Raw genomic sequence first — 68,143 nt, 5'->3', positions numbered from 1 at the left:
TCAGACAGGATTTATACCGAAAAAGAGACAAGAAAGATAGCATGCAATTTGTAATTGACTCCCATGGAGTTTGTTAAATTAAAAAAAAAGAAAGCAGCATTTGTATTTTTAGAATTGGAAAAAGCCTTTGATAATGTTTCCTGGACTTTTATATTAAAGATGCTAGGAATCTTAAAACAGTAGATCCCACTGCTATTTTGAAGAGGCCCTTTCAAAAGCTTGCCTATGATCGGGAAATCCAGGAAGCTGGCAGTCTTAACATTTTGACATGTTATTTGCTTTGAACTTCCTTTTATATTGTTATAAAATATAATTTGTTCCTAAAGAACAAATCCACAGTGTGGTACTCATAGGCCCCATGGCATTCACCAAATGTTTGGAAAGTGGATAGGCCAGGTAAGGCTCCTGCCCAGCAGGGATTCTGATTTTTCACTGGACATTTTATTTATTTGTTTGTTTATTACATTTATATCCCACCCTATCCCTATTGATTGTGTACATTAAAATAACCTTGGGGTGGTGGCAACTACCACTGGAGTGCTGGTTTTCTCTTTCTTAGGCTCATTCCGCACAGGCAGAATAATGCACTTTCAAACTGCTTTCAGTGCTCTTTGAAGCTGTGCGGAATGGCAAAATCCACTTGCAAACAGTTGTGAAAGTGGTTTGAAAACGCATTATTTTGCGTGTGCGGAAGGGGCCTCAGTCTATAAAATTGCTCCTCTTTCACCTTCACTGGGCCTTTGGTTGTAGAAGGCTTTGCCTCTCCTGGGAGCCATTTTGTAGTCCACTTCCCATCACAGCCATGTTGTGGTTGCTACCTTGAGTCCAAATTCCAAGTGTGCCCACAGGCTCAGAGAAAGTTGGGGGCCTCTGTCCTAAAAACTTTTCATAGTCCTTGTACCTGAAGAACAGCACTTACAAATCCTAAGTGGCTTATGTTGCCCATGGAATTGTTGTAGATGTTAGTAAGGTCACTTGAGCAGTAGTCAAGAAAATTGTATGTTTCCTCATTATAATATAGTCCCAAATGAATATGAAAATTATCATTCGTTTTTATGGGCTGCCATTGTCAGAATCATGATTTTGTGCATTACTGAATGTGGTACTTTGATACAGGAGCATTTATAGTTCTTCAAACAGCTATCAAATGAATGGGAGGGAGCTGGGCTAGGTAGGCACTGGGACCCAAGCAGAGCGTTCTACAACAAAGAAGATCCGGCATGTTGAGTTTTGTGGCAGAGGAATATACAATCTACTGACATGTTTTTCTGAAACAGTGTCGATCATAGGTGTCAAACTCGCGGCCCTCCAGATGTTATGGACTACAGTTCTCATCATCCCCTGCCAGCATGGTGCTGGCAGGGGATGATGGGAACGGTAGTCCTTAACATCTGGAGGGCCGCGAGTTTGACACCTATGGTGTAGATGTATTTGGTGCTCATAAGTATCTGTAGAAATTATAGACTTGTGTTTCCACCCCAGGTAACAGCCAATGATAGTGTAGGTATAGCGTTTACTGAGGCAGTTTCTTATAAGATAGGGACCCATTCTTCTCACAGATGCAGGGCTCTGCAAATGAAGCGTGGACTGGGAATCCTAGTGCTGGTTGAACTTACAGGCTTGGTGGTCCAGAACTTAGTCTGGCCTGGCTGAGGGACAGCAGCAACTGCCAGATGCGTAGCAGCAACAAGGACATCCGGGACAGCTTGTCCTGGGTGCTACCATTGCCATCATGAGGGCAGGGTGAGGCAGAGCAGGGGCGGGAGAGGGCGCGCAGGTAGCTCATGCCCCGGGTGCAGTTCCCCCTCCCTTCGTCACTGGTCACTGCATCTGGGCATCTACTGAGTCTTCCAATAGCAAGGCTATCATGATTACAGGAGCGCAATGCACAGCCCTGTTTGATGGAGGCTCTGAGCCTCCCAAGGCTGGACTGCAGACTTCTGGGTCATGGCCTCAGGAGGCGGGACTGAGTAAGGTTAAAAGTAAGGTTAGCTTTAAAAGGGGCTTGGACAGATTTATGGAGGAGAAGTCGATTTATGGCTACCAATCTTGATCCTCTTTGATCTGAGATTGCAAATGCCTTAACAGACCAGGTGCTTGGGAGCAGCAGCAGCAGAAGGCCATTGCTTTCACATCCTGCATGTGAGCTCCCAAAGGCACCTGGTGGGCCACTGCGAGTAGCAGAGAGCTGGACTAGATGGACTCTGGTCTGATCCAGCAGGCTAGTTCTTATGTTCTTATGTTCTTATGTTAGGAGGACAATCCTGACAACCAGTGGGAAGGCTGAAGATAGAGAGATGGGTGTGTGTGAGATGATGGTGACATCACTACCATTGCCATGCCATTGCCACAAACTCTGTGGTCGTTGTAAAGTTTCTGGTGATTCCCGGAGCTATCATTTGTCACTTCCAGATTGAACTGAGAAATGACCCAGCAAAATCAGCAACATTGGTGGGGGTTTTTTTTTCTCCTACAACTATTCAGGACGGTGCTGGACAGTGCAGCCTCCCACTCTAGCAGAAGGTCTCGTAAGCTGCTCTGAGAGAAATCCACCTTATACAGTGTTCCTGCCTCTTCCTTGAGTTCATCTGCTTCCTCCTTTGACGAGTCTGGCTCAGTGGGGATAATGACACAAAGTTGGAAAACAGCATGTTTCCTACTTAACACTCAATGTTGGCTGCACGTTTTGGGAGAATCATGGATGGTGTACCCTCATATCGCACGAGATTTGAACACGCATACTGAACAGAAGAAGAAGAAGAAAAAGAAGAAGGAGGAGGAGGAGGAGGAGTTGGAGTTTGGATTTATATCCCAACTTTCTCCCCTGAAAGGAGACTCATGGTAGCTTACAAGCTCCTTTCCCTTCCTCGCCCCACTTCAGATACTTTGGGAGGTAGGTGGGGACTGAGAGAGTTCTGGGAGAACTGTGACTAGTAGCCCAAGGTCACCCAGCAGGAGTGTGGAAACACACCTGGTTCACCAGGTAAGCCTCTGCCACTCAGGTGGAGGACTGGGGAATCAAACCCAGTTCTCCAGATTAGAATCCACCTGCTCTTAACCACTACACCACACTGCCTCTTACATGAAGGCAATACACTCAACAGGGTGCACCACCCTCTTGTCCTACCCTTATCGCTAGATATGGAGTCCAGCCTTTCTCTCTCTTTCTCCTTCCCCCACCCCCGCCACGAGATTGCCATTTGAGAATGAATCAGTTTGGCAGCTCAGTGATAACGTAAACCAGCTACCTCCTTTCTCCGTCTTGCCCCGTCCCACTTTCCCGTCCTCTTTGTCAAAATCCGTCTTGTTAAGTGCGGCATTCAGCCACCGACAAAAGAGATTTGGCATTCTCTTCCATTAAACCTGTTAAGCCAGGAGAGAAGTTGAGCAAAGTGAAAAAAAAAATTATATTTAAAGGTCTGGGCGGGGGGGGGGGGGGGGGTTGCAAGCTGCAATTTCCCTTCATTACAGACAGTTACAACAAAGGCTGTGCTGACCTGACCTTCGCCAAGGAAGGCTGATTCAGAAGGTCTGGCTCTCTTCACCCACCTAAGAAGCTGGGATGCTGCCTCTCCAGCTAGAAAGGGAGACGAACACCCATTCAAGGCCCAGTGGCTCAGCTGGAAATAGCCGCTTGGAAGCTAAGGAGGGTGGATACTTGGATGGGAGACCGCCAAGGAAGGCTCTGCAGAGGAAGGCAATGGCAAACCACCTCACTTGCCCGGAACACCCTTTGCTGCTGGGGTTGCCGTAAGTCAATTGTGACTTGTCATCAGTTACATACGTATGTATCTCAGAAGGGTGCTTTGATCTAGATAGCTCAGGATAATCTTGGAAGCAGGATCAGCCAGTACTTGGATGGGAAACCACCAAGAAATAGCCGGGTTGGGCAGTGGCACACCACATCTGTTCATCTCTTGGAGCAGCAGTGGCGTAGGAGGTTAAGAGCTCGTGTATCTAATCTGGAGGAACCGGGTTTGATTCCCAGCTCTGCCGCCTGAGCCGTGGAGGCTTATCTGGGGAATTCAGATTAGCCTGGGCACTCCCACACACGCCAGCTGGGTGACCTTGGGCTAGTCACAGCTTCTCGGAGCTCTCTCAGCCCCACCTACCTCACAGGGTGTTTGTTGTGAGGGGGGAAGGGCAAGGAGATTGTCAGCCCCTTTGAGTCTCCTGCAGGAGAGAAAGGGGGGATATAAATCCAAACTCCTCCTCCTCCTCCTCCTCCTCCTCTTCTTCTTCTTCTTCTTCCTCTTCTTCTTCTTCTCCTTCTTCTTCTTCTTCTTGCCTTGAAAACCTTACCTGCGGGGTCAGTGTAAGTTGGCTGCGATTTGAATGCATTTTCTACCACCACCACACAAGAGCCGTTGTTTTTTTGCAACTTTAGGCAGAAACCCTCCACCATGGGTTCAAAGCCCCTTTTGGAAAGAGAAAGTTTCAATTTGAGAAGCTGCATTAAGCTGGTGTAGTAGGTCTAGCTTCGAGTCCAGTATCACCTTAAAAGCCAACCACATTTTGCAAGGTATAAACCAGTGGTGGCGAACCTTTTTGAGACCGAGTGCCCAAACTGTAATCCAAAACCCACTTATTTATCGCAAAGTGCCAACACGGCAATTTAACCTGAATACTGAGGTTTTAGTTTAGAAAAAAATGGTTGGCTCAGAGGCGTGCGTTACTCAGGAGTAAGCTTGGTGGTAGTCGGTGGCTTTGCTTTGAAGCAAGTGTGTATCTCTAGGGTGAATCATGACCCTAGGAGGGTTTACTCAGAAGCAAGCCCCATTGCCAGCAACCGAGCTTACTCCCAGGTAAAGGATCACGCTTTAGTTCTTCCCATGAAAATCAGTAGGGTTTAACAGTGCTTAACAGGGTTACCTACACTGCTTCCCCAAAACTAGGTCTTAGGTTTAATGCTAATAATCGAGCCCAGTGGCCCAGGCCAGCCTAGATGTGGGGGGGGGGGCACTCGGTTTGCGCGTGCCCACAGAGAGGGCTCTGAGTGCCACCTCTGGCAGCCGTGCCATAGGTTCGCCACCACTGGTATAAACTTTCACTAAAGCTCACTTTGTCAGATACCTGCAAGAAGAGCACCTTAGCTAAGAGAACAGACTTCACAGAATATCCATTTATTCATCAGTTACAGATACAGACTACAAACCAACCCACCACTGAAAGTTACCAAAAACCCTACAGAAGTAGAAAGTGAATGAGCGGGGTCAGATTTATCCCCTCCTCCCACCCGCAAAATTTAATTTCTAGGCACCCCAAATAATTCTAACAGTGAGGTTTGCAGCCAATACAGCAAAGGAATACATTCATATTTAATTTGGGTTGTACAAAACACTGCAGGCAACAAATGAAGACAGAACGGGGACGCCTTTTAACGTGTGCAACAAAATCCAAACTGCTCAGTTTCTAAGTGGGGGCTAGCGGAATGCGTGAGCTCTGGGTTCAAAACACCTTGTTCTGTTTAATGTCTGCAAGAATAAGGGAGATTTTTTAAAAAAAATATGATAAAAGACATGAGGGCTAGTGCACAGTATATGGGGGCAACCCCAACACATTTTAACCATGTTCTCCAGTAGTCAGTTCTGCCCATTTCAAGGCAGTTACGTCTAAGTAAATATCACAAGCCCCATGGTGCAGAGGGGTAAGCTGCAGTACTGAGCCCAAGCTCTGCTCGCAACCTGAGTTCGATCCCGATGGAAGTTGGTTTCAGATACTGGTTCAAGGTTGGCTCAGGTTTCTGTCCTTCCAAGGTTAGCAAAATGGGTATCCGACTTGCCAGGGTTAGAATATAGACAAACCACTCCATAAACATAGGCTTATTATGCACTTTTGGTCTGCCCTGCAGTAAATGTACATTCCCTTTGGGGGAGAGTTCGGGTTGCAGACACATTTCCCTCATCCCAAATTCATCACGCCCCAGATCTCAGAAGCCCTGCACTTCTGAAGAGTGGGGACAGTGTGAGGCTATCCCTTCCTGCGCAGAGAAAGCGAAACAGCACCAGCACCCATCTGGGTGGCTTGGCAGTTGCCGCCTTCCCTCAGCCACGAAAAACCTGCTCCTCACAGGCACTTCTGGGGGATCAAGGGTGAATCTGGGTGTTTTTTTCTTTTAATACCAGTGCTTTAAAAAAAATTTTTTTAAATTAAATACCAGGATTTAAAAAAAATTAAAGGGTGCAAAAAAGGCAACAATCTCCAAAGCTACCTTAAACAACCTGGAAGAGGGGAGAAATGACACCTTGGATCGAAGCCAGCAGCAGAGATTTTCTCTTCTGTAGCTAGAGAAATGTAGGGAGTCCCCATTTGGAGCAGGCAGCCTTGGGGTAAGGAGAGCATGCATCATGGGCCATAGCCTGCCTTGTAAACATCCTGATGTGACTGGTGGTGGGATCCAAAAAATTCAGTAACAGGTTCCCTCGCCAGCCCCACCCCCTCAGCAAAGGGGGCAGAGGCGTACCTAGGCAAACCTGAGCCCTGGGCAAAACCTGAGTTGGATGCCCCCCCCCCATGGGCAGCCACCCCACCACGACCCCCCAAAATTTTTTTGCACCAGGTCATTTCTAAATCGTCATCACATTATAGAAAATGCCCCAACTCACAAATCTGAACACAGCAATGGTAAAACACACAGGTTCTTTGATAGAGACTGGTGAGATAAAAGGCACGAAAGGCTGAGAATCCATGAATTGCAGTACCTGGAAGGGATTAACCCAGTTCAGGGAGTGACATTATTAGTCGCAATTGCTACATGGAACCTTCATGTTCAAAGGCAGTCTGCCTCTCGGGGAGGCGAGGGCGTGGAGATGGAAAAGCGGACCCAATTAGTAACCCCCTCTTGGCACACACAAATACCTAGTAACCCACTCTCGGGAACTGGTGAGAACCTGCTGGATCCCACCTCTGGATGTGACTTTACTCCATGGGTCAGTAATGACAAGATGCTTGCATAGGAGACTACCTTTACCTAAATATCACACGATTTCAGCCCTGAATCATTTGATTAACTGTCCTTCTGAATTCCTTTTGAGGGCCAGCAAACACTTGCTGAGCATCCAGGTTATCAGGTTTATGCATGACAGTTTCCGCACGGTCAAAATATCCTGGGTTGAGCAAGGAAAATATCCCTGAGCAGCTGAGAATTCCGCATGGTTCTCGGTGCTAAAGCAGGCCTGCCCCGGTGTTGCCCTGTGATATTTACCTTAGCCCAGGATTTTCAAAACATCACCAGTTTGGAGGGTCTTTTTAAAAATCGCAGTGTGACCCTGTTTGTACCTGCTACCGTGCAAATGATTTTACACATAAATGGGTGGGAAAAGGCGAAACCAGCCACTTAGGTGTTGGAGTGTAAATGAGGGTGAAGATTTGAACTTTGCTGGTGGAATTTGAAAGGGAAGCTGGGCCAATGGGAAATATTCTAGGTCCAAGGATAAGTCTGGAAGAAAAGTCTGCTCTAAGGGCCAAAGCAGATATGACAGGGCCAAAACAGGTGTGACAAAAATCACAGATAGTCTGCAATGAACACCCGTACGATCAGAGGTGGGATCCAGCAGGTTCTCACCAGTTCCCGAGAGTGGGTTACTAATTATTTGTGTGTGCTGAAAGGGGGTTACTAATTGGGTCTGCTTTTCCATTAGAAATTCCATTAGGTCCAAAAATCATAAAGTCCTGTTGTTTCCTATGTGGCTGGTTAGCGAAGGTAGAAAACGGGATCATTCTCCCTGTTGGGCTATTTTAAAAACATGTTTTAGAAATATGGTAAAGTTCCTTGTTTAAGGAAAGCATCCTTCTTTTGACTTCTAGAAACAAAATGAAGTATTTGAAAGTATTAAGTATTTGACAGGCAGTCAATTAGAGGAGAAGTAGTTGTTTCTGTTGGCAGTAGACGATAGGACTTGCTATAATGAGTTTAAGTTATGGACAGCTGGAAACCAGCTGGAAATTAGGAACTTTTTTTTTACAGTAAGAGTTTTTTACAGTAACAGAGAAGTTATTAATGCCCCGCCCCCGGAATGCCTGGCCACGCCCCTGTCATGCCCTGCCCAGTCCCATTGGTGCTACGCCACTGTTTGAATCCCACCACCATGGGAACCTGTTACTAAAATTTTTGGATCCCACCACTGCATACGATCACAAATAATACTGAGGTCACGCAGGAAGTGAGAGGGGATTTGACCCTTCAATCTTGGGGCTTCTGACATTTTTATTAAAAATAAAAATATTTCCCCTTTTAAAAAAACGTATCTTTCCCCCCTTTAAAACACAACTTTGTGGGGAACCCTGTTTTGATTAGCAAAACAAGGGCCCCTTCCGCACAGGCAGAATAATGCACTCTCAATCCACTTTCACAACTGTTAGCAAGTGGATTTTGCTGTTCCGCACAGCTGCAAAGTGCATTGAAAGTGGATTGAAAGTGCATTATTCTGCATGTGCAGAAGGGGCCTAAGCGAGGCTTAAAGTTAAACCTCTCTGCTCTCCACTTGGTCCTAATCCAAATGAGGCGCGCAGGTGCATGCAGTTTGCCTTTTCCAGATAAGCGGAGACTCGTGGTCTTTGTTTCCTGATCTGGTCCTTAAGTCACCATCTGCCCACATTTTTCGACTCTCGCTCCAAAACCCTTCCCAAACTTTCCCACAAGATTGTGATGATACAGAAACAGCAGAGATTGTTGTGGTGTCTTAAAGCCAAACGCATTTATAGTTCTTGAAGCAACTGGTGTGGTTAGTTTTGAGGCAAACCATTCGTACATAACAAGCAACCTGATTGGGACCCTTTGACACCACACTGTCACAGAAAATGAAGAGCCCGCATGGTGTCAGACTAGGATCTGGAAAGCCCTGTATTCGAGTCCCCACTCTGCAATGGATGTGTATTGGATGACCACAGGCCTGTCACACTTTCTCAGCCCGTCCTACCTCACAGAGTTGTCGTGAGCATAAATAGAAGAGAGCAGAACAGTGTAATACACCTTGGGAAAGAGAATGGCAAGCTATAACTGAAGCAAATAAATAAATAATCTATTGTGGGGGTATTTGCAATGGTGTAGAGAACAGTAGTCCAATTCTACGGTCTATCATTTGAAATTACCTTCACTTATGATTTCACAAAACATAATTCATTGCTATTTTGGTGTTTCCTAACGATGTCCAAATTTTATGTGTGCGGGTGCAGTGGTGTGTCATGGGAGAACAGCTATTTAGCCACAAGGAATAAGTAAATTCAATGACTCAACACTCTGGAGGTCTTCAAGTATCCAGTGATAGTGGAAGGTCCTTGTTGCATCTCTGTATGAGTTGCTGTTCCAATCTTCTCTCTTTTTAGTCAGACACTTATAGGCATGTAATTCCGACTTTGCACCTGATATGATCATACCAGTTACCGTAATCTTGACCTAATGGGAACAGGTCCACGTTTTTCTGACCAGCACTGCCTCTCAGGGACTTGAAAAAAGGGAGTATAATTCTGTCTACTTTCTTACCAGTATTCACTCACCAATGATCCCACCACAGTCCATGCAGCAGAATTCCTGAGGCTTCGAAGAACGATCCTGCCGCATCTCTTAATGGCTAATTATGTGCAACGTGTCTGCTGCAAGATGAGGGCAAATGTCCATCACAAGATTTCTTGTACAGATATGTTTTCTGGAGCCCCGCTGTCATGTTCCACTCTCTTCGTGGCAAGTAAAACTACTCACAGCATGGGTTAAATCTTGCTTTGCTGCCAGAGTGGGGGCAGACTTGCTGGTGGGCACAGCTTTGCCCTTCCCTCCGCCCACAGCCAGCCTGCCTACCTTTACCCTGCCAATCATGCTTCTTCCCTCCCCCTCCCCCCCCTTCCACATTGCTGGCTCCTTCCTGCTTCTTTAAATGCTTATATCGGAATATCGATATCTCAGTATGAAAATAACAGAGAGGGCTTTCCCAAGGAATAGTACAAGCAGGGTCTCTTCTTGTCTCCACCCCCACCTCCCCTGCTCCACTTCACCCTCCCTGATGATCTGGATGGCTTTTAAAAAAAATTATCTCAAACCAGTCTTTCTTTTAAAACAAGCCTGTCCCTTCCTTGGTGTGGCAGCAGTGGCAGGAACAAAATGAGAGAGAGAGAAGAGGGGAAGGGGAGAGATCTGTGCCTTTAAGGCTGAGTTGATAGGTGGAGTTAACATAGGCTGACCAGACGTCCCGCTTTTGGCAGGACAGTCCCGCCTTGAAACAACTTGTCCTGCGTCCCGCGGGTTTTTTCAAATGTCCCGGGTTTTGGAAGGCTGCCGCACTGTCTTCTGGGGCGCAAGGCAGTGTGGCAGCCTCCCGCGCGGCCGCAGGAGCGCACGGCCTTCTGGGGCGCTGCCGTTTCCCGCCCTGTGACAGGGCGGGAAACAGGAGCACCCCAGAAGGCAGTGCGCTCCTGTGGCTGTGCGCGCATGCGCACGCGGCCACGCGGCTGCCCACCTGCCTATTCCAGTTTGCGAAGGTGACCATCTGGTCACCTTAAGTTAAGAGAACCAGGAACTGAAAATCGGCAGAGTTCAGCAGACACACTGCACTCCAGGCTGTGGGCTGCCTCCTCGCATGTACACAGAGAAAAGCAAGGAGACCCCATTACAAGCCCACTGAAAGAGCCCCAAGGTAAGCCATCCATGCATAATGGAAGAGCCCTGAGGTAAGCCTTCCATGCATAATGGGCCAATGAGTCATTGCTCTGGACTGGTTTCATATAGCAACCCAGGAGCTGGAAAATCCTTCCTCTTTCACCTGCTAAAAATACATATTTTGGGGTGTAGGAGTGAAATAATACTTCAAATTAACTCCATAAAAAAGTAGGCATGTTTAAGTTGGAGAGTTTCTAATGCAGTCAAAAAGTATCCTCAGCTGGACAAAGGGAAACCATGATGATCGCACTAATGTCTGCCAACAATGTGGGCGTTTCCATCAATTAATTTCTACAAGCCAAGCCAGCCCCATTTCCCCCTGATTTTGGCTCTACAAGACAATCAATAAACCAGCATCATTTCCACCCTGCTGTTGTGCTACCCCATTAGATACTAGGCTTCGCCACAGAGTTTTGGCAATTCCTGAAGCTACCCACAACACTTTTTAAAAGTAGAATTGACCTGGAGCTTCAGCTATTATTATTGCTTGTGTATTTATGGGGGCGCTGTCTTGTATTATATTTGTTTTTTTAAAAACCCAGAACCAATAGTGTGGTAGAACTAGAGCAATAAGAAATAGCAACACTGCCACAGCTCGAGACTTAGCCAAAATAGAAGGAACGCCTCAAACCAGAGAATCTCTAAAACAACAAGATTTTGAAAGCTTCATGAATATTGTGTACCCATATTTGATAAAGTACATGAATGCAGGATGGAAAAGTTCACATAGGACCACAAACAGGAGATATACCTGGGAACCCATCATGAACACTGTTGGAGCATAGCGACGTCATGCTTCTGTTTCTCGATTTTTACATTTATTGTTATTCACTTGATGTGATTCTCCATAGAGTACTCGATTGGCACAGTGCATTTAATTAAACCGCACTGCACTGTCATGAAGTGCGTTGCTTCGCCTGTGGCTGCAGTGTGGTAGTGTTGACATTCCTTATTGCATGGGTGTCAAACTCGCAGCCCTCCAGATGTTATGGACTACAGTTCCCATCATCCTCTGCCAGCATCATGCTGGCAGGGGATGATGGGAAATGTAGTCCATAATATCTGGAGGGCCACGAGTTTGACACCTGTGCCTTATTGCATTATATTTGGTCAGGATTTTAATGAACCTTTACATTCTGGTTATTCATTTTAATTGTATATTTTAAACGCTGTGAGCTGTCCTGAGCCAAACTTCAGTCGGGAAAGAGTGGGCTAAAACTCAAAATAATAATAAGAGTGTTACAGCCCACCCACCCCCGCCGCCAAATCCCCACCCCCAACCCTTCTGAGTTTCCCCTAGAGGTGGACTTTATGGCATCACAAGTCTGGCAGATTCTGCACAGGCCTCACGAGTGGTGGCACACAGGCATACTTGATGCCCCAGCAGCCCTCGGGGCCGCCTTCACACAGGGCCTGCCGTTGTAGTTCCCCTCTTACCTCTTCTCAACTGCTGTCGTTCTGCAGAGCTGTGGGGACATGCCCGGAGGTGGGATCCATCAGGTTCTCACAGGTTCCCGAGAGTAGGTTACTAATTATTTGTGTGTGCCGAGAGGGGGTTACTAATTGGTGATTTTGCCACATGATTTTTGCCTTAGTTACGCCCCTCCTCTCAGCAGTAACGTGCAGAACTTGAAGCAGTCTAGCAGGAGGTGCACCGGCGTGCGTGGCAGCCTGCGCCTGCGTGCATTCGTTTCCCGCCCAAGGACCGGCACAGCGGCTGCGTCCTTGCCACAGCCCCACCCAGGAATGCCCTGCCCCAGGAATGCCCGGCCATGCCCCCATCGTGCCCTGCTCAGCCCCATTGGTGCTACGCCACACTTTGAATCTCACCACCATGGGAACCTGTTACTAAAATTTTTGGATCCCACCACTGGACATGCCCCCGTGGCCATGGCGACAGCTCTGGGGTTGGAGGCCAGGAGATGTGTCCCCTGACATCTGCAGAGCGATAGCAGCTACAAGGAGGAAAGAGGGGAACTACGGTGGTGCGGGGAAAACGCCACCTTCCACCTAGTGCCGTTGGCTTGGCACCGGGAGGATGCTGGCGTTTTTCAAAAGACTCGCTAAACTAGCGAGTCAGAAAAACACTGTTGGGGGGGGGGGGAATACGCCACTGTGGCTGCGCTCTGGCAGCGGCAGAGGTGCAAAGTTCTCCCCCACAACGGTGTTTTTACCAGCCCCCCACCACTGTACACAGCCCACGAGTAATCTGCCCCGGCGGAGCTCCCTTCCCTTTCCAGACTTCACCCTACAGCACTGCCGCTACATCTCCAGCAATTTACCAACTCAAAGATGATAACCTTAGAGTCACACAGTTTCCCCATCCAGTGCTCATATCCACCTTACTTTTTGAAAATTATTTCATTTATTAACTGCTTTCCCGCCAGAACGGGGCTGAAAGCAGTGAGCACCACAAATAACATTTAATGTTTGTGCCACAAATACTGCACAATGTAGCCAAGCCAGTGGGTACATACAAAAGTCCAAAAGCCTATAAAGCTTCTCAACAATACAAGGCTACCAAGCACTTCAGAGTCATTCTAATTTCATCACAGTGAATGCACAGTTAGGGCTACTAACCTCAACACTGGGCCTGCAGTTCTTCTGGAATTGTATCGGATCTCGGGTTCAACTCACCTGGAGGAAATGACCACTTCGGAGGACCGACTCTATGGTATACCATAGAATCTAGTAGAAATAAAAGTCCTAGGGTGACATCATCCCTGCAGAGCTACTTCCACTTCTTACATTCCACCCTCCCTGGGCACCACCCCCAAACCTGCAGGAATTTCCTAAGTCGGACTTGGCAACCTTATATGCAGTTCTAATGGATCTAATGCAGTTCGTTGTCACAGACTGGCATTTTCAAACCAGTGTTAAGTCTCCTGCTGGCCTGAAGAGGCACTGGAAGTCAGTGCTGAGTTCCTCTAGAGCAGTGGTGGCAAACCTATGGCCCCTGCCAGCATAGCCACCGCCATGCTGGCAGGGGCTGATGGGAATTGTAGTCCATGAATATCTGGAGTGCCATCGGTTCACCACCACTGCTATAGAGAATGCAATAGATCAGTAATGGTGAACCTTTTTGAGACCGTGCCCAAATTGCAACCCAAACCCCAGTTATTTATCGCAAAGTGCCAACTCTGCAATTTAGCCTGAATGCTGAGGCTTTAGTTTAGAAGAAACCGGTTGGCTCCCTCTTCCTCTGCCCCACCCGCTTGAGCAGGGGCCAACCTGCGCTAGCCTCCAGCAAGTCCTGCGTGCACCACTCTGTGCCTCTCTAGCATCTCTGCCTCCTCTGCACCCCCCGCACTCGGGCAGAAGCCACCCGGAACACAGGCACCAGGCCCACCAGCCAAGTCGTCCCTGCTCACCACGGTACGCGCACGTCGTGCTCAGTGGCCCAGGCCAGCCTAGATATGTGTGTGGGGGGGGTTTGATTTTCTGCCCCCCACATGACAAACTCTGTATGTGCGTGCCCACAGAGAGGGCTCCGAGTGCCACCTCTGGCACCCGTGCCATAGGTTCGCCATCACTGCAATAGATAATAGGTTCGCCGCCACTACTATAGATAATACAAAAAGGTCTCTCCTCGGGTCATTTCCTGTGTTTCCATTTGGCGGTACAGAAAAGCTTGTCATGCGTGTGTTCCAATAGGGACCGAACAGTTTTTTCTCTGGCCCTTCAATGAAGCCTCAAATCAAGGTTCCAGGTTCCCTTCTGTCTAAAGTGCATTTAGATAAGAGGTAAACACATTCACACATTTCGCTAATAATTTTATGGCTACAGAACTGGTGTGGTAGTAGTGGTTAGAATACTGGACCGGAAGAAGAAAAGAAGAACAAAAGTTTGGATTTATACCCCCACCTTTCTCTCCTGTCAGGAGACTCAAGGTGGCTTACAAGCTCCTTTCCCTTCCTCTCCCCACAACAGACACCTTGTGAGGGAGGTGGGGCTGAGAGAGTCCTGAGAGAACTCTGACTAGCCCCAGGTCACCCAGCAGGAATGTAGGAGTGAAGAAACACATCTGGTTCACCAGATAAGCCTCTGCCACTCAGGTGGAGGAGTGGGGAATCAAACCCGATTCCCCAGATTAGAAACCACCTGCTCTTAACCACTACACCACACTGGTTCTTAACCACTACACCAGGACATTTCAAATCTCTCTCAACCCTTGGGTTGACTGGGTGACCGTGTACTCTTAATGAGCGAGGGTTGCTGGCTTCTCCCTGGCCATTGGAGGAGACTGGGGGACAGGGTTGCCGGCTCCAGGTTGGGAAACTCCTTGAGATTTGGGGGTAGAAGCTGGGGAGAACAGGTACCTTGGTGGGGTACAACAAGGCCACAGATTCCATCTTCCAACGCATCCATTTCCCCCAGGAGAACTGATCTCTGTAGACCAGAAGTGAACTGTAATTCCAGGAGTTCCTCAGGTTGTATCTGGTGGCTGGCATCCCCATGTCTCTCTCAGTCTCATGTACCTTGTGGGGTTGTCGTGAGGATAAAGAGAAGGAGGGGAGAACTATATACACTACCCCAAGTTTAGAAGACGGGTGGGCTAAAAGCACGATCGGGATCACCAATACAGTGACTGTTAACACCTTTCCTGGTACTTACCAAATATTTTTAGAAAATGGGCAGGGTAAAATGGGGCCTTTCCCAGCAAGGCTTCTGAATGGCCACTGAAAATGTGATTGGTTGTGCAGATTTTTTTTTTAAAAAAATTGTTTTTGTTGCTGACTCCACCTCTAGTGGCAGCCATTTTTGCTGGCTCCACCTCTTATGGCAGCCATTTTGTGGCTGTGCCCACCATGCTGTGTCAGAATTCCAATGTTGCCTGCAAAGCTTAAAATGTTTGGGACTCCTGAAATGGATGCTTCTGTAGCTTAAATAAAGGGGACAGACAGATTAGAGTGTCTCCCTTTGAGTGTGCAGCATTACTTCCACCTCTCAACTGAAAAAAAATGCCTGACTAGTGAGAGAGCTATGGGCACGCCTTTCCTATCCCAGATCTCTTTTCTCCTATGGGATGAACACATCCACAAATGCCTCAGGCTTGTTTCTCCCGGTACTGGTAAAACAGCCATTATCATTGTGAGTGTGTGGTCAAAAAACAAAACATTCATAGATTCTGAATATTCACACAGTAACCAGAGGTGGGATCCAGCAGGTTCTCACAGGTTCCCGAGAGTAAGTTGCTAGCTATTTGTGTGTGCCGAGAGGGGGTTACTAATTGGGGATTTTGCCACGTGATTTTTGCCTTAGTTGCGCCCCTCCTCTCAGCAGTAGCGCGCAGAACTTGAAGCAGTCTGGCAGGAGGTGCACCGGCGTGCGTGGCAGCCTGCACCTGTGTGCATTCGTTTCCCGCCCAAGGACCGACGCAGCGGCTGCGTCTTTGCCACAGCCCCACCCAGGAATGCCCCGCCCCCAGATTGCCCGGCCACGCCCCCGCCGTGCCCCGTCCAGCCCCACTGGCGCTACGCCACAGTTTGAATCCCACCACCATGGGAACCTGTTACTAAAATTTTTGGATCCCACCACTGACAGTAACGATTCCCTCACGAAAATGGCACTACTTTGTCAAAAGCTCCTTTAGCATGAAAGCAAGAGGCAAGCCCTTCTCGGTGTTCAAATGCTGGGCTCAGACATAGCTAATGCAGAGACAGAGTCCCCATAAACTGGGGCTTAAAATACAGGACCACTTCTAGTCCACATGGTCAAAATACGTCTCCAGGGACTTTCTACTAGCTCTCACAGCCGGCTCTAGGCAGATTTGCACAAAAGGTAAACATATTCACAGCTTCCGCAGTTGATTGTACAAGTTGAATAGCGCGTATTTCCAGTGTGTAACGGATCCTTCTTATATACTGCAGTGCATAGCCTGAGGCCTACATTGAAGCACTGATGAACAGCACTGGGTAGGTGTTCAAACATTCAGTTAGTCGTCAGAAGGAAGTTCTCGTATCTTCTGCCCCACCAGAGATGGGATCTTCTTTGTGCGTTTCCAGCTTTCCCGTTGAGGATACCACGAAGTCTCTTTCTGAGTTCAGTTCAAGGTGCTGGTTATTATGACCTGTAAAGCCCTTCACGACCTGGGACCCACAGCTTTGAAGAACCGTCCAGATGTCCCTGTGTGCCACTAGGGTTGCCAATTCTGGGATGGAAATGCCAGGAGATTTTGGAGGGCGGAACCTAAGGAGGGTGGGGTTTGGGGGCTAGAAATACCACAGAGGAGAATACAATGCGGCTGAGGGGGGATATGTTTGAAGTCTAGAAAATTATGCATGGGGTAGAAAATGTTGACAGAGAGAAATTTTTCTCTCTTTCTCACAATACTAGAACCAGGGGGCATCCATTGAAAATGCTGGGGGGAAGAATTAGGACTAATAAAAGGAAACACTTCTTCACGCAACCTGTGATTGGTGTTTGGAATATGCTGCCACAGGAGGTGGTGATGGCCACTAACCTGGATAGCTTTAAAAGGGGCTTGGACAGATTTATGGAGGAGAAGTCGATTTATGGCTGCCAATCTTGATCCTCTTTGATCTGAGACCAGGTGATCAGGAGCAACAGCCGCAGAAGGCCCTTGCTTTCACATCCTGCATGTGAGCTCCCAAAGGCACCTGGTGGGCCACTGCGAGCAGCAGAGAGCTGGACTAGATGGACTCTGGTCTGATCCAGCTGGCTTGTTCTTATGTTCTAATGCCATAGAGTCCACCTTCCAATGCAGCCCCTTTCTCCATGTGAACTGATTTCTGTCACCCAGAGCTGAGTTGTAATCCCAGGTCACCCACCTCCAGGAGGCTGGCAACCCATGCACCAGCTATTGTCTTCATGTGAGTGGCGGAGGCTTATCTGGTGAACCAGGTGTGTTTCCACACTCCTACATTCCTGCTGTGTGACCTTGGGCTCTCTGGAACTCTCTCAGCCCCACCTACCACACAAGGTGTCTGTTGTGGGGAGAGGAAGGGAAAAGAGCTTGTAAGCTATCTTGAGTCTCCTGCTCCTCCTCCTCCTCCTCCTCCTCCTCCTCCTCCTCCTCCTCCTCCTCTTCTTCTTCTTCTTCTTCTTCTTCTTCTTCTTCTTCTTCTTCTTCTTCTTCTTCTTCTTCTTCTTCTTCTTCTTCTTCTTCTTCTTCTTCTTCTTCTTCTTCTTCTTCAGGAAGCCATCTCTTGACTGTCTGGCATCACCCAGAGTCTGTCTCTGTCTCTGTAGAATGGGCTCCCTGAAGAGGTAAGCAGGGAGCCATCCTTCAAGATCTTCTGGAGGCACCGCCAGGCCCGCTTATTCGCCAGGCTTTCAAGCAGGCTTAAACAGTAGGCCTCTTTTGGGGAAGGGAGGGATTTGAGTTGTGATATTTCTGGCTTTAATTGGAATTTCTTTTTAACTATTATTGTCAGCTGCCTCGAATCATGATAGACGGGATTAAAATATTTTGGGGGGAAAGGACAGTCCTGAAAGTTCATAAGGGGTGGTGACAAGTTTCCTCTCTAGAAGGCACTCCAAAAGACAACGTTTGGTGAAACCACAATCGTGGGCGAGTTGCTGAGTGCAAACCGTGAGATGTTCCGAAAGAGCTCTCAGCTGACCTGCACCGGTCGAAAAGGATCAGCGGTACCATCCAAGAAAAATAAATTACTAGGTTTAGGAAAGAAATCAAGGCCGGTCTCTTCTCTCTTAAAAAATAATAAAGGGCCCTCCGTTCTAATCCCCATCTATTTGCTCAGCAAGACCCTGGATCTTCCAAATGGTTAGGAAATCACTGGGGCGTTTCTTCCGATGTCTCTGTTGGTTCCGACCGGTTATACTCCAGAGGGGAGACCGCTGTTTTCCGGTGGCTTCGGACGGTGTGAGCGTTGAGCATTTCCAGGAGCAAATCGTAGACGGGCACCACGTTCTTGCACTTCATGCTGAGCAGGTGTTCCATCCCTTTGTTACTGTGAAAAAAAAAACACACAAAGAGGTCACCAAGATGCCGGGGCGGATCAGGGGGCTGAAAAGGCGGTTATCGCTGATGCTCTGGGAACAGCGTAGAAGTCGCAGCTCAGATAAGAGTCCCGTTGTTCGTTGCAAAGCGAAGCAGAAGTTAAACAGCAGCGTCTTAAAGACTAACGAAAGTTATCCCAGCGTAAGTCTTTGTAAGTCCGAATTCACTTCATCACACGCACATTCACAAGGGACGCGTTTATATATAATGTCTCAAGCAACGGGAAAGTGAGAGTGGGGAAAATGATAAAAACACAATAACAGATATCAGTCTGTGGGGAGGGATTAAACTCAGCATGTGGCGGGGGAAAGATTAGCCACTAGATAGCTCACGTTGCCAACTTCCAGCTGGGGATACTGGAGATCTTCCAGTATTGCAAGTGCAAATGACAGAGACCAGTTCATTTGGAGAAAATGGTTCCTTCGGAGGGTGGACTCTATGGTATTATACTTGCTGAGGCCCCTCCTCAAACTCTGTCCTCCCCAGGCCTCACCCCCAAAATCTCCAGGCCTGTCCCAATCCAGAACTGGCAACCCTGAAGAGCAAATTTTCCCTGAGAGAGCCATGAAGTTTTCTGGTTGCCCTTAGGCCAAGCACTCTCCTCTCATCCTAAATGAACCCCAAAGGTGGTTGTGAGTGTAACCCCCATGCTCAGAATGGGTTGACCCAGAAAGGGCTGGAGACTCAAAGCAGCAAGAGGCTGCAGAGCTCATGTAGTTTGGAGGAGACAAGGCTACCAGACTCGGACCTTGATTTGTATAAGCTCTTAACACCTTGTTAAGGTAACTGCAATGTTGTTGGGAACTACTGGGAAGGTAGTTGTTTATTTTTGCCATGTTGTAAATGTTGGAGTTTATTGTTTCAGGGTTTTTTTATGTTTGTAATGAGTGAGAGTTCTCCTGGAAACCTTCATCATATTGAATCCTGTTCACCAAGCCCTTGGAGTCTTCAGGAGCCAACCCACTTGCAAAGAAGAATTGGACTTGGCAGTATCAGTAAACTGTAAATATAAGGAATTGAAAATGCAACCTGAACAGGACCTTGAAGTGTGATGTTAAATGTTGATGTTTGATGTTATATGTTAAGAAAGTAAACCGTTTTGATTTAAAAAATTGTTGTTGCAAACTCATTCCAAGTTCTGCCCCACAGAGCCCACAAGCTGAGGTTACATGAGGACAGAATGGAAAACTGGGATGCAACATACCCCTCTATGATATCCTTGAAGGAGCTGTTACTAGGACTGTCAACCTTCAGCCAGGGCCAAAAGATCTCCCAGAATGCCAACTGATCTTCAGAGGGCAGAGATCAGTTTCTCTGGAGAAAATGGTGGCTTGGAAGGGTGGCGTCTGTGGCATTGTATGCCAAAGTAGGGTGACCAATCTGTAGGTGAGGCCGGGGAGTCCTCTTGGAATTACAGCTGGTCTCCAGTCCACAGAGAGGAACTCCCCTGGAGGAAATGGCAGCTTCAGAGGGTGAACTCTATGGTGTACCAGAGTGTCTGGAGAAATAGCCTAGAGCAGTGGTGGCGAACCTTTGGCACTCCAGATGTTATAGACTACAATTCCCATCAGCCTCTGCCAGCATGGCCAATTGGCCATACTGGCAGGGGGCTGGTGGGAATTGTAGTCCATAACATCTGGAGTGCCAAAGGTTCGCCACCACGGGCCTAGAGTGACACACATCCCCAAATGAGCACCCCCCTTCTCTCCCCAAATTCTCCTCATGACACTGCCCCAAAATCTCCAGGAATTTCCTCAGCCTGGAACTGACAGACAGGCCTAAGCATGACAAGTAGGGGTCCCAGCTCTGGGTAGGAACATACCTGCAGATTTGGGGGGGGGGGTGGAGCCTGGAAAGGGCAGAGTTTGGGGAAAGGAAGGACCTCACCTGGGTACAATGCCATGAGAGCCCACCCTCAAAATCAGCCAATTCATCCAGGAAAAACTGCTCTCTGTTGTCTGGAGTTCAATTGGAACAGCAGGCTATCTCCAGTCACCATCTGGAGGTTGGGAACCCGAATGACAGGGAGGAGAGGGAGGTAATAGTAGTAGCAGTAGAGGAAGAAGAGAAGAAGAAGAATTTGGATTTCTACCCCACCTTTCTCTCCTGTGAGGAGACTCAAGGTGGCTTACAAACTTCTTTCCCTTCCTCTCCCCGCAACATAAGCATAAGCATAAGCATTTTATTGTCATTGTGCACGCACAACGAAATTTACAGCAGCATTCCTCGATGCACACAATTTCAGACTCATACATCATCCTCACTTTCCCCTTCCTCCACCCATCCCTACACAGCCCCACACAGACACCTTGTGAGGTAGATGGGGCTGAGAGAGTGCTGAGAGAACTGTGACTAGCCCCAGATCACCCAGCAGGAATGTAGGAGTGTAAACACATCTGGTTCACCAGATAAGCCTCTGTCACTCAGGTGGAGGAGTGAGGAATCAAATCCAGTTCTCCAGATTAGAATCCACCTGCTCTTAACTACTACACTATGCTAGCTCTCAGAAGAAAGTCTTAGGGGTCCCAAAAATCTGTGTTTAAGGGACCCCACCTTGGACTTTGTTGTTTGTTCTGCAAAAAGCAAACCAAACTTTGTGAATATCACACACACTTGAATCATTTGACCAGGTGCTTGGGAGCAGCAGCAGCAGCAGCAGCAGAAGGCCATTGCTTTCACCTCCTGCCTGTGAGCTCCCAAAGGCACCTGGTGGGCCACTGCGAGTAGCAGAGTGCTGGACTAGATGGACTCTGGTCTGATCCAGCAGGCTAGTTCTTATGTTTTTATGTTCTTACTTGCAGGGTGCTGATGCTATCTGAAAGTGCTGATTATACTATCTAAAAGCTTTTCAGTGCAAAGGAGTTATGGGCAGAGAGGTGGGTGTATGGACTCCCTCTGCCCAATCAAAGACTCCTTGATGAATGCAATTTTTGGCCTTGCCGCCGTATCATGGCCACATGAGCAAGTCCTTGGGTTTTCTAAGCCAAAGTTCTTAATGAGGTTTGATTGCTTCAAGGAGAAAGAGCAGATATTGCCGCAGAAATACACTTGCCGCAGAGACAGAGACAGAAATACACAAGCCGCAGAAATACACTTGCTTTGGAAGTCAAAGCCTCAGTAGGAATGAATTACAAAAGAGCTGCTCTCTGTGCAAAGTGAATTGTGGCCAATCCAGACAGAGGGGAACCGTGGATTGATCTGACAAAAAGCAGAAACCTTTTTTTCCTTTTGGCAAATAAGAAAAAAAAAAGGGGGGGGTGGTTTTTTATCACCATCTGTGTCTTTGTTTTTAAATATCGTGTAATTAGGCTTTTAATACTGTTGTTATATTTTATATTTTATGTTGTACATTGCCCTGAGCCCTTTGGGGGAGGGCCACTCATAAATCGAATGAATGAATGAATGAATGAATGAATGAATGAATGAATGAATGAATGAATGAATACATACATACATACATACATACATACATACATACATACATACATACATACATACATACATACATACATACATACATACATATGCAATAAAAATATGCAATAAAATATGCAATAAAAATATATTTTCCCAAAGAAAAATTTTAAAGTTATAAATTTGGACAATCTGTCTCTGATTATATGCGCAAAATTGGAGAGAGAATAAGATACCCACAAAAGAGGACTGGATTCTGAAAGGTACGGAATATTCAGAAATGACAAACCTGATGAAACTATTAAGCGGCAATAGTTTGGATGTTTTTTTTGAAAACTGGAAACCTTTTACAGAATATCTTTTGAAAACCTATTCAAATAGAGAAAGTAGTACCAGGGTTTGAAATCCATTGTGAACACTAGAATGCACTTAAGAAATAACTATTGAACTAACGTTTTAATTATATGCATGAACTTTTAATCAAAGATGAGATAGCTGGAAGTCAATATATGATGTGTAGTGGGCACTGGCGTAATGCCCATTGGGCAAGGTGGGCAGCTGCCCAGGGCATCACCTTGTGGGGGGCATCAAAATGCTGGGTTCGTTTTTGGGTATTTTAGTGGTTTTCCATTTTTGGCCTGCAGGGGGCGCAGTTTTTAGGCTAGCAGCACCAAAATTTCAGCGTATCATCAAGAGACTGTCCTTATGCTACCCCCCAAGTTTGGTGAGGTTTGGTTCAGAGAGTCCAAGGTTATGGACTCCCAAAGGGGGTGCCCCTATCCCCCATTGTTTCCAATGGGAGCTAATAGGAGATGGGGCTACAGTTTTGAGGGTCCATAACTTTGCCCCCCCAAACCAAACTGCACCAAACCTGGGGGGTATCATTAGGGAAGTCTCCTGATGAGACCCTGAAAGTTTTGAGACTGTGCCTTCAGAAATGTGCCCCCCACAGCCTGCAACCCCCATTGACAGCAATGCAGAAAACTCAATGCAGAACAAAGATTCTTGGGCAAATTTCTAGGATGTTCCTGCAGGGGGTGCATTTTTGGATGTATTGGCACCAAAATTTCAGGGTATCATCTGGAGATGATGGCACCCCCCAAGTTTGGTGCAGTTTGGTTCAGGGGGGCCAAAGTTATGGACCCTCAAAACTGTAGCCCCATCTCCTATTAGCTCCCATGGGAAACAATGGGGGATGGGGCACCCCTTTTGGGAGTCCATAACTTTGGACTCCTTGAACCAAACCTTACCAAACTTGGGGAGTATCATAAGGACAGTCTCCCGATGATATGCTGAAATTTTGGTGCTGATATATCTAAAAATGCACCCCCTGCAAGCACCAATGTCCTGGTCGTGGTGGAGTGGCCGCCCATGGGGGGGGGGGACATCCAACTCAGGTTTTGCCCAGGGCTACAGTTTGGCCAGGGCTGCCTCGTTACGCCCCTGGTAGTGGGTTGTGGTGTTTTTTATGTTTGTATGTTTTGTTTCTTTTATGTGTGAGAAAATGTAAAAATATCAAACATCATTTTTATGATTATAGTTATTAATAATTAATATTATTAATCAATATCAATTAATTTATTAGTTGATATAGTTAATATTACTAGTGGGAAAAATTAAAAATTAATTGATATTATTTATTGATAAGCAACAATGGGTGGGAAAGAGATATACAGAAAACAAACAAACAAACAAACAAACAAATGTTCATCACTTCAGGTCTACCGCTTTATTTATTTATCTGCTTATTTATTTTCTTTAAAACATTTCTTCCTTAGGGAGCTCAAAGCAGCTTCCACTATAGATCAAAAAACATAAAATAAAATACATTAAAATATAAAAACCAAGTTCTAAAATCACAATTTAGAACTGCTAACAAACGTAACAAAAATCAGGCCAAAATAAAACCATCTTTAACTGGCTCCTAAAGGCTGAAAGAATGATCACACGGCTTGCCATTTGGTTATGGGGGACAGGAGATCTCATACTCCCATTGCCCATAGATACTCTGGTGGCTGGGGACGGGGGCAAAAATTGCTGTTGAATGAGGGTGTAATGTCCCTTCCAGAAAGAACTCAGATGTGATGCAGTGCCACTCTAGGAATTGCCAGAAACTCTATGGTTTTACTACAGAGCTTCCAGTGATTCTTAGAGCTGCATGATGTCACTTTTGGGTTTGTCCAGAAGTGATGTTATGCTGTTATTTGACAGTGTTCCCTGATTTCCCCTCCCAGACTCTCCCCCACTGGCAATCCTAGCACACACCCATCCTTAACCAGCAGACAGAGTTCCTTAATCTTCCAGCAATACGAAGCAATCTTTGTAATGGACAGAAGGCACAAAATTTAAGAACGTCAGCAAGGAGCTCGCATAAATCTCTAAGAAGCGAACAGGACCAACAAATAGGGCAACAAGAAGCCAAAACAAGAACACCTAGTATGCTTCTGCATTCATAATAAAAAATTATTAGAAGCTTTCAAGGTTGAATGTAGACCACTATCCGGAACGCCCTTACCTTGCGTGCCGGACATGCGATAGCAGCATCAGCAAATTGGCCAGGCGAGTGGTTTGTTGAGGCAGCGGGATTCCACTTTTTGCAATGACCCACACTAAAGCATCAGTCACTGCATTCAGTAGATGGTGCAGCTTCTTGTTATTTTGCGGTTCCTCAGTTGTGGATGACAGTGGGAACATTGCTAAATGAGGAAAACAGAACAGTGCATTAGTATTGTTATGGAAGTTGCGTATGGGGCTACGTATATTTTCTGTCTAGTAAGCATAATTAGCAAAAAGCCTAACCAGCTAGGTGAACCATATTTACATGCTTCAAACCCCCAGGTCAGTGCTTACTGTTGCCCTTTCACTCATGAGCAAGTATCTGCTGGTTCTTGCAAAATAGCAAACGCAGCGGTTCCAATAGCACTCAGTCACTAATTTCCTAAGTGCAACCGCAAAATGTATTTTCAGCTATAAATATTTTTCAACTGTAGTCTTGCAACTAGCATATCTTTACAATTTTTATATCAGTATTGTGTCTCCTTTCGGACAGTGTATGGAAACCTGTGAATGGAACTCATGGCAAGAGAAGGAAGTCAGGAAACTTGGTAACTGCGTGCCACCAATGCACAGTCACATGGCTTATAAGGAACATTAAGAACATAAGAACATAAGAACATAAGAACTAGCCTGCTGGATCAGACCAGAGTCCATCTAGTCCAGCATTCTGCTACTCGCAATGGCCCACCAGGTGCCTTTGGGAGCTCACTTGCAGGATGTGAAAGCAATGGCCTTCTGCTGCTGCTGCTCCTGAGCACCTGGTCTGCTAAGGCATTTGCAATCTCAGATCAAGGAGGATCAAGATTGGTAGCCAGAGATCGACTTCTGCTCCATAAATCTGTCTAAGCCCTTTTTAAAACTATCCAGGTTAGTGGCCATCACCACCTCCTGTGGCAGCATATTCCAAACACCAATCACACGTTGCGTGAAGAAGTGTTTCCTTTTATTAGTCCTAATTGTCCCCCCCAGCATTTTCAATGAATGCCCCCTGGTTCTAGTATTGTGAGAAAGAGAGAAAAATTTCTCTCTGTCCACATTTTCTACCCCATGCATACTTTTATAGACTTCAATCATATCCCCCCTCAGACGTCTCCTCTCCAAACTAAAGAGTCCCAAACGCTGCAGCCTCTGCTCATAAGGAAGGTGCTCCAGTCCCTCAATCATCCTCGTTGCGCTTCTCTGCACTTTTTCTATCTCTTCGATATCCTTCTTGAGATGTGGTGACCAGAACTGAACACAGAACTGAACATTGATCAGAACCCATGACATTCATTTTCTTTGGGTGTTTTATGTGAATTATATGGTTTAAATTAGTTATTCAGGCAATTCTGCAGGGCTTAGTTCTCCCCATCCCAGGGGGCATGTGCCCACTACCCATTTTGGCAGCTCCAGTGATAACCTGGGCTCAAATAAGAGGGTTGTCCCATCCTTTGTATTTTTTTTACAACTGGAAGAAATACACTCTGAAGTAGCATTTTAAATCTGTCTAGAACAGGGGTAGGGAACCTGCGGCTCTCCAGATGTTCAGGAACTACAATTCCCATCAGCCCCTACCAGCATGGCCAATTGGCCATGCTGACAGAGGCTGATGGGAATTGTAGTTCCTGAACATCTGGAGAGCCGCAGGTTCCCTACCCCTGGTCTAGACCCAGTTCTTTCTGAACGCTCTCAGTCCCACCTGCCTCTCAAGGTGTCTGTTGTGGGGAGAGGAAGGGAAAGGAGCTTGTAAGCCATCTTGAGTCTCCTTATATGAGAGAAAGGTGGGGTATAAATTCAAACTCCTCCTGCTGCTGGAGATTTGGGGATGGAACCTGAGGAGGATAGGGACGTCAGTGAGGTATGCCACAAACTCCACACTCCAAAGTATCCATTTTCTCTAGGGAAACTGATATCTCTGGCGTGGAGATGAAGCGTAGGGGTTCTCATGTGACATGGAGGATGCTACAGAAATAGGGGCCTTCTTCATAACATTAAGCTTCCCCCCCCCCACCCAGCCCATGGGTATGTTCTCTTTCCAAACCAGCTCTGAATTGCCACACACCCCCTCCAGTTTTCTGCATGGAAGGGAAATCTAGCTTTAAAAACACATGCAGAGCATACAAACAAAGAAAATAACCACATGAAACGTAGAGGAACGTCTGAACTCTCTAGCGGTGCCATCTGTGAGGAAAACATAATCTTTTCACTCAGATCAGCTCATTAGGAAATGTTTGCAATAATTTGTGATCCAGCCCGACTGTCACTTAAAAAAAACCCAACAGCTGCGAAATATCAGCTGCCTTCCCTACAATTACTTATTTGGAGGCAGAGGAAGGAGAAATACTGCCCCGGTTTGCCCTTAGACCTCCCACACAAGTTCCTCAAGTGCACCGGTTTTAATTCTTGCAAATTTCGCTTGTGGCAGACAACATGTTTGCTGTGGATTCGACACGAAGAAAGGCACTGAATGTTTTACGGAGGCCCCAGATATGTCACAGCCGTTTTAATGGTTGTGTTTTTGTTTCTAACATTGCCTCTGGACAGCTCAAGGCATGGCTTCCCCCCTCCCTACTTCACCTCTATCCTCACAACAACCCTGTGAAGTAGGACAGGCTGATCAGAGATGACTGGCACAAGAGCATCTGGTGAGCTTTGCAGCAAGCCGGATTTCAGCCCAGAACTTGCTCCCATATCACACTGTCTCTTGATCAGGTTCATGCTAACATGCCAATCAATTAAATATCCTTTCAAAACACACATCGGTTTTGCCTTTTAAATAGCCAGAGCTAGGAGGAAAAGCCCACCTGGAAGTCCAAAATGTACAGGAAGGGTTGAAGAGTAGAGGTTGCCAGCTCCAGGTTGTGAAATTCCTGGAGATTTGGGGGTGGAGCCAGGTGAGGGAGGAGTTTGGGGAAGGGAGGAGTTTAGCAGGCTATAATGCCCTAGACTTTAATCTCCAAAGCAGCCATTGTCTCCAGGAGAAATGATCTGTCATCTGATCAGTGGTAATCCCAGGAGATCTCCAGGCCCCACCTGGAGTTGGCAACTTAAAGAAGACACCTGCTTTGCTGGAGAGGTGGAACTTCCTGGTTGTATTTATTTATTTTATTTATATCCCACCCTCCCTGGTAGGGCTCAGGGTGGCAAACAACAGCATAAAAAATATAAAAATCTTCAATAATCAATCATAAAACCATAAAATAAATAACAGATGGTGATAACCCCCGCCCCTTTCCGCACCCATGGGAGGCCAACAATGATATTTTAATTCAACACGGCTGGCAAGATGTAAAAGCCAGGCGGAATAGCTCCATCTGATGGGCCCTGTGAAAACAATTTAGGTTTCGCAGGGCCCTGATCTCACTGAGGAACCTATTCCACCATAAAGGTCCAGACCCTCATAGTAGATAACCGGATATCTTTTGGGCCAGGGACCTCCAGCAGGTTTTCCTCCGATGAGCAGAGAAACCTCATGGGGCAATATAGGGAGATGCAGTCCCGCAGGTATGCAGGTCCAAGACCACTCACAGCCTTAAAGATCAACACCAAAACTTTGAATATGTTCCAATACTCGGTTGGCAGCCAGAGAAGTTGGTACAGGACTGGAGTCAATCGATCCCTATGTGATACCCCAGTAAGGAGCTGGCTGCTGCATGTTGTACGAGCTTAAGTTTCCAGGTCACAGACAAAGGAAGGCCACCAGCATAGAGCAAGCCTTCCGGATCAAGGAGAAACTGTCTCACACACGCTCTGACCACTGAGCCTCCAGACTCTTAAGAACATAAGAACTAGCCTGCTGGATCAGACCAGAGTCCATCTAGTCCAGCACTCTGCTACTCTCAGTAGCCCACCAGGTGCCTTTGGGAGCTCACGTCCAGGAGGTGAAAGCAATGGCCTTCTGCGGCTGCTGCTCCCGAGCACCTGGTCTGCTAAGGCATTTGCAATCTGAGATCAAGGAGGATCAAGATTGGTAGCCATAGATCGACTTCTCCTCCATAAAGCTCCTTGGAGGAAGGAAGAGATGCAAACACCAAATATTATATATTTTGATTCTGTTTCTTCTGACCACCTGCAGGCTGACAATTGAATCCAAGAACGGGTTTATCGTTGGTGTGCAGGGAGGAGAATTTCTATTATTCTATAAAACTGAGCTCTTACAACTCAGCAACGAACCATATCCAGAAAAGTTGCTGGCAGAAGCAGGATTTTTCACCTCTGAAACAGCTGCTAGAATTCCATTTTAAAAACTACCATTAAAGATCACAACAAATCAACCACAACACAGTAACGCAGAGCACAACAGTTCTGTTTCCGCAATCCCAGCATTCTCTGCTCCAAACAGATCTCCCTCCATCTTGTTTTCCTCTGTTGCAGTTCCAAAGGTGTGTTCATAATACGGTTTTCAAACCTCAGTTGTGGGTGAGGGATCATCCCTTTGGGCTTGGACAGATTTATGGAGGAGAAGTCGATCTATGGCTACCAATCTTGATCCTCCTTGATCTCAGATTGCAAATGCCTTAGCAGACCAGGTGCTCAGGAGGAGCAGCAGCAACAGAAGGCCATTGCTTTCACCTCCTGCAGGTGAGCTCCCAAAGGCACCTGGTGGGCCACTGCGAGTAGCAGAGTGCTGGACTAGATGGACTCTGGTCTGATCCAGCAGGCTAGTTCTTATGTTCTTATGTTCTTATCCCCCACCCTCCCCCACTCTCTCAGCCTACTTGGAGGCAGGCAATGGCAAACCACCTCCAAGCATCCCTGAAAACCCTCTGAGGTCACCATGAAGTCAGCAGTGATTGGACAGCCCTTTACACCTGTATGGAAATCACAACATCGGTTTTATATTATTTGAAAATCTGTGTGACCAAACTGTTCTGTACAGAGCAGATTCCATGCGCTGCCAGGAAGGCTGTTTGTATCAAAGGTCTCATGGAAAACAAGATAAAAATGTTGTCCCAGAAAGTCTCTTAACATATGTCATGGCCTTCAAAAGGTCAGGTTACCTCGATCCATTGTAAAGCGTAGGTGATCAAACCAGGTTAATATTTTCTCATTCCTGGGTAATTTATATTACTCGTACCCAGATTTTTATACTCTTTTTATAGAAGATAATGTTATCCCCGTACTTGTCACCCCAATCTCGGGTAATTCTCCAAACAGATCCAACAAATGTGATATGTCCCTATTCCTGTCAGACCAGTCCAATAAATCTGCTCTTAAAGCAGCTACATTCAGTGCTTCAGTCTGCTTAATAAGGAAGCCCTCGGTTAAATCTTTTTACTAACTAAGCACATATCACAAAAGTTAACTCAATGAAGCTATGAATTTTTTGCTATGTCTATATATTTTCGCTTGCGTGTCGTTGACTCTACTGATTACATTTTTGTCAGCCGATCTAGGATAGTAATAGTAAAATTGATTGATTGATCGATTGATCGATTGACTGACTTGGGAGTAAGAAGAAGAGGAAGAGTTTGGATTTATATCCCCCCTTTCTCTCCTGCAGGAGACTCAAAGGGGATGTCAATCTCCTTTCCCTTCCCCCCTCACAACAAACACCCTGTGAGGTAGGTGGGGCTGAGAGAGCTCCGAGAAGCTGTGACTAGCCCAAGGTCACCCAGCTGGCGTGTGTGGGAGTGTACAGGCTAATCTGAATTCCCCAGATAAGCCCCCCTCACAACAAACACCCTGTGAGGGAGGTGTGGCTGAGAGAGCTCAGAAGAGCTGTGACTAGCCCAAAGTCACCCAGCTGGCGTGTGTGGGAGTGCACAGGCTAATCTGAACTCCCCAGATAAGCCTCCACAGCTCAGGCGGCAGAGCGGGGAATCAAACCCGGTTCCTCCAGATTAGATACACGAGCTCTGAACCTCCTACGCCACTGCTGCTCCATGGGAGCAAGTGATGTCTGGGTAAACACGCCCTCAAAAGCATCTCCCCAGAAATTCTGTTTCAACTGAATCCCCCAAAAATCCACACTTGAGATCATTTTTTAAAAAAAATCTAATTTGGAGCCAGGGTTGTTAAAGTATGGGGCTATGATCTGGGGGACCCAGATTCAAATCCCCGCTTGTGTCACGGATGCCTGATGGGGGGGGTGCTTTTGGGCCAGTCACTTTTGGGCCAGTCACCCTCAACCTAACTTACCTCATGGAATTGCTGTGTGGATAAAACAGAAGAAAAAGAAGAGTTTGGATTTATATCCCCCCTTTCTCTCCTGCAGGAGACTCAAAGGGGCTGACAATCTCCTTGCCCTTCCCCCCTCACAACAAACACCCTGTGAGGTAGGTGGGGCTGAGAGAGCTCCGAGAAGCTGTGACTAGCCCAAGGTCACCCAGCTGGCGTGTGTGGGAGTGCACAGGCTATTCTGAATTCCCCAGAGAAGCCTCCACAGCTCAGGCGGCAGAGCTGGGAATCAAACCCGGTTCCTCCAGATTAGATAAATGAGCTCTTAACCTCCGACGCCACTGCTGCGTAAGCCGACATGAGCCGCTTTTGAGTCCCCATTGAGGAGAAAGGTAGGATATAAACAACGGAAATAAATAAGTTTAGATTGCCCCCGTTTTACATACAGTTTGGTCTTAACCTTTTACTTCAACAAAATGGCATCCTTCATCACATCCTTCTCTTTACCTTGAATGCTTCGCTTAAAGAATGCTTTGCACCCTTCGCACGACCAAACGCCATAATGATATCCCGAGGCATAGTCGCTGCACACGGCACAGAAGTGCGCATCCCGTTTGGAACCGGGGCTGTCCGTCATGGGGCTTGTGCAATCGTTGCTGTTGGGTTTCCTCTTCAGGGTCTCTCTGGGGGCAAAGGGGCAGATCGGTCACAAAACAGTAAAATGGAACTCGCCGGCAACTACTTCTGCAGTCTTCACATCTAATTTCCTTACAGTTCATTGGGCCCCCACAGCACTTTAAAATATCTTTTTTAAAGGAGCAATGAGGTCCTTCGGGGGGGCCCTGAGAATGCTGTCCCGTTTCATTTGGCCCTGAATTAATCTCTAGACGTCGAAAAGAAAAGAAAAACCAGGGCAATTCTCCCCTAAACTGTCATTGGTTAGCAGAGGTGGATTCTGCAGAGGGCAAATATAACAGGGCGCAATACAAACTGTTTCTGGGGCGGGGGGCTTTTCACAGGTCTTATCCCCAACACAAGTTTGCCCCGTTTGATTTCCCTCAACCTGGGATTTTCAAAAATTGCGAAACCAGCCGTCCTTTCGCAAAACCCTGGGTTGGAGCTGCTCCCACGCGAACGGCCAAGCCGGAAACGTTTTATTTCCCTCCCTTCCATCCAGTCACTGTAAATTCCACGCCGTCCATCGTCAGGGGAAATCCACCCACCTGCCATTCTGTGCCGATCGCCCAGCAGGTTGGGGGCAGATTATCTGAGCGCCCGAGGGTTTACAAAGTCCCCCAAACACGTTTTCTCCCCCTGGCAGTGAGTATGACCAAAGTACAGCAACACATTCATTATTTCCCGGCCGCCGCAGGGAAGTCCCTCTTTCTTTTTTTCCTTTTCTTTTGTGTGTTGTACATGCGGAGTTACACAGGTGCAGCCGATCGTATTGTGGGACAATCAGTTCTGTATTCCTGCACAGCTACACATGTATAGAAGGGAATTTTAAAGAGAGAGAGAAGTTTCTCCGTACGAAAGCATGAAAGCAGTGTTTCCATTGGCTGCAATCGCTGCCTGAATGGGAAAAAGGAAACCGGGTTCTTTTATAATGGCTGCAACCCAGGAGCATGGGGACATGGGATATCGCCGGGCACATCATGTGGGGGGCGCTGGCAGTGGTGGGATCCAAAAATTTTAGTAACAGGTTCCCATGGTGGTGGGATTCAAACTGTGGCGTAGCGCCAATGGGGCTGGGCGGGGCACGACGGGGGCATGGCTGGGCATTCCGGGGCAGGGCATTCCTGGGCAGGGCTGTGGCAAGGACGCAGCCGCTGTGCCGGTCCTTGGGCTGGAAACGAATGCACGCAGGCGCAGGCTGCCATGCAAGCCGGTGCACCTCCTGCTAGACTGTTTCAAGTTCTGCGCGCTACTGCTGAGAGGAGGGGCGTAACTGAGGCAAAAATCACGTGGCAAAATCACCAATTAGTAACCCCCTCTCAGCACACACAAATAATTAGTAACCTACTCTCGGGAACCTGTGAGAACCTGCTGGATCCCACCTCTGGGTGCTGGGTGGGTGCAGCACCCTGGCAGGTGCCCGGTGGCTCCCCCGTGCCGGGGTGCCGCCCACCGGCTGAGTTGTTCACCGCAGCCACAGGCTGGCTCCCCCCCAGGGAGGCTGGGGAGGGCAAGAGTCAGCATACCACTGCGGCGCCCACCCGAGCTCCGCCCTCCCCTGGCCTCCTTGCTGGTTCCTGTAAGTGGGGCACAGGGGTGCGGGGAGCCGGGCGCGGGGAGGGGCGCGGGGAGCCAATCATGCCCTCGGGCACCATTTAGGCCCAGTACCACTGCTACAACCCCTTATACATTTACTGTGCAGAATCCACCAGAGATAGCCTTAGATAGCCTTAGAGCATTCCATAAATATATGCTCTGGTAATACCAGGGAGCTTTATATATGCTCTGGTAATACCACGGAGCTTTTTCTTTTAACTAAGCCTTCCCCTTCTTACTTGAATGGTCCAGGACAGCTCTGTGAGAGGAGGAGGAGGAGGAGTTTGGATTTATATCCCCCCTTTCTCTCTTGTAGGAGACTCAAAGGGGCTTACAATCTCCTTGCCCTTCCCCCCTCACAACAAACACCCTTGTGAGGTAGATGGGGCTGAGAGAGCTCCGAGAAGCTGTGACTCGCCCAAGGTCACCCAGCTGGCGTGTGTGGGAGTGCACAGGCTAAACTGAATCCCCCAGATAAGCCTCCACAACTCAAGCGGCAGAGGTGGGAATCAAACCCGGTTCCTCCAGATCAGAGTGCACCTGCTCTTAGCCACTGCTCTTAGCCACTACGCCACTGCTGCTCCAGAGGAACGTGTGAACACATTTCCCCCCCGTCCACTGAAGTGAATCGCACACATAATGCTCCGCACGAGTGATGAACGCGGAGCATCAGACTGTGAGGATTTCTTCAAACAAGAAGAGAGGCTTAAAATATCAACTTTTGCTGTCTGCGCATGTGAGACTCAAGAAATTTTCCTTCTAAGGGAAAGTTTTTGTATATCGCCTTTAAAAACAAAATCCTCTATAATTTTTTTTTTTTTAAAAAAAATGGCCTTATGCCCATTTAATCAAGGAAAGGCGGCCTGGGGTAACGCAGTTCATCCTCTTCCCATCTCTGAACTTTCATTTAAGTTATAATTCAGGGGTTTTCAATACTACAATCATGGTTTCCATGGCGATAAATTAATGTCATGAACACGGCATTAAGGCGCAACCACAGAATGAAACAGAAGGGAGACATGCGAGTGCAAGAGGAAAGCGTTCTTCTGCAACCAACAGACGAGACATTGCAAGATGAGAAATTACTCTTCCTCCTTGAGCTCGGAAGGAAGGGAGCCAGTCTGAGTGAACCTCCGCAGAGATCAGCCCTTGCCAGCCAGCAAAGAGATGTTTTTAAAAACTGCTTTTCTTCAATATATGGATCTACTCCCATTGCCAGCCCTTTGGATTTATACCCCACCTTTCTCTCCTGTAAGGAGACTCAAGGAGGCTTCCAAGCTCCTTTCCCTTCCTCTCCCCACTACAGATAACTTGTGAGGTATTTATTTATTTATATTTATTTATTTATTATTTGAATTTATAGACCGCCCAATCCCCGATGGGCTCTGGGCGGTGTACAACACTATATTTGCAATATATAACAAGGGTCACAATGGTGACTAAATACACTAAAATCCATTAAAAACCATTAAAACCATTTAAGCAGCGGACAAAAGCGGTAACAATAATGATGATGATGATGGCGTCCCATAACCCAATTCCTTTAAACCGCCCCAAAAAGGAGGGAGCGGCCAGACTCTTCCTTAAAATAAATATACAGATAAATTATAAAATAGTGAGCAAAAGCCCAAGGAGCAAAGCAAAGGAGGGGGGGAGGGGGTGCACCTCAGCGACTGGACACTCCAAAGGCCCGGCGGAACAACTCAGTCTTGCAGGCCCTGCGGAATTCACCAAGGTCCCGCAGGGCCCGGACAGCTGGAGGGAGAGTGTTCCACCAGGCCGGGGCCAGGGCTGTAAAGGTCCTGGCCCGTGTGGAGGCCAGCCGCATCATTGAGGTAGGTGGGGCTGAGAGAGTTCCTAAGAACTGTGACTAGCCCAAGGTCACCCAGCAGGAATGTAGGAGTGCAGGGACACATCTGGTTCACCAGATAAGCCTCTGCCACTCAGGTGGAGGAGTGGCGAATCAAACCCTCAGCCATGGCACAAGTACCGCCCCTCCCTGGATTGTAGTGCTTGTGAGTTAGTAAGACTGACAGGCAGACAGACAGACAAGACAGACAGAAGTAGAAATCTTTTAAACCTGTGCATAGGCAGGACGTGATCCACAGGTCTCGCTTCACACCACGGACTCTTTGGTTGCTCTGAGTATAAAACTGACGGCTGGCAGTGTAAAGTCAAAGGAGAGATGTGTCCCGGGGCGGCCCACAGCACGCTGGGGCTTGTCGTCTGCCGCAAAGCAGCGCTTTCCGAATCATTGAAGCTGCCAGGAAGGTTATAGTTCATCATGGCAGGGCTGTAGAAGGCCATTGCGGAATACTCGTGCCTGTTTTCCATGTACGAGGACGGGATGTAGATGGGGCTGTGCTCCACGGTCAGAGCAGACTGGCCGCAGCTGAACGGGATGGCGGAGCTGAGATCCGAGAGGGTGCTCTTCACGTCCGTTTTGCTGTGCCCAACTTCTTGGATCGGCGGTAACTGGGAGAAATCCTTGTGGGAGGACGTGCAGAGGGACATGTCGGAGCAAGAGAGAGGCCCAGACGCCTCCCGTTCAGACAGTCATCCTGAAATATTTAGTCTGGAAGACAGAAACGTTAGTTTGTCTCGTTGGCCATTTTCACAGCTATTGCAAGAATGCGTTCACATCTTCGTCCTCTGGACTGACTTTAGCTGCTTTGGCATAAATGGTGATTTGTAAACAAGCACTTTTCCTATGAGGTAATGCAAAGCTGCTGTCCCTCAGAGAGCTAAGATTGAGAAAGCTGTTGTGTACCACTACTCCAACTGTATTGGCATTGTCTACTCCCAGTGGTAAAAATCCTTCAGGGTGTAATGCCATCTGCTGTTTTGGGAAAGCGTACATGCCGTGGTGTGCAGGAACACCTCTACAGGCTAGCTATGGGGGGAAATCTCTTGTGCCAACTGGTGGGGGGAAATCTCCTGTGCCAACAAACCCTTCCTGTTGCCACTCAACTGGGTAGTGGGGGTGAAATAAAAGAGAACAGTGGAACTGGCAACTTCCAGTCTGATGATGTCACTTCCAGTGTGGCTGGAAATGACATCAGTATGTTATTGGGAATGTCATTACAACCCTCTCGGCCACCTCTTGAGTATACTGCCAAGTGCTGGGACTGCTAGTTGTGGGTGCAGAGCTATGCAAGCAGATGTCTGTTGTGGCCTGTGTGGGGAATGACCCACACAAGAGACTTCCTTGATCTCCAGACAGTGGCGGAGCTGCAAGGGGATGTTGTGTGCTCGAGCCGTGCATCGGACGCTTGCCTGGGGGGTGGAAAATTGCCCGCAGGTCCCTCCACCTTCCCCCGTGGTGCCTCCCCGCAGCGCCCCCCCTTCCTACACTTTCCTTAGTTCCTTTCCTTTTCCTAGAACTTTTTCAGGATGAAAAAAAGGCCTGTTCACAGTACAGGCTAAAAATAAGTTGCATATTAAAGTTAGTAAGTTGCATATTAAAGTGAGAACATCAGCAATTTCATGCTTGAGCTCTTTAAGAACTCTTGGGTGAATGCAATCTGGGCCAGGGGATTTGGTAGCATTTAGTTTATCAATGGCTGCCAGAACTTCTTCCTTGTCTACCACTATCTTCGTTAGTTCCTCGGATTCGCCTCCTAAGAAGCTTGGTTCAGGTGCAGGAATTTTCCTCACCTCCTCTTGGGTGAAGACAGATGCAAAGAATTCATTCAGCTTTTCTGCAATCTCCCTGTCATCTTTTAGCACACCCTTTGTTCCTTTGTCATCTAACGGGCCTACCGCTTCCCTTGCTGGCTTCCTGCTTTTGATGTACTTGAAGAACTGTTTGTTGCTGGTTTTGATGTTCACAGCCATGCGTTCCTCATAATCCTTTTTTGCCTCCCTTACAGCTAACTTGCTTCTCTTTTGCCACCATTTGTGTTCTCTCTGGTATTCTTTATCAGTTAAGTTGGACTTCCATTTTCTAAAAGACATCTTTTTTTCCCTAATAATTTCCTCAACGTCCCTTGTTAACCATGGTGGCTTTCTTTTGGACTGGGCGCTGCCTTTCCTAACCTGTGGAACACATTCCAGTTGAGCTTTTAAGACTGTGTTTTTAAATAACCTCCAAGCATCTTGGACATTTTTGACTCTCTTGATTTTCCCTTTCAGCTTCCTGCGCACTATCCCCCTCATCTTTGAGAAATTTCCCTTTCTGAAGGCAAATGTAACTACATTAGTAGTTGTCACTTGTTCGCATGCAGAGATACTGAATCTGACAGCATTGTGGTCGCTGTTCCCTATTGGCTCAACAACACTGACTTCCCGCACCAGGTCCTGGGTCCCACATAGAATTAGATCTAGGATCACATCTCCCCTGGTTGGTTCTACAACCATCTGCTCTAAGCCACAGTCATTTAGCATATCCAGGAATGTTCTCTCCTTACTATGACCTGAACATGCATTTTTCCAGTTTATATGGGGATAGTTAAAATCGCCCATTACCACGACATTTTTGCTTTTGTTGGCCTCTCTAATTTCTTTTTCCATCTCAGTGGGGGGGGGGTGGGGGGGGGGGGGGGTGGGGGGGGGGGGGGGTGGGGGGGGGGGGGGGTGGGGGGGGGGGGGGGTGGGGGGGGGGGGGGGTGGGGGGGGGGGGGGGTGGGGGGGGGGGGGGGTGGGGGGGGGGGGGGGTGGGGGGGGGGGGGGGTGGGGGGGGGGGGGGGTGGGGGGGGGGGGGGGTGGGGGGGGGGGGGGGTGGGGGGGGGGGGGGGTGGGGGGGGGGGGGGGTGGGGGGGGGGGGGGGTGGGGGGGGGGGGGGGTGGGGGGGGGGGGGGGTGGGGGGGGGGGGGGGTGGGGGGGGGGGGGGGTGGGGGGGGGGGGGGGTGGGGGGGGGGGGGGGTGGGGGGGGGGGGGGGTGGGGGGGGGGGGGGGTGGGGGGGGGGGGGGGTGGGGGGGGGGGGGGGTGGGGGGGGGGGGGGGTGGGGGGGGGGGGGGGTGGGGGGGGGGGGGGGTGGGGGGGGGGGGGGGTGGGGGGGGGGGGGGGTGGGGGGGGGGGGGGGTGGGGGGGGGGGGGGGTGGGGGGGGGGGGGGGTGGGGGGGGGGGGGGGTGGGGGGGGGGGGGGGTGGGGGGGGGGGGGGGTGGGGGGGGGGGGGGGTGGGGGGGGGGGGGGGTGGGGGGGGGGGGGGGTGGGGGGGGGGGGGGGTGGGGGGGGGGGGGGGTGGGGGGGGGGGGGGGTGGGGGGGGGGGGGGGTGGGGGGGGGGGGGGGTGGGGGGGGGGGGGGGTGGGGGGGGGGGGGGGTGGGGGGGGGGGGGGGTGGGGGGGGGGGGGGGTGGGGGGGGGGGGGGGTGGGGGGGGGGGGGGGTGGGGGGGGGGGGGGGTGGGGGGGGGGGGGGGTGGGGGGGGGGGGGGGTGGGGGGGGGGGGGGGTGGGGGGGGGGGGGGGTGGGGGGGGGGGGGGGTGGGGGGGGGGGGGGGTGGGGGGGGGGGGGGGTGGGGGGGGGGGGGGGTGGGGGGGGGGGGGGGTGGGGGGGGGGGGGGGTGGGGGGGGGGGGGGGTGGGGGGGGGGGGGGGTGGGGGGGGGGGGGGGTGGGGGGGGGGGGGGGTGGGGGGGGGGGGGGGTGGGGGGGGGGGGGGGTGGGGGGGGGGGGGGGTGGGGGGGGGGGGGGGTGGGGGGGGGGGGGGGTGGGGGGGGGGGGGGGTGGGGGGGGGGGGGGGTGGGGGGGGGGGGGGGTGGGGGGGGGGGGGGGTGGGGGGGGGGGGGGGTGGGGGGGGGGGGGGGTGGGGGGGGGGGGGGGTGGGGGGGGGGGGGGGTGGGGGGGGGGGGGGGTGGGGGGGGGGGGGGGTGGGGGGGGGGGGGGGTGGGGGGGGGGGGGGGTGGGGGGGGGGGGGGGTGGGGGGGGGGGGGGGTGGGGGGGGGGGGGGGTGGGGGGGGGGGGGGGTGGGGGGGGGGGGGGGTGGGGGGGGGGGGGGGTGGGGGGGGGGGGGGGTGGGGGGGGGGGGGGGTGGGGGGGGGGGGGGGTGGGGGGGGGGGGGGGTGGGGGGGGGGGGGGGTGGGGGGGGGGGGGGGTGGGGGGGGGGGGGGGTGGGGGGGGGGGGGGGTGGGGGGGGGGGGGGGTGGGGGGGGGGGGGGGTGGGGGGGGGGGGGGGTGGGGGGGGGGGGGGGTGGGGGGGGGGGGGGGTGGGGGGGGGGGGGGGTGGGGGGGGGGGGGGGTGGGGGGGGGGGGGGGTGGGGGGGGGGGGGGGTGGGGGGGGGGGGGGGTGGGGGGGGGGGGGGGTGGGGGGGGGGGGGGGTGGGGGGGGGGGGGGGTGGGGGGGGGGGGGGGTGGGGGGGGGGGGGGGTGGGGGGGGGGGGGGGTGGGGGGGGGGGGGGGTGGGGGGGGGGGGGGGTGGGGGGGGGGGGGGGTGGGGGGGGGGGGGGGTGGGGGGGGGGGGGGGTGGGGGGGGGGGGGGGTGGGGGGGGGGGGGGGTGGGGGGGGGGGGGGGTGGGGGGGGGGGGGGGTGGGGGGGGGGGGGGGTGGGGGGGGGGGGGGGTGGGGGGGGGGGGGGGTGGGGGGGGGGGGGGGTGGGGGGGGGGGGGGGTGGGGGGGGGGGGGGGTGGGGGGGGGGGGGGGTGGGGGGGGGGGGGGGTGGGGGGGGGGGGGGGTGGGGGGGGGGGGGGGTGGGGGGGGGGGGGGGTGGGGGGGGGGGGGGGTGGGGGGGGGGGGGGGTGGGGGGGGGGGGGGGTGGGGGGGGGGGGGGGTGGGGGGGGGGGGGGGTGGGGGGGGGGGGGGGTGGGGGGGGGGGGGGGTGGGGGGGGGGGGGGGTGGGGGGGGGGGGGGGTGGGGGGGGGGGGGGGTGGGGGGGGGGGGGGGTGGGGGGGGGGGGGGGTGGGGGGGGGGGGGGGTGGGGGGGGGGGGGGGTGGGGGGGGGGGGGGGTGGGGGGGGGGGGGGGTGGGGGGGGGGGGGGGTGGGGGGGGGGGGGGGTGGGGGGGGGGGGGGGTGGGGGGGGGGGGGGGTGGGGGGGGGGGGGGGTGGGGGGGGGGGGGGGTGGGGGGGGGGGGGGGTGGGGGGGGGGGGGGGTGGGGGGGGGGGGGGGTGGGGGGGGGGGGGGGTGGGGGGGGGGGGGGGTGGGGGGGGGGGGGGGTGGGGGGGGGGGGGGGTGGGGGGGGGGGGGGGTGGGGGGGGGGGGGGGTGGGGGGGGGGGGGGGTGGGGGGGGGGGGGGGTGGGGGGGGGGGGGGGTGGGGGGGGGGGGGGGTGGGGGGGGGGGGGGGTGGGGGGGGGGGGGGGTGGGGGGGGGGGGGGGTGGGGGGGGGGGGGGGTGGGGGGGGGGGGGGGTGGGGGGGGGGGGGGGTGGGGGGGGGGGGGGGTGGGGGGGGGGGGGGGTGGGGGGGGGGGGGGGTGGGGGGGGGGGGGGGTGGGGGGGGGGGGGGGTGGGGGGGGGGGGGGGTGGGGGGGGGGGGGGGTGGGGGGGGGGGGGGGTGGGGGGGGGGGGGGGTGGGGGGGGGGGGGGGTGGGGGGGGGGGGGGGTGGGGGGGGGGGGGGGTGGGGGGGGGGGGGGGTGGGGGGGGGGGGGGGTGGGGGGGGGGGGGGGTGGGGGGGGGGGGGGGTGGGGGGGGGGGGGGGTGGGGGGGGGGGGGGGTGGGGGGGGGGGGGGGTGGGGGGGGGGGGGGGTGGGGGGGGGGGGGGGTGGGGGGGGGGGGGGGTGGGGGGGGGGGGGGGTGGGGGGGGGGGGGGGTGGGGGGGGGGGGGGGTGGGGGGGGGGGGGGGTGGGGGGGGGGGGGGGTGGGGGGGGGGGGGGGTGGGGGGGGGGGGGGGTGGGGGGGGGGGGGGGTGGGGGGGGGGGGGGGTGGGGGGGGGGGGGGGTGGGGGGGGGGGGGGGTGGGGGGGGGGGGGGGTGGGGGGGGGGGGGGGTGGGGGGGGGGGGGGGTGGGGGGGGGGGGGGGTGGGGGGGGGGGGGGGTGGGGGGGGGGGGGGGTGGGGGGGGGGGGGGGTGGGGGGGGGGGGGGGTGGGGGGGGGGGGGGGTGGGGGGGGGGGGGGGTGGGGGGGGGGGGGGGTGGGGGGGGGGGGGGGTGGGGGGGGGGGGGGGTGGGGGGGGGGGGGGGTGGGGGGGGGGGGGGGTGGGGGGGGGGGGGGGTGGGGGGGGGGGGGGGTGGGGGGGGGGGGGGGTGGGGGGGGGGGGGGGTGGGGGGGGGGGGGGGTGGGGGGGGGGGGGGGTGGGGGGGGGGGGGGGTGGGGGGGGGGGGGGGTGGGGGGGGGGGGGGGTGGGGGGGGGGGGGGGTGGGGGGGGGGGGGGGTGGGGGGGGGGGGGGGTGGGGGGGGGGGGGGGTGGGGGGGGGGGGGGGTGGGGGGGGGGGGGGGTGGGGGGGGGGGGGGGTGGGGGGGGGGGGGGGTGGGGGGGGGGGGGGGTGGGGGGGGGGGGGGGTGGGGGGGGGGGGGGGTGGGGGGGGGGGGGGGTGGGGGGGGGGGGGGGTGGGGGGGGGGGGGGGTGGGGGGGGGGGGGGGTGGGGGGGGGGGGGGGTGGGGGGGGGGGGGGGTGGGGGGGGGGGGGGGTGGGGGGGGGGGGGGGTGGGGGGGGGGGGGGGTGGGGGGGGGGGGGGGTGGGGGGGGGGGGGGGTGGGGGGGGGGGGGGGTGGGGGGGGGGGGGGGTGGGGGGGGGGGGGGGTGGGGGGGGGGGGGGGTGGGGGGGGGGGGGGGTGGGGGGGGGGGGGGGTGGGGGGGGGGGGGGGTGGGGGGGGGGGGGGGTGGGGGGGGGGGGGGGTGGGGGGGGGGGGGGGTGGGGGGGGGGGGGGGTGGGGGGGGGGGGGGGTGGGGGGGGGGGGGGGTGGGGGGGGGGGGGGGTGGGGGGGGGGGGGGGTGGGGGGGGGGGGGGGTGGGGGGGGGGGGGGGTGGGGGGGGGGGGGGGTGGGGGGGGGGGGGGGTGGGGGGGGGGGGGGGTGGGGGGGGGGGGGGGTGGGGGGGGGGGGGGGTGGGGGGGGGGGGGGGTGGGGGGGGGGGGGGGTGGGGGGGGGGGGGGGTGGGGGGGGGGGGGGGTGGGGGGGGGGGGGGGTGGGGGGGGGGGGGGGTGGGGGGGGGGGGGGGTGGGGGGGGGGGGGGGTGGGGGGGGGGGGGGGTGGGGGGGGGGGGGGGTGGGGGGGGGGGGGGGTGGGGGGGGGGGGGGGTGGGGGGGGGGGGGGGTGGGGGGGGGGGGGGGTGGGGGGGGGGGGGGGTGGGGGGGGGGGGGGGTGGGGGGGGGGGGGGGTGGGGGGGGGGGGGGGTGGGGGGGGGGGGGGGTGGGGGGGGGGGGGGGTGGGGGGGGGGGGGGGTGGGGGGGGGGGGGGGTGGGGGGGGGGGGGGGTGGGGGGGGGGGGGGGTGGGGGGGGGGGGGGGTGGGGGGGGGGGGGGGTGGGGGGGGGGGGGGGTGGGGGGGGGGGGGGGTGGGGGGGGGGGGGGGTGGGGGGGGGGGGGGGTGGGGGGGGGGGGGGGTGGGGGGGGGGGGGGGTGGGGGGGGGGGGGGGTGGGGGGGGGGGGGGGTGGGGGGGGGGGGGGGTGGGGGGGGGGGGGGGTGGGGGGGGGGGGGGGTGGGGGGGGGGGGGGGTGGGGGGGGGGGGGGGTGGGGGGGGGGGGGGGTGGGGGGGGGGGGGGGTGGGGGGGGGGGGGGGTGGGGGGGGGGGGGGGTGGGGGGGGGGGGGGGTGGGGGGGGGGGGGGGTGGGGGGGGGGGGGGGTGGGGGGGGGGGGGGGTGGGGGGGGGGGGGGGTGGGGGGGGGGGGGGGTGGGGGGGGGGGGGGGTGGGGGGGGGGGGGGGTGGGGGGGGGGGGGGGTGGGGGGGGGGGGGGGTGGGGGGGGGGGGGGGTGGGGGGGGGGGGGGGTGGGGGGGGGGGGGGGTGGGGGGGGGGGGGGGTGGGGGGGGGGGGGGGTGGGGGGGGGGGGGGGTGGGGGGGGGGGGGGGTGGGGGGGGGGGGGGGTGGGGGGGGGGGGGGGTGGGGGGGGGGGGGGGTGGGGGGGGGGGGGGGTGGGGGGGGGGGGGGGTGGGGGGGGGGGGGGGTGGGGGGGGGGGGGGGTGGGGGGGGGGGGGGGTGGGGGGGGGGGGGGGTGGGGGGGGGGGGGGGTGGGGGGGGGGGGGGGTGGGGGGGGGGGGGGGTGGGGGGGGGGGGGGGTGGGGGGGGGGGGGGGTGGGGGGGGGGGGGGGTGGGGGGGGGGGGGGGTGGGGGGGGGGGGGGGTGGGGGGGGGGGGGGGTGGGGGGGGGGGGGGGTGGGGGGGGGGGGGGGTGGGGGGGGGGGGGGGTGGGGGGGGGGGGGGGTGGGGGGGGGGGGGGGTGGGGGGGGGGGGGGGTGGGGGGGGGGGGGGGTGGGGGGGGGGGGGGGTGGGGGGGGGGGGGGGTGGGGGGGGGGGGGGGTGGGGGGGGGGGGGGGTGGGGGGGGGGGGGGGTGGGGGGGGGGGGGGGTGGGGGGGGGGGGGGGTGGGGGGGGGGGGGGGTGGGGGGGGGGGGGGGTGGGGGGGGGGGGGGGTGGGGGGGGGGGGGGGTGGGGGGGGGGGGGGGTGGGGGGGGGGGGGGGTGGGGGGGGGGGGGGGTGGGGGGGGGGGGGGGTGGGGGGGGGGGGGGGTGGGGGGGGGGGGGGGTGGGGGGGGGGGGGGGTGGGGGGGGGGGGGGGTGGGGGGGGGGGGGGGTGGGGGGGGGGGGGGGTGGGGGGGGGGGGGGGTGGGGGGGGGGGGGGGTGGGGGGGGGGGGGGGTGGGGGGGGGGGGGGGTGGGGGGGGGGGGGGGTGGGGGGGGGGGGGGGTGGGGGGGGGGGGGGGTGGGGGGGGGGGGGGGTGGGGGGGGGGGGGGGTGGGGGGGGGGGGGGGTGGGGGGGGGGGGGGGTGGGGGGGGGGGGGGGTGGGGGGGGGGGGGGGTGGGGGGGGGGGGGGGTGGGGGGGGGGGGGGGTGGGGGGGGGGGGGGGTGGGGGGGGGGGGGGGTGGGGGGGGGGGGGGGTGGGGGGGGGGGGGGGTGGGGGGGGGGGGGGGTGGGGGGGGGGGGGGGTGGGGGGGGGGGGGGGTGGGGGGGGGGGGGGGTGGGGGGGGGGGGGGGTGGGGGGGGGGGGGGGTGGGGGGGGGGGGGGGTGGGGGGGGGGGGGGGTGGGGGGGGGGGGGGGTGGGGGGGGGGGGGGGTGGGGGGGGGGGGGGGTGGGGGGGGGGGGGGGTGGGGGGGGGGGGGGGTGGGGGGGGGGGGGGGTGGGGGGGGGGGGGGGTGGGGGGGGGGGGGGGTGGGGGGGGGGGGGGGTGGGGGGGGGGGGGGGTGGGGGGGGGGGGGGGTGGGGGGGGGGGGGGGTGGGGGGGGGGGGGGGTGGGGGGGGGGGGGGGTGGGGGGGGGGGGGGGTGGGGGGGGGGGGGGGTGGGGGGGGGGGGGGGTGGGGGGGGGGGGGGGTGGGGGGGGGGGGGGGTGGGGGGGGGGGGGGGTGGGGGGGGGGGGGGGTGGGGGGGGGGGGGGGTGGGGGGGGGGGGGGGTGGGGGGGGGGGGGGGTGGGGGGGGGGGGGGGTGGGGGGGGGGGGGGGTGGGGGGGGGGGGGGGTGGGGGGGGGGGGGGGTGGGGGGGGGGGGGGGTGGGGGGGGGGGGGGGTGGGGGGGGGGGGGGGTGGGGGGGGGGGGGGGTGGGGGGGGGGGGGGGTGGGGGGGGGGGGGGGTGGGGGGGGGGGGGGGTGGGGGGGGGGGGGGGTGGGGGGGGGGGGGGGTGGGGGGGGGGGGGGGTGGGGGGGGGGGGGGGTGGGGGGGGGGGGGGGTGGGGGGGGGGGGGGGTGGGGGGGGGGGGGGGTGGGGGGGGGGGGGGGTGGGGGGGGGGGGGGGTGGGGGGGGGGGGGGGTGGGGGGGGGGGGGGGTGGGGGGGGGGGGGGGTGGGGGGGGGGGGGGGTGGGGGGGGGGGGGGGTGGGGGGGGGGGGGGGTGGGGGGGGGGGGGGGTGGGGGGGGGGGGGGGTGGGGGGGGGGGGGGGTGGGGGGGGGGGGGGGTGGGGGGGGGGGGGGGTGGGGGGGGGGGGGGGTGGGGGGGGGGGGGGGTGGGGGGGGGGGGGGGTGGGGGGGGGGGGGGGTGGGGGGGGGGGGGGGTGGGGGGGGGGGGGGGTGGGGGGGGGGGGGGGTGGGGGGGGGGGGGGGTGGGGGGGGGGGGGGGTGGGGGGGGGGGGGGGTGGGGGGGGGGGGGGGTGGGGGGGGGGGGGGGTGGGGGGGGGGGGGGGTGGGGGGGGGGGGGGGTGGGGGGGGGGGGGGGTGGGGGGGGGGGGGGGTGGGGGGGGGGGGGGGTGGGGGGGGGGGGGGGTGGGGGGGGGGGGGGGTGGGGGGGGGGGGGGGTGGGGGGGGGGGGGGGTGGGGGGGGGGGGGGGTGGGGGGGGGGGGGGGTGGGGGGGGGGGGGGGTGGGGGGGGGGGGGGGTGGGGGGGGGGGGGGGTGGGGGGGGGGGGGGGTGGGGGGGGGGGGGGGTGGGGGGGGGGGGGGGTGGGGGGGGGGGGGGGTGGGGGGGGGGGGGGGTGGGGGGGGGGGGGGGTGGGGGGGGGGGGGGGTGGGGGGGGGGGGGGGTGGGGGGGGGGGGGGGTGGGGGGGGGGGGGGGTGGGGGGGGGGGGGGGTGGGGGGGGGGGGGGGTGGGGGGGGGGGGGGGTGGGGGGGGGGGGGGGTGGGGGGGGGGGGGGGTGGGGGGGGGGGGGGGTGGGGGGGGGGGGGGGTGGGGGGGGGGGGGGGTGGGGGGGGGGGGGGGTGGGGGGGGGGGGGGGTGGGGGGGGGGGGGGGTGGGGGGGGGGGGGGGTGGGGGGGGGGGGGGGTGGGGGGGGGGGGGGGTGGGGGGGGGGGGGGGTGGGGGGGGGGGGGGGTGGGGGGGGGGGGGGGTGGGGGGGGGGGGGGGTGGGGGGGGGGGGGGGTGGGGGGGGGGGGGGGTGGGGGGGGGGGGGGGTGGGGGGGGGGGGGGGTGGGGGGGGGGGGGGGTGGGGGGGGGGGGGGGTGGGGGGGGGGGGGGGTGGGGGGGGGGGGGGGTGGGGGGGGGGGGGGGTGGGGGGGGGGGGGGGTGGGGGGGGGGGGGGGTGGGGGGGGGGGGGGGTGGGGGGGGGGGGGGGTGGGGGGGGGGGGGGGTGGGGGGGGGGGGGGGTGGGGGGGGGGGGGGGTGGGGGGGGGGGGGGGTGGGGGGGGGGGGGGGTGGGGGGGGGGGGGGGTGGGGGGGGGGGGGGGTGGGGGGGGGGGGGGGTGGGGGGGGGGGGGGGTGGGGGGGGGGGGGGGTGGGGGGGGGGGGGGGTGGGGGGGGGGGGGGGTGGGGGGGGGGGGGGGTGGGGGGGGGGGGGGGTGGGGGGGGGGGGGGGTGGGGGGGGGGGGGGGTGGGGGGGGGGGGGGGTGGGGGGGGGGGGGGGTGGGGGGGGGGGGGGGTGGGGGGGGGGGGGGGTGGGGGGGGGGGGGGGTGGGGGGGGGGGGGGGTGGGGGGGGGGGGGGGTGGGGGGGGGGGGGGGTGGGGGGGGGGGGGGGTGGGGGGGGGGGGGGGTGGGGGGGGGGGGGGGTGGGGGGGGGGGGGGGTGGGGGGGGGGGGGGGTGGGGGGGGGGGGGGGTGGGGGGGGGGGGGGGTGGGGGGGGGGGGGGGTGGGGGGGGGGGGGGGTGGGGGGGGGGGGGGGTGGGGGGGGGGGGGGGTGGGGGGGGGGGGGGGTGGGGGGGGGGGGGGGTGGGGGGGGGGGGGGGTGGGGGGGGGGGGGGGTGGGGGGGGGGGGGGGTGGGGGGGGGGGGGGGTGGGGGGGGGGGGGGGTGGGGGGGGGGGGGGGTGGGGGGGGGGGGGGGTGGGGGGGGGGGGGGGTGGGGGGGGGGGGGGGTGGGGGGGGGGGGGGGTGGGGGGGGGGGGGGGTGGGGGGGGGGGGGGGTGGGGGGGGGGGGGGGTGGGGGGGGGGGGGGGTGGGGGGGGGGGGGGGTGGGGGGGGGGGGGGGTGGGGGGGGGGGGGGGTGGGGGGGGGGGGGGGTGGGGGGGGGGGGGGGTGGGGGGGGGGGGGGGTGGGGGGGGGGGGGGGTGGGGGGGGGGGGGGGTGGGGGGGGGGGGGGGTGGGGGGGGGGGGGGGTGGGGGGGGGGGGGGGTGGGGGGGGGGGGGGGTGGGGGGGGGGGGGGGTGGGGGGGGGGGGGGGTGGGGGGGGGGGGGGGTGGGGGGGGGGGGGGGTGGGGGGGGGGGGGGGTGGGGGGGGGGGGGGGTGGGGGGGGGGGGGGGTGGGGGGGGGGGGGGGTGGGGGGGGGGGGGGGTGGGGGGGGGGGGGGGTGGGGGGGGGGGGGGGTGGGGGGGGGGGGGGGTGGGGGGGGGGGGGGGTGGGGGGGGGGGGGGGTGGGGGGGGGGGGGGGTGGGGGGGGGGGGGGGTGGGGGGGGGGGGGGGTGGGGGGGGGGGGGGGTGGGGGGGGGGGGGGGTGGGGGGGGGGGGGGGTGGGGGGGGGGGGGGGTGGGGGGGGGGGGGGGTGGGGGGGGGGGGGGGTGGGGGGGGGGGGGGGTGGGGGGGGGGGGGGGTGGGGGGGGGGGGGGGTGGGGGGGGGGGGGGGTGGGGGGGGGGGGGGGTGGGGGGGGGGGGGGGTGGGGGGGGGGGGGGGTGGGGGGGGGGGGGGGTGGGGGGGGGGGGGGGTGGGGGGGGGGGGGGGTGGGGGGGGGGGGGGGTGGGGGGGGGGGGGGGTGGGGGGGGGGGGGGGTGGGGGGGGGGGGGGGTGGGGGGGGGGGGGGGTGGGGGGGGGGGGGGGTGGGGGGGGGGGGGGGTGGGGGGGGGGGGGGGTGGGGGGGGGGGGGGGTGGGGGGGGGGGGGGGTGGGGGGGGGGGGGGGTGGGGGGGGGGGGGGGTGGGGGGGGGGGGGGGTGGGGGGGGGGGGGGGTGGGGGGGGGGGGGGGTGGGGGGGGGGGGGGGTGGGGGGGGGGGGGGGTGGGGGGGGGGGGGGGTGGGGGGGGGGGGGGGTGGGGGGGGGGGGGGGTGGGGGGGGGGGGGGGTGGGGGGGGGGGGGGGTGGGGGGGGGGGGGGGTGGGGGGGGGGGGGGGTGGGGGGGGGGGGGGGTGGGGGGGGGGGGGGGTGGGGGGGGGGGGGGGTGGGGGGGGGGGGGGGTGGGGGGGGGGGGGGGTGGGGGGGGGGGGGGGTGGGGGGGGGGGGGGGTGGGGGGGGGGGGGGGTGGGGGGGGGGGGGGGTGGGGGGGGGGGGGGGTGGGGGGGGGGGGGGGTGGGGGGGGGGGGGGGTGGGGGGGGGGGGGGGTGGGGGGGGGGGGGGGTGGGGGGGGGGGGGGGTGGGGGGGGGGGGGGGTGGGGGGGGGGGGGGGTGGGGGGGGGGGGGGGTGGGGGGGGGGGGGGGTGGGGGGGGGGGGGGGTGGGGGGGGGGGGGGGTGGGGGGGGGGGGGGGTGGGGGGGGGGGGGGGTGGGGGGGGGGGGGGGTGGGGGGGGGGGGGGGTGGGGGGGGGGGGGGGTGGGGGGGGGGGGGGGTGGGGGGGGGGGGGGGTGGGGGGGGGGGGGGGTGGGGGGGGGGGGGGGTGGGGGGGGGGGGGGGTGGGGGGGGGGGGGGGTGGGGGGGGGGGGGGGTGGGGGGGGGGGGGGGTGGGGGGGGGGGGGGGTGGGGGGGGGGGGGGGTGGGGGGGGGGGGGGGTGGGGGGGGGGGGGGGTGGGGGGGGGGGGGGGTGGGGGGGGGGGGGGGTGGGGGGGGGGGGGGGTGGGGGGGGGGGGGGGTGGGGGGGGGGGGGGGTGGGGGGGGGGGGGGGTGGGGGGGGGGGGGGGTGGGGGGGGGGGGGGGTGGGGGGGGGGGGGGGTGGGGGGGGGGGGGGGTGGGGGGGGGGGGGGGTGGGGGGGGGGGGGGGTGGGGGGGGGGGGGGGTGGGGGGGGGGGGGGGTGGGGGGGGGGGGGGGTGGGGGGGGGGGGGGGTGGGGGGGGGGGGGGGTGGGGGGGGGGGGGGGTGGGGGGGGGGGGGGGTGGGGGGGGGGGGGGGTGGGGGGGGGGGGGGGTGGGGGGGGGGGGGGGTGGGGGGGGGGGGGGGTGGGGGGGGGGGGGGGTGGGGGGGGGGGGGGGTGGGGGGGGGGGGGGGTGGGGGGGGGGGGGGGTGGGGGGGGGGGGGGGTGGGGGGGGGGGGGGGTGGGGGGGGGGGGGGGTGGGGGGGGGGGGGGGTGGGGGGGGGGGGGGGTGGGGGGGGGGGGGGGTGGGGGGGGGGGGGGGTGGGGGGGGGGGGGGGTGGGGGGGGGGGGGGGTGGGGGGGGGGGGGGGTGGGGGGGGGGGGGGGTGGGGGGGGGGGGGGGTGGGGGGGGGGGGGGGTGGGGGGGGGGGGGGGTGGGGGGGGGGGGGGGTGGGGGGGGGGGGGGGTGGGGGGGGGGGGGGGTGGGGGGGGGGGGGGGTGGGGGGGGGGGGGGGTGGGGGGGGGGGGGGGTGGGGGGGGGGGGGGGTGGGGGGGGGGGGGGGTGGGGGGGGGGGGGGGTGGGGGGGGGGGGGGGTGGGGGGGGGGGGGGGTGGGGGGGGGGGGGGGTGGGGGGGGGGGGGGGTGGGGGGGGGGGGGGGTGGGGGGGGGGGGGGGTGGGGGGGGGGGGGGGTGGGGGGGGGGGGGGGTGGGGGGGGGGGGGGGTGGGGGGGGGGGGGGGTGGGGGGGGGGGGGGGTGGGGGGGGGGGGGGGTGGGGGGGGGGGGGGGTGGGGGGGGGGGGGGGTGGGGGGGGGGGGGGGTGGGGGGGGGGGGGGGTGGGGGGGGGGGGGGGTGGGGGGGGGGGGGGGTGGGGGGGGGGGGGGGTGGGGGGGGGGGGGGGTGGGGGGGGGGGGGGGTGGGGGGGGGGGGGGGTGGGGGGGGGGGGGGGTGGGGGGGGGGGGGGGTGGGGGGGGGGGGGGGTGGGGGGGGGGGGGGGTGGGGGGGGGGGGGGGTGGGGGGGGGGGGGGGTGGGGGGGGGGGGGGGTGGGGGGGGGGGGGGGTGGGGGGGGGGGGGGGTGGGGGGGGGGGGGGGTGGGGGGGGGGGGGGGTGGGGGGGGGGGGGGGTGGGGGGGGGGGGGGGTGGGGGGGGGGGGGGGTGGGGGGGGGGGGGGGTGGGGGGGGGGGGGGGTGGGGGGGGGGGGGGGTGGGGGGGGGGGGGGGTGGGGGGGGGGGGGGGTGGGGGGGGGGGGGGGTGGGGGGGGGGGGGGGTGGGGGGGGGGGGGGGTGGGGGGGGGGGGGGGTGGGGGGGGGGGGGGGTGGGGGGGGGGGGGGGTGGGGGGGGGGGGGGGTGGGGGGGGGGGGGGGTGGGGGGGGGGGGGGGTGGGGGGGGGGGGGGGTGGGGGGGGGGGGGGGTGGGGGGGGGGGGGGGTGGGGGGGGGGGGGGGTGGGGGGGGGGGGGGGTGGGGGGGGGGGGGGGTGGGGGGGGGGGGGGGTGGGGGGGGGGGGGGGTGGGGGGGGGGGGGGGTGGGGGGGGGGGGGGGTGGGGGGGGGGGGGGGTGGGGGGGGGGGGGGGTGGGGGGGGGGGGGGGTGGGGGGGGGGGGGGGTGGGGGGGGGGGGGGGTGGGGGGGGGGGGGGGTGGGGGGGGGGGGGGGTGGGGGGGGGGGGGGGTGGGGGGGGGGGGGGGTGGGGGGGGGGGGGGGTGGGGGGGGGGGGGGGTGGGGGGGGGGGGGGGTGGGGGGGGGGGGGGGTGGGGGGGGGGGGGGGTGGGGGGGGGGGGGGGTGGGGGGGGGGGGGGGTGGGGGGGGGGGGGGGTGGGGGGGGGGGGGGGTGGGGGGGGGGGGGGGTGGGGGGGGGGGGGGGTGGGGGGGGGGGGGGGTGGGGGGGGGGGGGGGTGGGGGGGGGGGGGGGTGGGGGGGGGGGGGGGTGGGGGGGGGGGGGGGTGGGGGGGGGGGGGGGTGGGGGGGGGGGGGGGTGGGGGGGGGGGGGGGTGGGGGGGGGGGGGGGTGGGGGGGGGGGGGGGTGGGGGGGGGGGGGGGTGGGGGGGGGGGGGGGTGGGGGGGGGGGGGGGTGGGGGGGGGGGGGGGTGGGGGGGGGGGGGGGTGGGGGGGGGGGGGGGTGGGGGGGGGGGGGGGTGGGGGGGGGGGGGGGTGGGGGGGGGGGGGGGTGGGGGGGGGGGGGGGTGGGGGGGGGGGGGGGTGGGGGGGGGGGGGGGTGGGGGGGGGGGGGGGTGGGGGGGGGGGGGGGTGGGGGGGGGGGGGGGTGGGGGGGGGGGGGGGTGGGGGGGGGGGGGGGTGGGGGGGGGGGGGGGTGGGGGGGGGGGGGGGTGGGGGGGGGGGGGGGTGGGGGGGGGGGGGGGTGGGGGGGGGGGGGGGTGGGGGGGGGGGGGGGTGGGGGGGGGGGGGGGTGGGGGGGGGGGGGGGTGGGGGGGGGGGGGGGTGGGGGGGGGGGGGGGTGGGGGGGGGGGGGGGTGGGGGGGGGGGGGGGTGGGGGGGGGGGGGGGTGGGGGGGGGGGGGGGTGGGGGGGGGGGGGGGTGGGGGGGGGGGGGGGTGGGGGGGGGGGGGGGTGGGGGGGGGGGGGGGTGGGGGGGGGGGGGGGTGGGGGGGGGGGGGGGTGGGGGGGGGGGGGGGTGGGGGGGGGGGGGGGTGGGGGGGGGGGGGGGTGGGGGGGGGGGGGGGTGGGGGGGGGGGGGGGTGGGGGGGGGGGGGGGTGGGGGGGGGGGGGGGTGGGGGGGGGGGGGGGTGGGGGGGGGGGGGGGTGGGGGGGGGGGGGGGTGGGGGGGGGGGGGGGTGGGGGGGGGGGGGGGTGGGGGGGGGGGGGGGTGGGGGGGGGGGGGGGTGGGGGGGGGGGGGGGTGGGGGGGGGGGGGGGTGGGGGGGGGGGGGGGTGGGGGGGGGGGGGGGTGGGGGGGGGGGGGGGTGGGGGGGGGGGGGGGTGGGGGGGGGGGGGGGTGGGGGGGGGGGGGGGTGGGGGGGGGGGGGGGTGGGGGGGGGGGGGGGTGGGGGGGGGGGGGGGTGGGGGGGGGGGGGGGTGGGGGGGGGGGGGGGTGGGGGGGGGGGGGGGTGGGGGGGGGGGGGGGTGGGGGGGGGGGGGGGTGGGGGGGGGGGGGGGTGGGGGGGGGGGGGGGTGGGGGGGGGGGGGGGTGGGGGGGGGGGGGGGTGGGGGGGGGGGGGGGTGGGGGGGGGGGGGGGTGGGGGGGGGGGGGGGTGGGGGGGGGGGGGGGTGGGGGGGGGGGGGGGTGGGGGGGGGGGGGGGTGGGGGGGGGGGGGGGTGGGGGGGGGGGGGGGTGGGGGGGGGGGGGGGTGGGGGGGGGGGGGGGTGGGGGGGGGGGGGGGTGGGGGGGGGGGGGGGTGGGGGGGGGGGGGGGTGGGGGGGGGGGGGGGTGGGGGGGGGGGGGGGTGGGGGGGGGGGGGGGTGGGGGGGGGGGGGGGTGGGGGGGGGGGGGGGTGGGGGGGGGGGGGGGTGGGGGGGGGGGGGGGTGGGGGGGGGGGGGGGTGGGGGGGGGGGGGGGTGGGGGGGGGGGGGGGTGGGGGGGGGGGGGGGTGGGGGGGGGGGGGGGTGGGGGGGGGGGGGGGTGGGGGGGGGGGGGGGTGGGGGGGGGGGGGGGTGGGGGGGGGGGGGGGTGGGGGGGGGGGGGGGTGGGGGGGGGGGGGGGTGGGGGGGGGGGGGGGTGGGGGGGGGGGGGGGTGGGGGGGGGGGGGGGTGGGGGGGGGGGGGGGTGGGGGGGGGGGGGGGTGGGGGGGGGGGGGGGTGGGGGGGGGGGGGGGTGGGGGGGGGGGGGGGTGGGGGGGGGGGGGGGTGGGGGGGGGGGGGGGTGGGGGGGGGGGGGGGTGGGGGGGGGGGGGGGTGGGGGGGGGGGGGGGTGGGGGGGGGGGGGGGTGGGGGGGGGGGGGGGTGGGGGGGGGGGGGGGTGGGGGGGGGGGGGGGTGGGGGGGGGGGGGGGTGGGGGGGGGGGGGGGTGGGGGGGGGGGGGGGTGGGGGGGGGGGGGGGTGGGGGGGGGGGGGGGTGGGGGGGGGGGGGGGTGGGGGGGGGGGGGGGTGGGGGGGGGGGGGGGTGGGGGGGGGGGGGGGTGGGGGGGGGGGGGGGTGGGGGGGGGGGGGGGTGGGGGGGGGGGGGGGTGGGGGGGGGGGGGGGTGGGGGGGGGGGGGGGTGGGGGGGGGGGGGGGTGGGGGGGGGGGGGGGTGGGGGGGGGGGGGGGTGGGGGGGGGGGGGGGTGGGGGGGGGGGGGGGTGGGGGGGGGGGGGGGTGGGGGGGGGGGGGGGTGGGGGGGGGGGGGGGTGGGGGGGGGGGGGGGTGGGGGGGGGGGGGGGTGGGGGGGGGGGGGGGTGGGGGGGGGGGGGGGTGGGGGGGGGGGGGGGTGGGGGGGGGGGGGGGTGGGGGGGGGGGGGGGTGGGGGGGGGGGGGGGTGGGGGGGGGGGGGGGTGGGGGGGGGGGGGGGTGGGGGGGGGGGGGGGTGGGGGGGGGGGGGGGTGGGGGGGGGGGGGGGTGGGGGGGGGGGGGGGTGGGGGGGGGGGGGGGTGGGGGGGGGGGGGGGTGGGGGGGGGGGGGGGTGGGGGGGGGGGGGGGTGGGGGGGGGGGGGGGTGGGGGGGGGGGGGGGTGGGGGGGGGGGGGGGTGGGGGGGGGGGGGGGTGGGGGGGGGGGGGGGTGGGGGGGGGGGGGGGTGGGGGGGGGGGGGGGTGGGGGGGGGGGGGGGTGGGGGGGGGGGGGGGTGGGGGGGGGGGGGGGTGGGGGGGGGGGGGGGTGGGGGGGGGGGGGGGTGGGGGGGGGGGGGGGTGGGGGGGGGGGGGGGTGGGGGGGGGGGGGGGTGGGGGGGGGGGGGGGTGGGGGGGGGGGGGGGTGGGGGGGGGGGGGGGTGGGGGGGGGGGGGGGTGGGGGGGGGGGGGGGTGGGGGGGGGGGGGGGTGGGGGGGGGGGGGGGTGGGGGGGGGGGGGGGTGGGGGGGGGGGGGGGTGGGGGGGGGGGGGGGTGGGGGGGGGGGGGGGTGGGGGGGGGGGGGGGTGGGGGGGGGGGGGGGTGGGGGGGGGGGGGGGTGGGGGGGGGGGGGGGTGGGGGGGGGGGGGGGTGGGGGGGGGGGGGGGTGGGGGGGGGGGGGGGTGGGGGGGGGGGGGGGTGGGGGGGGGGGGGGGTGGGGGGGGGGGGGGGTGGGGGGGGGGGGGGGTGGGGGGGGGGGGGGGTGGGGGGGGGGGGGGGTGGGGGGGGGGGGGGGTGGGGGGGGGGGGGGGTGGGGGGGGGGGGGGGTGGGGGGGGGGGGGGGTGGGGGGGGGGGGGGGTGGGGGGGGGGGGGGGTGGGGGGGGGGGGGGGTGGGGGGGGGGGGGGGTGGGGGGGGGGGGGGGTGGGGGGGGGGGGGGGTGGGGGGGGGGGGGGGTGGGGGGGGGGGGGGGTGGGGGGGGGGGGGGGTGGGGGGGGGGGGGGGTGGGGGGGGGGGGGGGTGGGGGGGGGGGGGGGTGGGGGGGGGGGGGGGTGGGGGGGGGGGGGGGTGGGGGGGGGGGGGGGTGGGGGGGGGGGGGGGTGGGGGGGGGGGGGGGTGGGGGGGGGGGGGGGTGGGGGGGGGGGGGGGTGGGGGGGGGGGGGGGTGGGGGGGGGGGGGGGTGGGGGGGGGGGGGGGTGGGGGGGGGGGGGGGTGGGGGGGGGGGGGGGTGGGGGGGGGGGGGGGTGGGGGGGGGGGGGGGTGGGGGGGGGGGGGGGTGGGGGGGGGGGGGGGTGGGGGGGGGGGGGGGTGGGGGGGGGGGGGGGTGGGGGGGGGGGGGGGTGGGGGGGGGGGGGGGTGGGGGGGGGGGGGGGTGGGGGGGGGGGGGGGTGGGGGGGGGGGGGGGTGGGGGGGGGGGGGGGTGGGGGGGGGGGGGGGTGGGGGGGGGGGGGGGTGGGGGGGGGGGGGGGTGGGGGGGGGGGGGGGTGGGGGGGGGGGGGGGTGGGGGGGGGGGGGGGTGGGGGGGGGGGGGGGTGGGGGGGGGGGGGGGTGGGGGGGGGGGGGGGTGGGGGGGGGGGGGGGTGGGGGGGGGGGGGGGTGGGGGGGGGGGGGGGTGGGGGGGGGGGGGGGTGGGGGGGGGGGGGGGTGGGGGGGGGGGGGGGTGGGGGGGGGGGGGGGTGGGGGGGGGGGGGGGTGGGGGGGGGGGGGGGTGGGGGGGGGGGGGGGTGGGGGGGGGGGGGGGTGGGGGGGGGGGGGGGTGGGGGGGGGGGGGGGTGGGGGGGGGGGGGGGTGGGGGGGGGGGGGGGTGGGGGGGGGGGGGGGTGGGGGGGGGGGGGGGTGGGGGGGGGGGGGGGTGGGGGGGGGGGGGGGTGGGGGGGGGGGGGGGTGGGGGGGGGGGGGGGTGGGGGGGGGGGGGGGTGGGGGGGGGGGGGGGTGGGGGGGGGGGGGGGTGGGGGGGGGGGGGGGTGGGGGGGGGGGGGGGTGGGGGGGGGGGGGGGTGGGGGGGGGGGGGGGTGGGGGGGGGGGGGGGTGGGGGGGGGGGGGGGTGGGGGGGGGGGGGGGTGGGGGGGGGGGGGGGTGGGGGGGGGGGGGGGTGGGGGGGGGGGGGGGTGGGGGGGGGGGGGGGTGGGGGGGGGGGGGGGTGGGGGGGGGGGGGGGTGGGGGGGGGGGGGGGTGGGGGGGGGGGGGGGTGGGGGGGGGGGGGGGTGGGGGGGGGGGGGGGTGGGGGGGGGGGGGGGTGGGGGGGGGGGGGGGTGGGGGGGGGGGGGGGTGGGGGGGGGGGGGGGTGGGGGGGGGGGGGGGTGGGGGGGGGGGGGGGTGGGGGGGGGGGGGGGTGGGGGGGGGGGGGGGTGGGGGGGGGGGGGGGTGGGGGGGGGGGGGGGTGGGGGGGGGGGGGGGTGGGGGGGGGGGGGGGTGGGGGGGGGGGGGGGTGGGGGGGGGGGGGGGTGGGGGGGGGGGGGGGTGGGGGGGGGGGGGGGTGGGGGGGGGGGGGGGTGGGGGGGGGGGGGGGTGGGGGGGGGGGGGGGTGGGGGGGGGGGGGGGTGGGGGGGGGGGGGGGTGGGGGGGGGGGGGGGTGGGGGGGGGGGGGGGTGGGGGGGGGGGGGGGTGGGGGGGGGGGGGGGTGGGGGGGGGGGGGGGTGGGGGGGGGGGGGGGTGGGGGGGGGGGGGGGTGGGGGGGGGGGGGGGTGGGGGGGGGGGGGGGTGGGGGGGGGGGGGGGTGGGGGGGGGGGGGGGTGGGGGGGGGGGGGGGTGGGGGGGGGGGGGGGTGGGGGGGGGGGGGGGTGGGGGGGGGGGGGGGTGGGGGGGGGGGGGGGTGGGGGGGGGGGGGGGTGGGGGGGGGGGGGGGTGGGGGGGGGGGGGGGTGGGGGGGGGGGGGGGTGGGGGGGGGGGGGGGTGGGGGGGGGGGGGGGTGGGGGGGGGGGGGGGTGGGGGGGGGGGGGGGTGGGGGGGGGGGGGGGTGGGGGGGGGGGGGGGTGGGGGGGGGGGGGGGTGGGGGGGGGGGGGGGTGGGGGGGGGGGGGGGTGGGGGGGGGGGGGGGTGGGGGGGGGGGGGGGTGGGGGGGGGGGGGGGTGGGGGGGGGGGGGGGTGGGGGGGGGGGGGGGTGGGGGGGGGGGGGGGTGGGGGGGGGGGGGGGTGGGGGGGGGGGGGGGTGGGGGGGGGGGGGGGTGGGGGGGGGGGGGGGTGGGGGGGGGGGGGGGTGGGGGGGGGGGGGGGTGGGGGGGGGGGGGGGTGGGGGGGGGGGGGGGTGGGGGGGGGGGGGGGTGGGGGGGGGGGGGGGTGGGGGGGGGGGGGGGTGGGGGGGGGGGGGGGTGGGGGGGGGGGGGGGTGGGGGGGGGGGGGGGTGGGGGGGGGGGGGGGTGGGGGGGGGGGGGGGTGGGGGGGGGGGGGGGTGGGGGGGGGGGGGGGTGGGGGGGGGGGGGGGTGGGGGGGGGGGGGGGTGGGGGGGGGGGGGGGTGGGGGGGGGGGGGGGTGGGGGGGGGGGGGGGTGGGGGGGGGGGGGGGTGGGGGGGGGGGGGGGTGGGGGGGGGGGGGGGTGGGGGGGGGGGGGGGTGGGGGGGGGGGGGGGTGGGGGGGGGGGGGGGTGGGGGGGGGGGGGGGTGGGGGGGGGGGGGGGTGGGGGGGGGGGGGGGTGGGGGGGGGGGGGGGTGGGGGGGGGGGGGGGTGGGGGGGGGGGGGGGTGGGGGGGGGGGGGGGTGGGGGGGGGGGGGGGTGGGGGGGGGGGGGGGTGGGGGGGGGGGGGGGTGGGGGGGGGGGGGGGTGGGGGGGGGGGGGGGTGGGGGGGGGGGGGGGTGGGGGGGGGGGGGGGTGGGGGGGGGGGGGGGTGGGGGGGGGGGGGGGTGGGGGGGGGGGGGGGTGGGGGGGGGGGGGGGTGGGGGGGGGGGGGGGTGGGGGGGGGGGGGGGTGGGGGGGGGGGGGGGTGGGGGGGGGGGGGGGTGGGGGGGGGGGGGGGTGGGGGGGGGGGGGGGTGGGGGGGGGGGGGGGTGGGGGGGGGGGGGGGTGGGGGGGGGGGGGGGTGGGGGGGGGGGGGGGTGGGGGGGGGGGGGGGTGGGGGGGGGGGGGGGTGGGGGGGGGGGGGGGTGGGGGGGGGGGGGGGTGGGGGGGGGGGGGGGTGGGGGGGGGGGGGGGTGGGGGGGGGGGGGGGTGGGGGGGGGGGGGGGTGGGGGGGGGGGGGGGTGGGGGGGGGGGGGGGTGGGGGGGGGGGGGGGTGGGGGGGGGGGGGGGTGGGGGGGGGGGGGGGTGGGGGGGGGGGGGGGTGGGGGGGGGGGGGGGTGGGGGGGGGGGGGGGTGGGGGGGGGGGGGGGTGGGGGGGGGGGGGGGTGGGGGGGGGGGGGGGTGGGGGGGGGGGGGGGTGGGGGGGGGGGGGGGTGGGGGGGGGGGGGGGTGGGGGGGGGGGGGGGTGGGGGGGGGGGGGGGTGGGGGGGGGGGGGGGTGGGGGGGGGGGGGGGTGGGGGGGGGGGGGGGTGGGGGGGGGGGGGGGTGGGGGGGGGGGGGGGTGGGGGGGGGGGGGGGTGGGGGGGGGGGGGGGTGGGGGGGGGGGGGGGTGGGGGGGGGGGGGGGTGGGGGGGGGGGGGGGTGGGGGGGGGGGGGGGTGGGGGGGGGGGGGGGTGGGGGGGGGGGGGGGTGGGGGGGGGGGGGGGTGGGGGGGGGGGGGGGTGGGGGGGGGGGGGGGTGGGGGGGGGGGGGGGTGGGGGGGGGGGGGGGTGGGGGGGGGGGGGGGTGGGGGGGGGGGGGGGTGGGGGGGGGGGGGGGTGGGGGGGGGGGGGGGTGGGGGGGGGGGGGGGTGGGGGGGGGGGGGGGTGGGGGGGGGGGGGGGTGGGGGGGGGGGGGGGTGGGGGGGGGGGGGGGTGGGGGGGGGGGGGGGTGGGGGGGGGGGGGGGTGGGGGGGGGGGGGGGTGGGGGGGGGGGGGGGTGGGGGGGGGGGGGGGTGGGGGGGGGGGGGGGTGGGGGGGGGGGGGGGTGGGGGGGGGGGGGGGTGGGGGGGGGGGGGGGTGGGGGGGGGGGGGGGTGGGGGGGGGGGGGGGTGGGGGGGGGGGGGGGTGGGGGGGGGGGGGGGTGGGGGGGGGGGGGGGTGGGGGGGGGGGGGGGTGGGGGGGGGGGGGGGTGGGGGGGGGGGGGGGTGGGGGGGGGGGGGGGTGGGGGGGGGGGGGGGTGGGGGGGGGGGGGGGTGGGGGGGGGGGGGGGTGGGGGGGGGGGGGGGTGGGGGGGGGGGGGGGTGGGGGGGGGGGGGGGTGGGGGGGGGGGGGGGTGGGGGGGGGGGGGGGTGGGGGGGGGGGGGGGTGGGGGGGGGGGGGGGTGGGGGGGGGGGGGGGTGGGGGGGGGGGGGGGTGGGGGGGGGGGGGGGTGGGGGGGGGGGGGGGTGGGGGGGGGGGGGGGTGGGGGGGGGGGGGGGTGGGGGGGGGGGGGGGTGGGGGGGGGGGGGGGTGGGGGGGGGGGGGGGTGGGGGGGGGGGGGGGTGGGGGGGGGGGGGGGTGGGGGGGGGGGGGGGTGGGGGGGGGGGGGGGTGGGGGGGGGGGGGGGTGGGGGGGGGGGGGGGTGGGGGGGGGGGGGGGTGGGGGGGGGGGGGGGTGGGGGGGGGGGGGGGTGGGGGGGGGGGGGGGTGGGGGGGGGGGGGGGTGGGGGGGGGGGGGGGTGGGGGGGGGGGGGGGTGGGGGGGGGGGGGGGTGGGGGGGGGGGGGGGTGGGGGGGGGGGGGGGTGGGGGGGGGGGGGGGTGGGGGGGGGGGGGGGTGGGGGGGGGGGGGGGTGGGGGGGGGGGGGGGTGGGGGGGGGGGGGGGTGGGGGGGGGGGGGGGTGGGGGGGGGGGGGGGTGGGGGGGGGGGGGGGTGGGGGGGGGGGGGGGTGGGGGGGGGGGGGGGTGGGGGGGGGGGGGGGTGGGGGGGGGGGGGGGTGGGGGGGGGGGGGGGTGGGGGGGGGGGGGGGTGGGGGGGGGGGGGGGTGGGGGGGGGGGGGGGTGGGGGGGGGGGGGGGTGGGGGGGGGGGGGGGTGGGGGGGGGGGGGGGTGGGGGGGGGGGGGGGTGGGGGGGGGGGGGGGTGGGGGGGGGGGGGGGTGGGGGGGGGGGGGGGTGGGGGGGGGGGGGGGTGGGGGGGGGGGGGGGTGGGGGGGGGGGGGGGTGGGGGGGGGGGGGGGTGGGGGGGGGGGGGGGTGGGGGGGGGGGGGGGTGGGGGGGGGGGGGGGTGGGGGGGGGGGGGGGTGGGGGGGGGGGGGGGTGGGGGGGGGGGGGGGTGGGGGGGGGGGGGGGTGGGGGGGGGGGGGGGTGGGGGGGGGGGGGGGTGGGGGGGGGGGGGGGTGGGGGGGGGGGGGGGTGGGGGGGGGGGGGGGTGGGGGGGGGGGGGGGTGGGGGGGGGGGGGGGTGGGGGGGGGGGGGGGTGGGGGGGGGGGGGGGTGGGGGGGGGGGGGGGTGGGGGGGGGGGGGGGTGGGGGGGGGGGGGGGTGGGGGGGGGGGGGGGTGGGGGGGGGGGGGGGTGGGGGGGGGGGGGGGTGGGGGGGGGGGGGGGTGGGGGGGGGGGGGGGTGGGGGGGGGGGGGGGTGGGGGGGGGGGGGGGTGGGGGGGGGGGGGGGTGGGGGGGGGGGGGGGTGGGGGGGGGGGGGGGTGGGGGGGGGGGGGGGTGGGGGGGGGGGGGGGTGGGGGGGGGGGGGGGTGGGGGGGGGGGGGGGTGGGGGGGGGGGGGGGTGGGGGGGGGGGGGGGTGGGGGGGGGGGGGGGTGGGGGGGGGGGGGGGTGGGGGGGGGGGGGGGTGGGGGGGGGGGGGGGTGGGGGGGGGGGGGGGTGGGGGGGGGGGGGGGTGGGGGGGGGGGGGGGTGGGGGGGGGGGGGGGTGGGGGGGGGGGGGGGTGGGGGGGGGGGGGGGTGGGGGGGGGGGGGGGTGGGGGGGGGGGGGGGTGGGGGGGGGGGGGGGTGGGGGGGGGGGGGGGTGGGGGGGGGGGGGGGTGGGGGGGGGGGGGGGTGGGGGGGGGGGGGGGTGGGGGGGGGGGGGGGTGGGGGGGGGGGGGGGTGGGGGGGGGGGGGGGTGGGGGGGGGGGGGGGTGGGGGGGGGGGGGGGTGGGGGGGGGGGGGGGTGGGGGGGGGGGGGGGTGGGGGGGGGGGGGGGTGGGGGGGGGGGGGGGTGGGGGGGGGGGGGGGTGGGGGGGGGGGGGGGTGGGGGGGGGGGGGGGTGGGGGGGGGGGGGGGTGGGGGGGGGGGGGGGTGGGGGGGGGGGGGGGTGGGGGGGGGGGGGGGTGGGGGGGGGGGGGGGTGGGGGGGGGGGGGGGTGGGGGGGGGGGGGGGTGGGGGGGGGGGGGGGTGGGGGGGGGGGGGGGTGGGGGGGGGGGGGGGTGGGGGGGGGGGGGGGTGGGGGGGGGGGGGGGTGGGGGGGGGGGGGGGTGGGGGGGGGGGGGGGTGGGGGGGGGGGGGGGTGGGGGGGGGGGGGGGTGGGGGGGGGGGGGGGTGGGGGGGGGGGGGGGTGGGGGGGGGGGGGGGTGGGGGGGGGGGGGGGTGGGGGGGGGGGGGGGTGGGGGGGGGGGGGGGTGGGGGGGGGGGGGGGTGGGGGGGGGGGGGGGTGGGGGGGGGGGGGGGTGGGGGGGGGGGGGGGTGGGGGGGGGGGGGGGTGGGGGGGGGGGGGGGTGGGGGGGGGGGGGGGTGGGGGGGGGGGGGGGTGGGGGGGGGGGGGGGTGGGGGGGGGGGGGGGTGGGGGGGGGGGGGGGTGGGGGGGGGGGGGGGTGGGGGGGGGGGGGGGTGGGGGGGGGGGGGGGTGGGGGGGGGGGGGGGTGGGGGGGGGGGGGGGTGGGGGGGGGGGGGGGTGGGGGGGGGGGGGGGTGGGGGGGGGGGGGGGTGGGGGGGGGGGGGGGTGGGGGGGGGGGGGGGTGGGGGGGGGGGGGGGTGGGGGGGGGGGGGGGTGGGGGGGGGGGGGGGTGGGGGGGGGGGGGGGTGGGGGGGGGGGGGGGTGGGGGGGGGGGGGGGTGGGGGGGGGGGGGGGTGGGGGGGGGGGGGGGTGGGGGGGGGGGGGGGTGGGGGGGGGGGGGGGTGGGGGGGGGGGGGGGTGGGGGGGGGGGGGGGTGGGGGGGGGGGGGGGTGGGGGGGGGGGGGGGTGGGGGGGGGGGGGGGTGGGGGGGGGGGGGGGTGGGGGGGGGGGGGGGTGGGGGGGGGGGGGGGTGGGGGGGGGGGGGGGTGGGGGGGGGGGGGGGTGGGGGGGGGGGGGGGTGGGGGGGGGGGGGGGTGGGGGGGGGGGGGGGTGGGGGGGGGGGGGGGTGGGGGGGGGGGGGGGTGGGGGGGGGGGGGGGTGGGGGGGGGGGGGGGTGGGGGGGGGGGGGGGTGGGGGGGGGGGGGGGTGGGGGGGGGGGGGGGTGGGGGGGGGGGGGGGTGGGGGGGGGGGGGGGTGGGGGGGGGGGGGGGTGGGGGGGGGGGGGGGTGGGGGGGGGGGGGGGTGGGGGGGGGGGGGGGTGGGGGGGGGGGGGGGTGGGGGGGGGGGGGGGTGGGGGGGGGGGGGGGTGGGGGGGGGGGGGGGTGGGGGGGGGGGGGGGTGGGGGGGGGGGGGGGTGGGGGGGGGGGGGGGTGGGGGGGGGGGGGGGTGGGGGGGGGGGGGGGTGGGGGGGGGGGGGGGTGGGGGGGGGGGGGGGTGGGGGGGGGGGGGGGTGGGGGGGGGGGGGGGTGGGGGGGGGGGGGGGTGGGGGGGGGGGGGGGTGGGGGGGGGGGGGGGTGGGGGGGGGGGGGGGTGGGGGGGGGGGGGGGTGGGGGGGGGGGGGGGTGGGGGGGGGGGGGGGTGGGGGGGGGGGGGGGTGGGGGGGGGGGGGGGTGGGGGGGGGGGGGGGTGGGGGGGGGGGGGGGTGGGGGGGGGGGGGGGTGGGGGGGGGGGGGGGTGGGGGGGGGGGGGGGTGGGGGGGGGGGGGGGTGGGGGGGGGGGGGGGTGGGGGGGGGGGGGGGTGGGGGGGGGGGGGGGTGGGGGGGGGGGGGGGTGGGGGGGGGGGGGGGTGGGGGGGGGGGGGGGTGGGGGGGGGGGGGGGTGGGGGGGGGGGGGGGTGGGGGGGGGGGGGGGTGGGGGGGGGGGGGGGTGGGGGGGGGGGGGGGTGGGGGGGGGGGGGGGTGGGGGGGGGGGGGGGTGGGGGGGGGGGGGGGTGGGGGGGGGGGGGGGTGGGGGGGGGGGGGGGTGGGGGGGGGGGGGGGTGGGGGGGGGGGGGGGTGGGGGGGGGGGGGGGTGGGGGGGGGGGGGGGTGGGGGGGGGGGGGGGTGGGGGGGGGGGGGGGTGGGGGGGGGGGGGGGTGGGGGGGGGGGGGGGTGGGGGGGGGGGGGGGTGGGGGGGGGGGGGGGTGGGGGGGGGGGGGGGTGGGGGGGGGGGGGGGTGGGGGGGGGGGGGGGTGGGGGGGGGGGGGGGTGGGGGGGGGGGGGGGTGGGGGGGGGGGGGGGTGGGGGGGGGGGGGGGTGGGGGGGGGGGGGGGTGGGGGGGGGGGGGGGTGGGGGGGGGGGGGGGTGGGGGGGGGGGGGGGTGGGGGGGGGGGGGGGTGGGGGGGGGGGGGGGTGGGGGGGGGGGGGGGTGGGGGGGGGGGGGGGTGGGGGGGGGGGGGGGTGGGGGGGGGGGGGGGTGGGGGGGGGGGGGGGTGGGGGGGGGGGGGGGTGGGGGGGGGGGGGGGTGGGGGGGGGGGGGGGTGGGGGGGGGGGGGGGTGGGGGGGGGGGGGGGTGGGGGGGGGGGGGGGTGGGGGGGGGGGGGGGTGGGGGGGGGGGGGGGTGGGGGGGGGGGGGGGTGGGGGGGGGGGGGGGTGGGGGGGGGGGGGGGTGGGGGGGGGGGGGGGTGGGGGGGGGGGGGGGTGGGGGGGGGGGGGGGTGGGGGGGGGGGGGGGTGGGGGGGGGGGGGGGTGGGGGGGGGGGGGGGTGGGGGGGGGGGGGGGTGGGGGGGGGGGGGGGTGGGGGGGGGGGGGGGTGGGGGGGGGGGGGGGTGGGGGGGGGGGGGGGTGGGGGGGGGGGGGGGTGGGGGGGGGGGGGGGTGGGGGGGGGGGGGGGTGGGGGGGGGGGGGGGTGGGGGGGGGGGGGGGTGGGGGGGGGGGGGGGTGGGGGGGGGGGGGGGTGGGGGGGGGGGGGGGTGGGGGGGGGGGGGGGTGGGGGGGGGGGGGGGTGGGGGGGGGGGGGGGTGGGGGGGGGGGGGGGTGGGGGGGGGGGGGGGTGGGGGGGGGGGGGGGTGGGGGGGGGGGGGGGTGGGGGGGGGGGGGGGTGGGGGGGGGGGGGGGTGGGGGGGGGGGGGGGTGGGGGGGGGGGGGGGTGGGGGGGGGGGGGGGTGGGGGGGGGGGGGGGTGGGGGGGGGGGGGGGTGGGGGGGGGGGGGGGTGGGGGGGGGGGGGGGTGGGGGGGGGGGGGGGTGGGGGGGGGGGGGGGTGGGGGGGGGGGGGGGTGGGGGGGGGGGGGGGTGGGGGGGGGGGGGGGTGGGGGGGGGGGGGGGTGGGGGGGGGGGGGGGTGGGGGGGGGGGGGGGTGGGGGGGGGGGGGGGTGGGGGGGGGGGGGGGTGGGGGGGGGGGGGGGTGGGGGGGGGGGGGGGTGGGGGGGGGGGGGGGTGGGGGGGGGGGGGGGTGGGGGGGGGGGGGGGTGGGGGGGGGGGGGGGTGGGGGGGGGGGGGGGTGGGGGGGGGGGGGGGTGGGGGGGGGGGGGGGTGGGGGGGGGGGGGGGTGGGGGGGGGGGGGGGTGGGGGGGGGGGGGGGTGGGGGGGGGGGGGGGTGGGGGGGGGGGGGGGTGGGGGGGGGGGGGGGTGGGGGGGGGGGGGGGTGGGGGGGGGGGGGGGTGGGGGGGGGGGGGGGTGGGGGGGGGGGGGGGTGGGGGGGGGGGGGGGTGGGGGGGGGGGGGGGTGGGGGGGGGGGGGGGTGGGGGGGGGGGGGGGTGGGGGGGGGGGGGGGTGGGGGGGGGGGGGGGTGGGGGGGGGGGGGGGTGGGGGGGGGGGGGGGTGGGGGGGGGGGGGGGTGGGGGGGGGGGGGGGTGGGGGGGGGGGGGGGTGGGGGGGGGGGGGGGTGGGGGGGGGGGGGGGTGGGGGGGGGGGGGGGTGGGGGGGGGGGGGGGTGGGGGGGGGGGGGGGTGGGGGGGGGGGGGGGTGGGGGGGGGGGGGGGTGGGGGGGGGGGGGGGTGGGGGGGGGGGGGGGTGGGGGGGGGGGGGGGTGGGGGGGGGGGGGGGTGGGGGGGGGGGGGGGTGGGGGGGGGGGGGGGTGGGGGGGGGGGGGGGTGGGGGGGGGGGGGGGTGGGGGGGGGGGGGGGTGGGGGGGGGGGGGGGTGGGGGGGGGGGGGGGTGGGGGGGGGGGGGGGTGGGGGGGGGGGGGGGTGGGGGGGGGGGGGGGTGGGGGGGGGGGGGGGTGGGGGGGGGGGGGGGTGGGGGGGGGGGGGGGTGGGGGGGGGGGGGGGTGGGGGGGGGGGGGGGTGGGGGGGGGGGGGGGTGGGGGGGGGGGGGGGTGGGGGGGGGGGGGGGTGGGGGGGGGGGGGGGTGGGGGGGGGGGGGGGTGGGGGGGGGGGGGGGTGGGGGGGGGGGGGGGTGGGGGGGGGGGGGGGTGGGGGGGGGGGGGGGTGGGGGGGGGGGGGGGTGGGGGGGGGGGGGGGTGGGGGGGGGGGGGGGTGGGGGGGGGGGGGGGTGGGGGGGGGGGGGGGTGGGGGGGGGGGGGGGTGGGGGGGGGGGGGGGTGGGGGGGGGGGGGGGTGGGGGGGGGGGGGGGTGGGGGGGGGGGGGGGTGGGGGGGGGGGGGGGTGGGGGGGGGGGGGGGTGGGGGGGGGGGGGGGTGGGGGGGGGGGGGGGTGGGGGGGGGGGGGGGTGGGGGGGGGGGGGGGTGGGGGGGGGGGGGGGTGGGGGGGGGGGGGGGTGGGGGGGGGGGGGGGTGGGGGGGGGGGGGGGTGGGGGGGGGGGGGGGTGGGGGGGGGGGGGGGTGGGGGGGGGGGGGGGTGGGGGGGGGGGGGGGTGGGGGGGGGGGGGGGTGGGGGGGGGGGGGGGTGGGGGGGGGGGGGGGTGGGGGGGGGGGGGGGTGGGGGGGGGGGGGGGTGGGGGGGGGGGGGGGTGGGGGGGGGGGGGGGTGGGGGGGGGGGGGGGTGGGGGGGGGGGGGGGTGGGGGGGGGGGGGGGTGGGGGGGGGGGGGGGTGGGGGGGGGGGGGGGTGGGGGGGGGGGGGGGTGGGGGGGGGGGGGGGTGGGGGGGGGGGGGGGTGGGGGGGGGGGGGGGTGGGGGGGGGGGGGGGTGGGGGGGGGGGGGGGTGGGGGGGGGGGGGGGTGGGGGGGGGGGGGGGTGGGGGGGGGGGGGGGTGGGGGGGGGGGGGGGTGGGGGGGGGGGGGGGTGGGGGGGGGGGGGGGTGGGGGGGGGGGGGGGTGGGGGGGGGGGGGGGTGGGGGGGGGGGGGGGTGGGGGGGGGGGGGGGTGGGGGGGGGGGGGGGTGGGGGGGGGGGGGGGTGGGGGGGGGGGGGGGTGGGGGGGGGGGGGGGTGGGGGGGGGGGGGGGTGGGGGGGGGGGGGGGTGGGGGGGGGGGGGGGTGGGGGGGGGGGGGGGTGGGGGGGGGGGGGGGTGGGGGGGGGGGGGGGTGGGGGGGGGGGGGGGTGGGGGGGGGGGGGGGTGGGGGGGGGGGGGGGTGGGGGGGGGGGGGGGTGGGGGGGGGGGGGGGTGGGGGGGGGGGGGGGTGGGGGGGGGGGGGGGTGGGGGGGGGGGGGGGTGGGGGGGGGGGGGGGTGGGGGGGGGGGGGGGTGGGGGGGGGGGGGGGTGGGGGGGGGGGGGGGTGGGGGGGGGGGGGGGTGGGGGGGGGGGGGGGTGGGGGGGGGGGGGGGTGGGGGGGGGGGGGGGTGGGGGGGGGGGGGGGTGGGGGGGGGGGGGGGTGGGGGGGGGGGGGGGTGGGGGGGGGGGGGGGTGGGGGGGGGGGGGGGTGGGGGGGGGGGGGGGTGGGGGGGGGGGGGGGTGGGGGGGGGGGGGGGTGGGGGGGGGGGGGGGTGGGGGGGGGGGGGGGTGGGGGGGGGGGGGGGTGGGGGGGGGGGGGGGTGGGGGGGGGGGGGGGTGGGGGGGGGGGGGGGTGGGGGGGGGGGGGGGTGGGGGGGGGGGGGGGTGGGGGGGGGGGGGGGTGGGGGGGGGGGGGGGTGGGGGGGGGGGGGGGTGGGGGGGGGGGGGGGTGGGGGGGGGGGGGGGTGGGGGGGGGGGGGGGTGGGGGGGGGGGGGGGTGGGGGGGGGGGGGGGTGGGGGGGGGGGGGGGTGGGGGGGGGGGGGGGTGGGGGGGGGGGGGGGTGGGGGGGGGGGGGGGTGGGGGGGGGGGGGGGTGGGGGGGGGGGGGGGTGGGGGGGGGGGGGGGTGGGGGGGGGGGGGGGTGGGGGGGGGGGGGGGTGGGGGGGGGGGGGGGTGGGGGGGGGGGGGGGTGGGGGGGGGGGGGGGTGGGGGGGGGGGGGGGTGGGGGGGGGGGGGGGTGGGGGGGGGGGGGGGTGGGGGGGGGGGGGGGTGGGGGGGGGGGGGGGTGGGGGGGGGGGGGGGTGGGGGGGGGGGGGGGTGGGGGGGGGGGGGGGTGGGGGGGGGGGGGGGTGGGGGGGGGGGGGGGTGGGGGGGGGGGGGGGTGGGGGGGGGGGGGGGTGGGGGGGGGGGGGGGTGGGGGGGGGGGGGGGTGGGGGGGGGGGGGGGTGGGGGGGGGGGGGGGTGGGGGGGGGGGGGGGTGGGGGGGGGGGGGGGTGGGGGGGGGGGGGGGTGGGGGGGGGGGGGGGTGGGGGGGGGGGGGGGTGGGGGGGGGGGGGGGTGGGGGGGGGGGGGGGTGGGGGGGGGGGGGGGTGGGGGGGGGGGGGGGTGGGGGGGGGGGGGGGTGGGGGGGGGGGGGGGTGGGGGGGGGGGGGGGTGGGGGGGGGGGGGGGTGGGGGGGGGGGGGGGTGGGGGGGGGGGGGGGTGGGGGGGGGGGGGGGTGGGGGGGGGGGGGGGTGGGGGGGGGGGGGGGTGGGGGGGGGGGGGGGTGGGGGGGGGGGGGGGTGGGGGGGGGGGGGGGTGGGGGGGGGGGGGGGTGGGGGGGGGGGGGGGTGGGGGGGGGGGGGGGTGGGGGGGGGGGGGGGTGGGGGGGGGGGGGGGTGGGGGGGGGGGGGGGTGGGGGGGGGGGGGGGTGGGGGGGGGGGGGGGTGGGGGGGGGGGGGGGTGGGGGGGGGGGGGGGTGGGGGGGGGGGGGGGTGGGGGGGGGGGGGGGTGGGGGGGGGGGGGGGTGGGGGGGGGGGGGGGTGGGGGGGGGGGGGGGTGGGGGGGGGGGGGGGTGGGGGGGGGGGGGGGTGGGGGGGGGGGGGGGTGGGGGGGGGGGGGGGTGGGGGGGGGGGGGGGTGGGGGGGGGGGGGGGTGGGGGGGGGGGGGGGTGGGGGGGGGGGGGGGTGGGGGGGGGGGGGGGTGGGGGGGGGGGGGGGTGGGGGGGGGGGGGGGTGGGGGGGGGGGGGGGTGGGGGGGGGGGGGGGTGGGGACCAGCATGGCCAATTGGCCATGCTGACAGAGGCTGATGGGAATTGTAGTTCCTGAACATCTGGAGAGCCGCAGGTTCCCTACTCCTGCACTACACCATACCAGCCCTGTTTGGCCCGAGCTTGTCAGGGCTTTGGAGCTAAGCATGGTCAGCAATGGTCAGTACTTGGATGGGAAGCCACCAATGAAGACTGTGATCATTATGGGAAGGAAGGTAATGGTAAACTACCTCGGCTCATTTCATGCCTGGAACATACTATGGAAAAGTTCATTATGTGTTAGTTAAAACTCAACAGCATGTTCTCCTTAAATTTCCCTGGTGGGGACACACAGTAGCTCATTGGGGCAGTTTCAGATTCTAAAACCAGCACAGATTAGTCCTAAGCCTTCATGTGCTGTGCTCCCGATCTGAATAAGGCCCCGTGCCCCTCAGAACTGAATTCCAAGTACTGTACTGTATTCGCAGTGGACATTTGATGGACAGTTCTCACGATGGGCCCAGATACAACACAAAGTGATTGCATCTTGCAGGTAAAGCCATAGATTGAGGGATATTACTTTTTTCAATTTTTTTATTGTCTCATTTGAATATTACATTTTATATAAATGCTTTTCTTCGTTTGTTTTCAAACAATACATTTTCCCCTTTCCCCCC

The 68,143-nt window shown here is 67.7% G+C and overlaps 1 protein-coding gene across 1 annotated transcript; it reads right to left on the bottom strand.

Annotated features, from left to right (window-relative positions):
• Positions 1-18,200: 18,200 nt before the first annotated feature.
• Positions 18,201-35,486, bottom strand: ESR2 (estrogen receptor 2). The gene is made up of 4 exons (XM_048486017.1): positions 35,053-35,486; positions 31,209-31,384; positions 24,562-24,742; positions 18,201-18,582 (listed from the first exon to the last, which is right to left on the bottom strand). Exons 1-4 carry the CDS (start codon positions 35,484-35,486, stop codon positions 18,405-18,407), a joined length of 969 nt encoding a protein of 322 aa, XP_048341974.1. The 3' UTR covers positions 18,201-18,404.
• Positions 35,487-68,143: the final 32,657 nt, after the last annotated feature.

This window comes from Sphaerodactylus townsendi, linkage group LG02 (assembly GCF_021028975.2).
Source record: "Sphaerodactylus townsendi isolate TG3544 linkage group LG02, MPM_Stown_v2.3, whole genome shotgun sequence".
In the NCBI taxonomy this organism is placed as follows: domain Eukaryota; kingdom Metazoa; phylum Chordata; class Lepidosauria; order Squamata; family Sphaerodactylidae; genus Sphaerodactylus; species Sphaerodactylus townsendi.
Note: the sequence above shows the minus strand (reverse complement) of the source record. Positions and strands in the feature narration are given on the sequence as shown.

Coding starts and splice junctions, on each gene's coding strand:
- ESR2 (XM_048486017.1), bottom strand. CDS start 35,486: ATGTCCCTCTGCACGTCCTCCCACAAGGATTTCTCCCAGTTACCGCCG. Junction 31,385..35,052: donor CACGTCCTGCCTATGCACAG/GTTTAAAAGATT, acceptor CTTTGCCCCCAG/AGAGACCCTGAAGAGGAAAC. Junction 18,583..24,561: donor TCGCATGTCCGGCACGCAAG/GTAAGGGCGTTC, acceptor TTTTTTTCACAG/TAACAAAGGGATGGAACACC.